The 72089-nt window shown below is 44.0% G+C and overlaps 1 pseudogene across 1 annotated transcript; it reads left to right on the forward strand.

Annotated features, from left to right (window-relative positions):
* The first annotated feature begins 512 nt into the window (after window positions 1–512).
* On the forward strand, window positions 513–6651 carry LOC308676812 (homeobox protein Hox-A7-like; annotated as a pseudogene). The gene is made up of 2 exons: window positions 513–992; window positions 6371–6651. The product of its transcript is annotated as a homeobox protein Hox-A7-like (transcript).
* The last annotated feature ends 65438 nt before the right edge of the window (window positions 6652–72089 follow it).

Here is a 72089-nt window from a genome sequence, read left to right on the forward strand (position 1 = left end):
CACCGGCCAGGAGTGAGAACGAAAGCCCGCGTTTGCAGTTGACTAAGCTGGGAGGAACTATATTAAGGGGGTTGTTGGGTAGGTGCAACTGCGCTCTTTTTCCGAACAGAACACGCCAAAAGGCTGCCCACAACACAGAAAGTAGACGGGGGGAGGGACTCTAAATGCAGCCGGTAGTTTATTTGAAGTGGTAAGAAAGAGATTGTCTTGGGGCTGGGGGAGATTTAAAGAAAGCGCATAACGACTCCGTCACCCCGAACCCCGTTGGCAGAAGCGGAAGAGAAGGGTGGACGAAGGCGAAGACGGCTGGCCTTAGCTTTCCAAATGCTATGTGACAGCCCGTCTGAGGAAGAGTCCCTCGGCTGTTTTCGGTCTTTCGCGAGGCGCGGCTGTGATGCTCTTCCCTTCTATTACAGGACCTTGTACGCTTCCCTGATCTCTACCACCGGTGATGCAGGGGCAGATTGGCGGATGGGGTCACGTGGGGGAAGCAGCTTGGTCCAAAAGAAAATTGGGTTTGGTGTAAATCTGGGGGTGTAATGTTATCATATATCACGCCACCTCATAAAACCAACACCGAAGCCTACCGGACAACAAATCGTCAGTCAATATTATGAGTTCTTCGTATTATGTGAACGCTCTTTTTAGCAAATATACGACGGGGGCTGCTTCTCTCTTCCAACATGCGTAGCCTACGTCTTGCTCCTTTGCTACCAACTCCCAGAGAAGCGGCTATGGACCTGGCGCTAGCGCATTCACCTCCTCCATGCCTTCCTTGTACAATGTGAACAGTGCCATATAACAAACCCCGTTCTCTTCCTGATACAGCCTGGGCTCTGATACCTATAACCTGCGTTGTTCCTCTTTTGATCTGAACATTACCGTCTTCTGCAATGACTTAAGCAAACCCAGCTGTGAGAAAGCGGAGGCAAGTAACCTGCACAGCCAGGCTGAGAGTAATTTCCGGATATACCACTGGATGAGGTCTTCAGGTATGAGGAGCGGGCGCGGGCGCGGGACGACCAAAAGCCTTGTTCAAAAACATAAAAGGATAGCTCCAGCTGCGGGTGAATTTTACGCGACCTCAAGCAGGCTAAGCAAGGCGGCACATGCAAACTTGCTCGCCAAAAGTGCTCCTGCCTCTCTGCGTTTAATTAGAGCAAAGGCGCCATTGCGCAAAAGCCTGTGGCATTGTATGTAAATGAACCTCATAACACCTTTTATTGCCCAGTCAATGAGTTAGAGCTTCGTAAATTTATCTAACTCCTCTTCACGATGCAACTTGTGAGATTTAAAAACCCAAAATCTGATACTCACAACTCGAAGACAAGTCTGGTTAACAAAGGCAAAGATTTATTGAAAAGAAAATTGAAAATAATAAAGAAAGCGTTTGCAAACGCGGCCTCTTAGACCCTTCCCAAATTGGATTGGGTTCAAAGAGCGCACTGAGCAAGTTTCAAACCAGGCATTTATACTTTTTCTCAATACATGCCCCCCTAAGAAACTTAAGTTAGTCTTTGAAGTCATTTACATTTCTAAAAGATCTTCTTTGAAGCTTTTTAACATTTCAAAAGAACTTTGTTAATTACCATTTGTGAGCTCTCTGAGCAGTATATAGATAGCCCCACATCTGAGTGTTACATTTGATACAATTCGTTGGTGTTACATTTTATACAATTTATAAAAGAATGACCTTTATTTATTTTCCTTTAAACTGTAGAGTCGGGCTGAACACCGAGCTGCACCACAGGGAAAAGTGGCTAGGGGTGGTGAAGGAGTCGGGAGAGCATGGCTGGTGAAGGGGTGCCTCTCTCTGCCCGCAACGGCAGAGAAGGGGCATCTCGAATAGGAATCAGGGTGGCGGGCCGAGATGGAGGAGACAGCAACGACTGAGAAGCCATTTCTGCATGGATTGGGCTAAAATGTGTGATTTCTTTCTGTTCTCGAATGTTCTTTGTCAGAAAGATGTTGTTGTTGTTAGCTGCGAAGTCGTGTCCGACCCATCGCGACCCTATGGACAACGTTCCTCCAGGCCTTCCTGTCCTCTCCCATCTTCTGGAGTCCATTTAAGCTCACGCCTACTGCTTCAGTGACTCCATCCAGCCACCTCATTCTCTGTCGTCCCCTTCTTCTCTTGCCCTCGATCTTTCCCAGCATTAGGCTCTTCTCCAGTGAGTCCTTCCTTCTCATTAGGTGGCCAAAGTATTTGAGTTTTAGCTTCAGGATCTGGCCTTCTAAAGAGCAATCAGGATTGATCTCCTCTAGGACTGACCGGTTTGATCGCCTTGCAGTCCAAGGGACTCGCAGGAGTCTTCTCCAGCACCATAGTTTAAAGGATTCAATTCTTTGGCGCTCAGCCTTTCTTATGGTCCAACTTTCACTGCCATACATTGCAACTGGGAAGACCATAGCCTTGACTATACGCACTTTTGTTGACAGGGTGATGTCTCTGCTTTTTAGTGTGCTGTCTAGATTTGCCATGGCTTTCCTCCCCAGGAGCAAGCGTCTTTTAATTTCTTGGCTACAGTCCCCATCTGCAGTGATCTGGGAGCCCAGTAAAATAAAATCTGTCACTACCTCCATTTCTTCCCCATCTATTTGCCAGGAATTGAGAGGGCCAGATGCCATGATCTTGGTTTTATTAATGTTAAGTTTCAACCCAAGTTTTGCACTCTCCTTCTTCACCCGCAACAAGAGGCTCTTTAGTTCTTCTTCACTTTCTGCCATTAGAGTGGTATCATCTGCATATCTTAGGTTGTTGATATTTCTTCCGGCAATCTTAATTCCAACTTTTGATTCATCTAGCCCTGCCTTTCTCATGATGTGCTCTGCATATAAGTTAAATAGGCAGGGCGACAGTATACAGCCTTGCCGGACTCCTTTCTCAATTTTGAACCAATCAGTGGTTCCATGTCCAGTTCTCACTGTTGCTTCTTGGCCCGCATATAGGTTTCTCAAGAGACAAATAAGATGTTCTGGTACTCCCATCTCTTTAAGAACTTGCCACAGTTTGTTATGATCCACACAATCAAAGGCTTTAGCATAGTCAATGAAGCAGAAGTAGATGTTTTTCTGGAACTCCCTAGCTTTCTCCATGATCCAGCGTATGTTGGCAATTTGATCTCTAGTTCCTCTGCCTCTTCGAAATCCTGCCTGTACTTCTGGTAGTTCTCGATCCACATACTGCTGAAGTCTAGCTTGTAGGATTTTAAGCATGACTTTACTAGCATGAGAAATGAGTGCAATGGTGCGATAGTTTGAACATTCTTTGGCACTGCCTTTCTTTGGAATTGGGATGTAAACTGATCTTTTCCAATCCTGTGGCCACTGTTGAGTTTTCCAAATTTGCTGGCAAATTGAGTGTAGCACTTTTACTGCACTGTCTTTTAAGATTTTGAATAGCTCAGCTGGAATACTGTCACCTCCACTAGCTTTGTTGTTGCTCAGCTTTTCTAAGGCCCACTTCACTTCACATTCTAGGATGTCTGGCTCGAGGTCAGTGACCACCTCATTGTGATTATCTGGGACGTTAAGCTCATTCTTGTATAGTTCTTCTGTGTAATTTTGCCACCTCTTCTTAATCTCTTCTGCCTCTGTTAGGTCCCTGCCATTATGGTCCTTTATCATGCCCATTTTTGCATTAAACGTTCCCTTCATCTCTCCAATTTTCTTGAAAAGATCTCTGGTCCTCCCTATTCTATTGTTTTCTTCTATTTCTTTGCACTGTTCATTTAAGAAGGCATTCTTATCTCTTCTAGCTATTCTCTGGAATTCTGCATTCAATTGGGCATATCTTTCTCCTTATCCCTTGCCTTTTGCTTCCGTTCTTTCCTCAGCTATTTGCAAAGCTTCCTCAGACAGCCATTTTGCTTTCTTGCATTTCTTTTTCTTTGGGATGGTTTTGGTTGCTACCTGTTGCACAATGTTGCGAACCTCTGTCCATAGTTCTTCAGGCACTCTGTCTATCAGATCTAATTCCTTAAATCTATTTGTCACCTCTACTGTATATTCAACAGGGACTGAGTGGCCTAGTGCTTTTCCCTACTTTCTTCAGTTTAAGCCTAAACTTTGCAATGAGAAGCTCATGGTCTGAGCCACAGTCAGCTCCTGGTCTTGTTTTTACTGACTGTATAGAGCTTCTCCATCTTTGACTGCAGAGTATATAGTCAATCTGATTTCTGTGTTGACCGTCTGGTGATGTCCATGTGTAGAGCCGTCTCTTGGGTTGTTGGAAAAGAGTGTTTGCTATGACCATCGTATTCTCTTGACAAAATTCTATCAGCCTGTGCCCTGCTTCATTTTGTACTCCAAGGCCAAACTTGCCTGTTATTCCAGTTATCTTTTGGCTTCCTACTTTAGCATTCCAATCCCCCATGATGATAAGGACATCATTTTTTGGTGTTAGTTCTATAAGGTGCTGTAGGGCTTCATAGAACCGGTCAATTTCATCCTCTTCAGCACCGGTGGTTGGGGCATAGACTTGGACTACTGTGATATTGAATGGTTTGCCTTGGATTCGAACTGAGATCATTCTGTCATTTTGAGGATTGTATCCCAGTATTGCTTTTCCTACTCTTTTATTGACTATGAAGGCTACTCCATTTCTTCTGAGGGATTCTTGCCCGCAGTAGTATACCTGATGGTCATCTGAATTAAATTCACCCATTCCTGTCCATTTTAGTTCGCTGATACCTATGATGTCGATGTTCAGTCTTGTCATCTCTTGTTTGACCACGTCCAGCTTTCCTTGATTCATGGATCTTACATTCCAGGTTCCTATGGAGAAAAAATCTTTACAGCATCGGACTTTCCTTTCACCACCAGACACATCCACAGCTGAGCGTCCTTTCAGCTTTGGCCCAGTCGCTTCATTCTTTCTGGCGCTACTAGTACTAGCCCTCTGCTCTTCCCCAGTAGCATATTGGACGCCTTCCGACCTGAGGGGCTCATCTTCCAGCGTCATATCGTTTTGCCTTTTGGTACTGTCCATAGGGTTTTCATGGCAAAGATACTGGAGTGGGTTGCCATTTCCTTCTCCAGTGGATCACGTTTTGTCAGAACTCTCGGCTATGACCTGTCCGTCTTGGGTGGCCCTGCACGGCATAGCTCATAGCTTCATTGAATTACGCAAGCCCCTTCGCCACGACAAGGCAGTAATCCATGAAGGGGGTCAGAAAGATAAGGTCCTATTATAGTCAGGGAGAGAAGTACTTGGTGCAGGTAAACCTCGCTGTGCATCCCCTACACCAGGGCAAGGCGGGAGGTGAAGGCTTTATTTTAATTTACACTGAATAGAGTTTGCGAGCAAGGCTTCGACCTCGGACATTGCCTAGAATGTGACCTAATTTTAGGCAGAGTTCCACTAAGTCATTGTAGGAAGTCAGCACACCCTTCCCAGAATGAAATATTTTGGGGAATGTTAAAAAAAGGCGGGATAGACTATTTCCCCTAAAGGAGAAATGGAGAAAAATCTTAACAAAGGCAGAAAGCAGCCCCAGTCTCCCTGCCATAAGAAAAAAAAAACAGCTTCAAGCTAAGAAACCCAAGGAAGCCAATCTTTTGAAATGGAGATTTGGTAATCCATTCAGAAAGACTGGGGCACACTATTCATAAGCAAAATACCTTCAGCCCCCACAGCTGATGGGATTAAGAATTTACATTCCCCCACCCAGCTCCAAGGACAGGACATGACCTCCCAGCCATAATGGGAGTCAGGCAACAATAATTAGAATACCAAAAGGGCACACTCAAGAACAGGTCAAAGTACATTGCACAGGCATCTTAAATACAAAGCTCAAAGATGGTATAAGAACCCACCCACTCTCAGCTCCATTTTGTCAGCTGTCCCAGAACTTTGTTGTTGGTTCTACGCATCATTAAACCTTCTTTCCTAAGAAACTAGCTTCCATTTTATTTACTCCTGGCTTGGAACTGGACCTGATTTTTCTTTCAACACCATTTTGCCTCTGTCTCAGATTTTTCTTTAAGATTAAGGGTTAAAAACCTAGGATCCAGCCCCCAGACTGGATTCTAGCTGCTTTCAGTCAAAAAGGCATTTACAGTTCCATGGAACACAACCAAATTTATTTTGGAGGCGACAGATTCTAGCTGAGAGAACTATCGACTCTGTGGGGTTTACTTTCGAATAGGGGCTCACTAGGCCTTTCAAGAGGTCCTGCCTAACCCTGTGTTAATGACCTTTGGCAGGGCTGGGTATTGTATCTAGCAAAAATGGAGGGTGGGGAGAGAGAAGAGTTACTCCATTTACTTGCTGATTTGTTTGTAAATTCTGAGTTCTATTCAGGTGGATTTTCTTCCTTTTCCCTCTTAACTTAGATGGTCTCTGGCCCTCCCCCCACCTGTCCTTTAGGTCCAGATCGGAAGAGAGGCCATCAGACTTACACCCGTTACCAAACACTGGAGCTGGAGAAAGAGTTCTACTTCAACCACTACTTGACCCACCTGCGGAGGATAGAGATCGCTCATGCCCTGTGCTTGACCAAGAGGCAGATCAAAATCTGGTTTCAGAACCATTGCATGAAATGGAAGAAGGAACATAAAGAAGATGCCTCTGGAGGGGCTGCTGTGGCCATCGAGGACACCACTACCTGGATGGAAAAGGTGGTGGTGGAGGAGGAAGACGCGGAATAAATGCCAAGGCTCTTTTCACATGCTGTTTGCATGTGACAGCTGTAAACATGAAGGTTTTTTTAAATTAAAATAAACATAAAGGTAACCCTAACCCTAATCTAATTTTTCACTAAAGTTGTATATACTTCCAAGTGGTTGGACTTTCTAACTTATTTGTTTAAATAATGAGGTTTGCGGTTTGGGAAGAAATCCTTAAGAACAATAAACTACTACACTCAACTGCAATGATTCATACTACCTGTTTTGAAAACTACCTATTTTTTAACTCCACCTACCTATCACCAAAATGGTATTGTATACAGGTGAAACTCAAAAAATTACAATATCGTGCAAAAGTTCATTTATTTCAGTAATGCAACTTAAAAGGGGAAACTAATATACAGGTGAAACTCGAAAAATTAGAATATCGTGCAAAAGTTCATTTATTTCAGTAATGCAACTTAAAAGGGGACACATATGTGAGATAGACTCATTACATGCAAAGCCAGATAGTTCAAGCCGTGATTTGTCATAATTGTGATGATTATGGCTTACAGCTCATGAAAACCCCAAATCCACAATCTCAGAAAATTAGAATATTGTGAAAAGGTGCAATATTCTAGGCTCAAAGAATGGAATATTACATGCAATCAATAAAACAAGGAGTGTACATAGAACAATATCGGACCTCTGAAAAGTATAAGCATGCATATGTACTCAGTACTTGGTTTGGGCCCCTTTTGCAGCAATTACTGCTTCAATGCCGCGTGGCATGGAAGCTATCAGCCTGTGGCACTGCTGAGGTGTTATGGAAGACCAGGATGCTTCAATAGCGGCCTTCAGCTCTTCTGCATTGTTCGGTCTCATGTCTCCCATCTTTCTCTTGGCAATGCCCCATAGATTCTCTATGGGGTTCAGGTCAGGAGAGTTTGCTGGCCAATCAAGAACAGTAATCCCACGGTCATTGAACCAGGTTTTGGTGCTTTTGGCAGTGTGGGCAGGTGCCAAGTCCTGCTGGAAAATGAAGTCAGCATCCCCATAAAGCTCATCTGCGGAAGGAAGCATGAAGTGCTCCAAAATCTCCTGGTAGATGGCTGCGTTGACCCTGGACTTAATGAAGCACAGTAGACCAACACCAGCAGATGACATGGCTCCCCAAATCAACACAGACTGTGGAAACTTCACACTGGACTTCAAGCATCTTGCAGTGTGTGCCTCTCCATTCTTCCTCCAGACTCTGGGTCCTTGGTTTCCAAATGAGATGCAAAAGTTGCTCTCATCAGAAAAGAGGACTTTGGACCACTGAGCAACAGACCAGGTCTGTTTTTCTTTAGCCCAGGTAAGACGCTTCTGACGTTGTTTGTTGTTCAGGAGTGGCTTGACAAGAGGAATACGACATTTGAAGCCCATGTCCACAATCCATCTGTGTGTGGTGGCTCTTGATGCACTGACTCCAGCCTCAGTCCACTCCTTGTGAAAGTCCCCCATACTTTTGAATGGCCTTTTCCTGACAATCCTCTCCAGGCTGTGGTCATCCCTGCTGCTTGTGCACCTTTTTCTTCCACACTTTTTCCTTCCACATAACTTTCTATTAATGTGCTTTGATACAGCACTTTGGGAACATCCAACCTCTTTTGCAATTACCTTTTGAGGCTTTCCCTCCTTATAGAGGGTGTCAATGATGGTTTTCTGCACAACTGTCAGGTCAGCGGTCTTCCCCATGATTGTGATTCCTACTGAACCAGACTGAGAGACCATTTAAAGGCTCAGGATCCCTTTGCAGGTGTTATGGCTTAATTAGCTGATTAGAATGGGACACTTTGAGCCTAGAATATTGCACCTTTTCACAATATTCTAATTTTCTGAGATTGTGGATTTGGGGTTTTCATGAGCTGTAAGCCATAATCATCACAATTATGACAAATCATGGCTTGAACTATCTTGTTTTGCATGTAATGAGTCTATCTCATACATTAGTTTCCCCTTTTAAGTTGCATTACTGAAATAAATGAACTTTTGCACGATATTCTAATTTTTTGAGTTTCACTTGCTAATGAAAAGGGGGCAAGAACAGTGTTGATGGGAGTTGGTATGATATGAAGTTTAGGGGAGATGTAGAGCCGAAACTGAGGCCTGCCTTGCATGTATAAAAGATTTGGTGTGGGGTATTGATTAATATAAAGCTTTTAAAACATTTATTGCAAGGCTGTTATTAAATATGCTGTAATATAAGCTTTCTTCTCAAGTCCTTGATAGTCCAAATTTTATGAGATAAATCCTGATTTATAACCATTGTAAAATCTATTTCATCTTTTCTTTCATATTGCACACCTGAAGGCTGATTCCTTGTTTTGTCTGAAAATTGTCCATCATTAATTGTGCTTGATGCAATTTTAAAAGTCAATTTAAGGAACAACCACCTGCTCTTCTACCAGTTTCTTCCCTCACTCTATACTTGTTGTGAGATGGTCTCACGAGGTCGATGGATCGTTAAGGTGCTTCCAAGTAAAAGGCATCACGCAGGGATGCAATCATTCAAAGCTTTATTTAACGATAAAGTAAATAGAAAGAGTTTCCTGGCATGGAGGCCTCCATGCCTGGATTGTAAGCTAGCAGAAGAGAGAACAAAGAGAGAGCAAGCAAGCAACAAGAAAGAGCAGCCCCTTGAGCAGAGGTATTTATGGGGGTCTCAGCCCCTCCCTTACCATAAAACTCTCTCGCCAATGGGGCTGCAGGGGCCGGGGACCCCTGACCCACCAGTGGGAGCAAAGAAGCCTCTTTACTCCCATCTGATGACCTTTTTGGGGAACTGCCATGGCTGGCACAAAACATCTAACAATTCCCCTTCTTGCCAGCCAATGACAGGGACCAGTGAATGTGTGTGAGGGGGCGAGCAGGTGTCATAGACATGTATATTCACGTTCAGAGGACCAAACACAAACGCTTACACAGAAGGTTGTGCCGGTCAATGGGAACAGGTTTGGTGAACAGATCAGCTATCTGGTCAGTTGTGTTACAATGCTCAACATGTATAAAACCCTCTTTGGCAAGCTGCCTGACATTTTTATAGCGTATGTCTATGTGGCGGGACCTAGAGCCCACTGCATATGCCCCCGAGATTGCAATTGCAGCCGTATTATCCTCTTGAATTTGGATGGGCAGAGAAGGAGGTGCCCAGATGCTCGTTATCAGAGCATCGAACCAAATCAAATCATTGGCCGTGTCTGACAGGCTGGCATATTCAGCCTCGGCCGTGGAGCAAGAAACAATTTTTTGCTGCCTAACATGCCAATGGATAGGACAGCCATTTAGCAATATGAGGAAACCAGAGGTGCTCCGTCTACTCTTGGTGTCGCCAGCCCAGTCTGCATCCGAGTAAGCGGAGAGCTGGGCCGTCTTCCCCTTCTCTGGTTCCAGCACAAGGAGAGCATCGGTACCCCTGAGGTACCTAAGTACCCTTTTAACAGCAGTCCAGTGGAATTCCTTTGGGTGTTCCACGTGCCTGGACAGTAGATTCACAGCTAAAGCTATGTCAGGCCTGCTCCAATTGCTGATATATAGCAAGGAGCCGATCACAGATCTGTAAAGTGTATTATCTGTGAACTCAGGACCGTCCTTGTGAGTGTGATTGTAATAGTCACTTTGTATCGGGCTACGCGTTGGGTTAGATTCTGCCATTTTGCATTTGGCCAATAACTCCTCTATCTTTTCTTTCTAAGATAGGGCGAACCCCCCCTTAGTGGCCAAGATGTGCACACCCAAGTACTTGTCAACCCGCCCCAAAGACTTCAGGGTAAACTTTTCCTCCAGGGCCTTGGCAAATTCATCACACCCTTCCTTGTCAGGCCCTACATATAGTAGGTCGTCCACATAAACTAACACCCGTTCTGTGGTACCCTTGGAGTTGCGTGTGAAAACACATTCATCTGCATGGGATGCAGTGAAACCAACTCGTTCTAAACTTTTTCTAAGGCAGTCGTACCATAGTTTCCCCAACTGCTTGAGGCCATATAACCCCTTGTGGAGCAACCATGTATTTCCCCCTTCCTGCTGGTAGCCAGGAGGGGCCCTCACGTAGATCTGCCGGTCCAAGTTGGCGTGGAGGTAAGCTGTCTGGATGTCGAATTGGAAGACTTCGTCCCCCAGAGCGGCTGCAGTTACGAGGACGGCTTTGACGCTCTCTGCCCGGACGGTTGGAGAGTAGGTCTCCCCGTAGTCCTCCATGTAGCGCTGAGCGAACCCCTGAGCTACCAAACGGGCCTTATACAGGTAGAGGCCATTGGCAAGTGGTTTGGCCTTGTAAACCCACCTCGTGCCAATGACTTTCCTCTCCTTTGGTGGTTGCTGGGGGGTGAAGACCTTGAGTTTTCTTAGGCTCTGCATTTCCTTCTCCATCGCGAGCTGCCATTTCTCCTGTTCTTCGATGGGCAGCTCCTGGATGTCAGAGAAGGATTTTGGGGTGACCACAACGCTGTTGACAGACGCGATGTGCCCAATGTCGATTCTCTTTGGCGGGATCCCTTTGTTGGACCTCCTTACCTTCTGCCACTCACCGCCCTTTTCTTCCGCGGGTCTCTGAGGTGTCGCTGGGGGACTGGACGGCTCATCCTCCCCATCTGATCCAGGTAGGATGACATCTTCGTCTTGTTCCTCACTTTCGTTGGTGGCAGGGTAGGTGGTCGTCTCAGGTGATGTCGTGGTCGGTGTGTCCTTGCTGGGTCGGTTGATATATGGGCTCAGATCATTCGAGTGGATCTGTGTCCAATTGGAGTCCTCTTCGAAGGAGGCAGATTGGGAAGTCACAGTCCTGCCCCCTTCTCCCAGGAAACGGTAGGCCTTGGAGCCAGGAGCATAGCCCAAGAACCTCAGTCTCTGGGAGACAGATCTCCCCTTCTTCCGCAGCTGCTTGGGGATGTGCACCCAAGCGTAGGAGCCAAACACACGCAAGTGTCCCAGACTTGGTTTCCTACCGTGGACCAGGAAATATGGGGTCTGGTTCACAACACTGCTCCAGGTGCGGTTTAAGGTGTAATTGGCGTATTTCACCGCCTCTGCCCAGTATGATTCTGCGACCCCAGCGTCCGCAATCAGACTACGCACCATAGTTTGCAGGATTCCATTTCTTTTCTCTGCTACACCATTTTGAGCAGGGGTGAATGGCGCAGTAAGAAAATGGCGGATGCCCTTACGCCTTACCCAGTCCTGGAATTTTCGGGACATGAACTCAGCCCCGCGGTCACTCTGCAGTTGTGCGATCTTGGTCTTATACTGGGTCTCTACAAAGTTGTACAGTGATTTTATAGCGTCAAAGGCTTCGGATTTTTCTGTGAGGGTATACACGTGGCCGTACCATGAAAAATCGTCAACGGCAGTGAGAAAATACTGACTTTTCCCTAGGGATGGTGTGAAAGGCCCAACCAAATCAACATGTACTAGTTGGTACGGGTATTGGGTCTTACGCAGTGACACCTTAGGGATGGGGGCAGCCTTCCTCTTTGCCCTCTTACAGATAGCACAGTCCAGGAATACCTCACAATCCTTGAGCTGGACTCCCTCAGCAAACTCTCCCATCTTTTTAACCACAGGGAAGCTCGCATGACCTAATCTTCGGTGTAAGAGATGGGCACACTTATCGTGGAGCGGCTTCCCCACTGACACCCTCTTGGCATTGATTGCCTTGAGCGGTGTTTTAGGTGACTGCTGAGGTTCGGGTTTCTTGTCCACACTGCCCTCGGAAAGCCTTGGGGCTGGCTGAGGTGGCTTGGGTGCAACTGCTTCGGCCTTGTGCTCCTTAGACAGCCTTGGGGCTGGCTGTGGGGGTTTTCTCTCTTTCCGTGCGCAGGCCCCTTCTGTGTCCTCTGTGGCTGGGTTCTCAGGGGAGAAGTATGGCAAACCATTTATGATGGCAATACTTCCAATGACCCTCTGGTTCCGGGTGACATGACCTCCCCCTTTGCGAAATAAAACTTCCACCTTGTCATCGTCACATAATTTGATAATGCTTAATAGGTTGTTGGCAATGGAGGGAGCATGCAATACCCCTTCAACTTTTCCCAGCCCGGGTACAGAAACAGTGCCCTCCCCAACAACCAAAGCCTTATCACCATTGGCCACCTTGACAGATGAGTTAATTTTCTTTAACCTTTGAAACCCTTGTTTCATATTGGTAATGTGAGATGAAGCTCCAGAGTCCAGTAACCATAAGTCAGTGGGGTTATCAGCCTTTGTGTTGGGGGTGAGAGCACAAGTACACACAAAATTGCCCTTGGCACTACCTTTGCCCCCGCCACGTCCCCTTCCTTGCCCCTTGCCCCTTCCTTGATTGGGACCGGGCTTGGGGCCTTGTTGGTGATGGGGGCAGTCTTTCTTCAGATGTCCCTCAGAGCCACAGATGAAGCACTTAAGTAGAGCATTAACCTGCTCTGAGCTGTGGTGCCTCATGCTGGCTCGCTGGGTGGTAACTCTGGCGTATTCTCCTGCATCTCTTCGTCTCTTATCTTCCTCAATGAGCCTCCCTGTGAGGTAGGACAGAGTCATGGCTTCCTTCGTTGTCCCCTCCAGTGAAACAATGAAGCTGCTCCAACTTCTGTCCAGGGAAGCCAGAATGACAGCGACCATGTTAGCCTCAGGTACAAGGTAGTCTCTGAACACCAGTTCTGCCCTGAGCGCCTTTAATTTTCCCAGGTGCTCAGGCATGCTAGCTCCAAATCTCAGTCTGGAGGTGTAAAACTCAGTTGTAAGTCTGGTGATCGAACCGATGCTGTCGCTGTTGAATAAATTGCATAATAACCGCCAAACTTCACCAGCTGTGAGCCTATCTGGAATGCTGGAGTACAAGTTAGTATCCAGTGAACTCAGTAGAGTGGTATATGCTTTCCTATGATACCACTCTTCTTTGGGTCCCCAGGGAAGAGGTGGGGGGTTCAGAACCATCTCTAGAGTCCCTTGCTCTAATAGATACATCTGCACTTCTTTACTCCATCTGCTGAAATTTCCCCCCCCAAGTTGCAGTTTTTCAAACTTGTTTAAGAATGCAAGAGCAGATAAAAAAGGATTTTCCTTGGCCCTAAATCCATTGATAAAAATCTGTGAATTTTCCATTGATGTGAATGGAAGAGGGACCCCTCTGCTGGTAGACGGTGGTATTTTTATCTGATTTTTGGAAGGCCCTGACTGGGCATGCTCAGAATTCATTTGAGCTGGGATTTGGGCCTGAAAAGGGGCTGAAGGCCGCAGCAGCCCCGAAGATTCCTCCTGAAGCCCCCCCCCCCCGGCACTAGAACACTCACCGGGGGGCGAAGATCGCAGGATGGAGGCTGGATGGCACATGGATTGCCCGGATTGCCTGAAGCCCATCGCTGGTCCTGAAGACCGTGGCTGAAGACAGTGCTGGAGGAGGGGGCCTCATCCGGAGCCCCCCCCGAAGACCATCTGGCAAGCAGGGCATCTGGGCGGCAGCAAAAAGTAGGCTGGGGGCCCCGGGGGTTCACTGGGGGCCCTCTGGGGTTGCAGGATGTAGTTGGGAGACTCCAGGCCGGACGCCTCCCGGCAGTTAGGCCCCGGGGAGAGGGTTGGAGGCCTGTGGGGGTAGCGAGGGAGGCTGGCTACCCCCGATGTGGAGGCCGCGGTCCTGTTGGCTTCCAGGGCCACAATCAGGGCCTGGATGGCTGCTTCAAGCCCTGCTGTATCAGTCTCGGCTGGGCAGGCTTTGAGGCTATCATAGGCCTTGAGGCTTTCTGGTGGGGAGGACCAGGGGTTTTCCATGCTGCTTCGGCTGGATGCTCCCGATTGCTGGGCCTCGAGGCTTGGCTGGGGCCTATTAATATCGGGCCATGTGGGTGTCCTGGGGGGCACCATCTTGCTTCCGGTTGTCCCAGGAAGCTGTAGGTCACAGTTTGGTGGGAAATTTCACGCCAAAAGTTCCGGGGTCCCGGGGTCACTCATGGTGGCCGGCGCCATGTTAGGGGGCCTCGTGGGCGTTGGGGAAGGACTTACCTGGCGTCCAGAGGCCCTCTGCACTGGTATCGCTCGTGGAGGGGGTTGTGGCGTCCTTTGTGTTGCAAGGAACTTTAGAAGCAGCTCCTTGCGTTCCTGGTCAGTCATTTGATCCACGCGTTGCTTGTCTTGGGCCCGGGCCGTTTCCGCTGCGTCTGGGCAGTCTTGGGTGGACTGCAAGCCCTCCATGCTTCCTTCTGTGGCTTGCAGCTGTAGGGAGGCATGTGAAGGGGTCCGTGGCGCTCCGCTGGGTCCTGTGCTCTCACCTGGAGCGGAGCTTGCATCAGGGGGTGGATGCAGGGCTGTCGATCTTGATTGAAGACTCCTTGTCACAATCGGGGATCTCCTGCCATCCGTCTCAAATGGATTCTTGCTCATCTTGCAGTAGCTGCTGGCTTGGAAGCGTTGCCTTAAACCATCCTCTTGCTACCAACTTGTGAGATGGTCTCACGAGGTCGATGGATCGTTAAGGTGCTTCCAAGTAAAAGGCATCACGCAGGGATGCAATCATTCAAAGCTTTATTTAACGATAAAGTAAATAGAAAGAGTTTCCTGGCATGGAGGCCTCCATGCCTGGATTGTAAGCTAGCAGAAGAGAGAACAAAGAGAGAGCAAGCAAGCAACAAGAAAGAGCAGCCCCTTGAGCAGAGGTATTTATGGGGGGGGTCTCAGCCCCTCCCTTACCATAAAACTCTCTCGCCAATGGGGCTGCAGGGGCCGGGGACCCCTGACCCACCAGTGGGAGCAAAGAAGCCTCTTTACTCCCATCTGATGACCTTTTTGGGGAACTGCCATGGCTGGCACAAAACATCTAACACTTGTTCAATATAAAAGGCTGCAACTTTCCTGCATTTCAGACAACTTGTATATTAGAAATGTCTATTTCTTCTGTTTTGAACTCCATAAACTGGGAAAATCTGTACTGAACCAGGTAACTTTGTAGTGTGATGACAGATAAAAAAACTTCTCTATAAATTCCACCATTAAAGTTTTGACTAATCTTTATTCATAACTTGTACCTTACAATGTGTTTTTTCTGCTTTGTTCTCTCTGAATGGCGAGGTATTTCATGTTAAAATTAGAAGGGGCAGGGAAGTTTTTATGTGTGTATATGAATTATCTTTGACATTTGCTTTTGTGTTATCACCCAAGTTTGTTTTATGTTACAGACATAAAAATGCTCGTTGATGGTACATTGTGTTTCTTTGCAAGCAAAGAATATATGTGTGTATATGTCCTACTGTTATTCATACAATGAAATATAAGACATTTGTGCAAGTAAATTATCTTCAACAAATGATGGTGCCATCACTACCCCAGTTACCTGGAAGAAAACACCAGCACAAACTCATTTGTAGAGTTATTCACCAAAATGGGAGATGGAGGTAGAAAGTTGCTAGGTTTTGTGGGCACAATCCTGCTAGATTTCAAGTGCAGCTTCTTGCATTGGAACCAACTGTGATAAATAGATCCTGTTCTACTTAATGTAGACATCTAAGCTGGTTCCATGAGTTTGGCTTCAGTGGGGCTAGGATTATGGCCTTCTTTTAAACTTCATCACATAAGCGTAATTCAAATTTGGGGCTTGAATGCATCTTATCTGCCTAAATGAAAGTCCACATTTTGCATAGGTTACAATTGCCAGTATGGATATTCTCAAAGATCTGAATCGGAGCAGAAGGCAAAAGTAACAAACACAGCTTCTTTTCCATGGTGTATCTTTAAATATTTCTAAAATATTGCCCTACTTTTGTTCTTTGCCTCAATTATCCACCCCCATTTAAAAAAAACCCTGAAGCAAGGCAGGCTGCTTTCATATTAAAATTATAAGGAGGTAAAGGATAAAATGTTAGTGGAAAGTGGGCCAATGTCTGATACTTTGTTTGTGTTAGATGTTTTTGTGCCAGCCATGGCAGTTCCCCAAAAAGGTCATCAGATGGGAGCAAAGAGGCATCTTTGCTCCCACTGGTGGGTCAGGGGTCCCCGGCCCCTGCAGCCCCATTGGAGAGAGTTAATTGGTAAGGGAGGGGCTGAGGACCCCCCTATAAAAACCTCTGCTCAGGTGCTGCTCTCTCTCTGCTCTCTCTGCTCTCTCTTCTGCTTGCTTGCTTGCTGATCCATGAGCTCAATCCAGGCATGGATGCCTTCATGCCAGGGAACTCTTTCTCTTTATCGTTAATAAAGCTTAATCTGATCGCATCCCTGCGTGCTGCTCTTTTTTACTTGGAAGCACCTTAACGAACCATCGATCTTGTGAGGCCATCTCACAGTTTGCCTCTAAATGTAGCATAATTTTCATGCAAAAAGTGGAGGTGGGTTATCCTTTAAAAATGGGAGCGGCTCTCTGGTAAAATGGCGCCTTTCTAAATCCTGCCTCTTTCTTGGTGATGAGGAGCAAAAGGACATAAATCCGTTGTTTATGAAAATTTACAACTTTGCGATGATTCAGGTTCTCCATTGGTTGTCGACGGTCATGTGGGTGGTAATCGTTAACATGAAATTTTTTATAATTTCCCTGGCAAGAATAGAGCTGCATTCTTTTGCTCTGCTCCGGATCTCTGCTTTTTCAGCCCCCCCCTCCACCTTTCAACCACCCATCTGGGTTTTCATATGTCCTTTGTATGTCAAAAAGGAGTCAAGTGGAGGGAGATTGGGTATGGTCAGTCGCCTCAAATGCAGATCTGGAATGGCATTTTCCATCTTTTTTTCAGGAAGGTGTGGTATCTTGGATTCAAAGCTGTGGAGTGGCATATTTTCAACTTGTTCTGGCTCCAATAGGAAGGCCATTCGTCTCCACTGCAACTAAAGTGACAGCTGTCGAAGTAGCCGGGCCTCCTGCCAGCCAGGACATACAAGGTGAGAAAAGCAGAGAAGAGCATGAGCAAGCAGACCCAGTTAGTTACAGGAGGCAGATTCTTAGTCTCGAGCAGAAGGGTGATTTGCCCAAGAGTGAGAAAGAACCAATGCAATCCGGGGCTTCTTGGAGTTTGCCTGGCTCATACAAATCAGAGTCAGGCTCTAAATGTCATCCTGACACTGCTACGGTTCCATTGGCTGCATTAAAAGGCTGCCTTTGGAAAGCGTGCTGGGTTTCTAGAAAACCTCTCGCGAACGGCTGCATTCATATAACGGCGGGTTTGGAAAACCCAGAAAGGTGGTGTCTAACGCACACGGGCTGGTTTGGTTCTTGCAAAGGTTTAATTTGCATTGGAAGCTATTAAGAGGTTGCGTTTATTTGTGTGTATGTAAGAGGAATGGAAATAAATTGGTGGACGGAGGCGGGTCCTCACGCGTTTTAGAATTTTAGACGGCGATTAATTCTGGTGATACCTTTAGAGGCAAGACCTGAACGCAGTATTGCGGTGTTGCTTATATGCACGATTGAGAGGCAGGAGCATAGTTTTAAAAACCCGCACATTTGTCATTAATGATTCGTGGCGGGGGTGGGGAGAGGGAATTAAATGCGTTAAGGAACCTTTTGCAGCATTGTTTAATAAAAACAGTACATTTTCTTAATAACTGGAATAGGTGGTAAATTGTAGTTGTGAGAGTGGTATGCAATATTTTCATGGAAGCAATTGTCTATGGTTCAGCCAAAACATGGTTGTTACCTATTTGTAACGAGATAAATATTTGTGCGACCTAAAACGCGTCTCTATTCTTATATTTATCTCCGCCGTTGAGGGAGATTCACGATTTTCTTGAATATCCAAAATGATAGGTTTTCAACCCCCCTTTCAACCCGTTCCCCGAATTGATGAAAAAAATACAGTATGTATGCAGTATCTGCTTGACTACAGCTGCAGTGAATGTTGGATTATTTATCCGCGAGAGAAGTGCACTCAGTAGTGCCACGATGTGGCCCTTGAAGTTACTAGGTGCTGAAAGGGTCGAGGGCAGCCACCAGGTACGTAAATAAATAATTAAAAGGGAGTCTATAAATAAATCACGACTGAATGTGTTATCATTTGGTCGGACCATATCCACACACGGAGACGTCGTTACCCTTTTTAAGGTGATTTTTTATATTTTAAATGTACATAAGGGAAGGACCCTTAAAAATATGATGGTGCTAACCGTTAGGGCGACCTAGAGACGCTGACTTTATCCCACGAGGGTTACTAATACACGTCCAATCTAAACTGTTCTGTACCAGCCTGCTACCGGCCTTGCAGAAAGGCAACCCCTGTACAAATGGCAGAGGCTGGAGAGCGTCTGAGGCTGGAAAACGTCTGCCAAGATTTATTATACAAACAAGCAACAAAACATGAAACAAGATACCGGAACTTTGATCCTCAAACGGAGCGGTTGCTTTCAGCAACCAGCCCTTCCCCAAACACTCCCTTTATTAGAGTTCAGGGCGTGGCCTCCCTGTGCCTCCTTCCGAGGAGTCCCACAGCCTTTCTCTGCTTGCTCCTGCTTGACTGCCTCCTGCGTCGGGCGTCCTTGAACAGGGCCAGCTGTGGGTCATCATCATCCGCACTGTCGGGCTCGCGCAGCTGAGAAGAGGGGCCTGGCTGGGGGCTCTGCGAAGCCTCCAAGCCATCATCAGCAAGTTCGTCTTCAACACCCTCCTCCTCCCCCTCGTCTGAGTCATCCGAGTCATCCGACCCGGCTGCCGGACCCACAGGCTGACCCTGAATCACAACATAAACAATGGCAGGGATTGAGAGATCTTTAGCTAAATCTTAGTTGTCCATTCCCTCCATGCACATCAGAAGAATTTGTGGATTGTAAATGGATTTGTACCTTCCCAGAAAAGGAGCTTTTAAACTTAAGAGGGCTACCACTTCTCTCCCCCCCACCTGTGTTCTAACTTTGACTTATGGTTTGGATTGAATGAAAGAGAGGGAAGGGCCGGGGTTGTGGGAGGCCCTCGTTGTTCAAATGGTAGTCACGTGTTTTAAATCAATAGAGGTTACTTGAAAGAGTTTTGAAGTTTGACCTGTTTTGCTGTGTTTTTCAAGGCACCATTCAAGCTGTTTATCTTGCTTCATTAAGAAAGTATCTCAGAGAATTTGTCTGGATTCTTCTGGGAAGGTGCAGACTTTGGCAAAGCTTCTGTTTAACATACAGTATGTGTGTCTCCAAACATCTAGATAGAAGTGGGGAAAGTACTACTAATACAAATTCATTTCCTGGACCACAGCCATTTTTTTTATTTTGCTCTAGTTGGTGTTCTAGCAATTATAGATTTTATCTTTTTCAATTTTAAATTATGTTTGCTGTGGATTTAAGGGGAGAATTCCCTGGTTATTGCATTAAATCTACAAATACAGGTAATCCTTAACTTACACCCACAACTGACTCCAAAATTTCTGATGCTAAGCAATACAGTTGTTAAGCGAATTTTGCCCCATTTACAATCTTTCTTGCCACAGTTGTTAAGTGAACCACTGCAGTTGTTAAATTAGTAACAGCTGCTAAGTGAATCTGGCTTCCCCATTGACTTTTGATTCTATGTATGTTGATAAGTAATATGTGTAAACCAGCTTTTTTTCTCTGCCTCTCTCATTTCCTTCTCTCGATTTCTTGCACTCTAAAATGTTTAAAAGGAATTCATTCTTGTATTCAGTAATGATTATTCTCCACTTTGGGGAGTATTTACCCCAACAATTACATTTATAGCTCTTCATTTAGTAGGAAAAGAAAAAAAAAAACATTTGGAAGTCTTTTCAGGGGAGAAAAATCCATTGTTGGAACGGTCTCTGTGAAATTCCTGTGAGATTTAAAAACCCAAAATCTGATACTCACAACTCGAAGACAAGTCTGGTTAACAAAGGCAAAGATTTATTGAAAAGAAAATTGAAAATAATAAAGAAAGCGTTTGCAAACGCGACCCTTCCCAAATTGGATTGGGTTCAAAGAGCGCACTGAGCAAGTTTCAAACCAGGCATTTATACTTTCTTTTATCGATACATGCCCCCCTAAGAAACTTAAGTTAGTCTTTGAAGTCATTTACATTTCTAAAAGATCTTCTTTGAAGCTTTTTAACATTTCAAAAGAACTTTGTAACAACTTCCTTACATCCGTCAGTATCTTATCTTGTTTACTTGCAACCTTGGGATGTTCCTATCTTCTTTGAAGCTTTTTAACATTTCAAAAGAACTTTGTTAATTACCATTTGTGAGTTCTCTGTCTGAGCAGTAAAGGAAAATAAATAAAGGTTATTCTTTTATAAATGGTACCAAATGTAACACCAATGAATTGTATCAAATGTAACACTAAAATGTGGGGGCCATCTATTTCCTGCTTAGACAGAGAATTCACACATGGTAATCAACAAAGTTCTTTTGAAATGTTAAAAAGGATACTCACCTCAAGAAGGTGAGTAAAACAAGATAGTGTAGTGACGGATGTAAGGAAGTTGTTACAATAAGTCTTTTGGAAGTAAAGGTTCAAAGAAGATCTTTTAGAAATGTAAATGACTTCAAAGACTAACTTAAGTTTCTTGGGGGGGCATGTATCAAGAAAAGAAAGTATAAATGCTTGCTTTGAAACTTGCTCAGCGCGCTCTTCGAACCCAATCCAACTTGGGAAGGGTCTAAGAGGCCACGTTTGCAAATGCTTTCTTTCTTTATTATTTTCTTTATTATTTTCAATTTCTTTTCAATAAATCTTTGTTTTTGTTAACCAGACTTGTCTTTGAGTTGTATCAAATTTTGGGTTTTTAAATCTCACAATCTTGGCGCCCAACGTGGGGCTTGAAAGAGCCTCTTGGGGGGAGCTGTTCTCAGTAAAGTCCAGGGGCGCGCCTGTTGATTTCAACTGCCTGGAGTTGTCTGAGATGTAGCTTCCCATTGCAGGCTCTGAGCCAAACTAAATTAACAATTAGGAGATGGTTAAAGGGCCCTATAGAAACCATGTTCTGTTGGAATCACCTCATGATTTTTCTCACGTCTTGCAGGACAAGCCATATGTCTAAATAAATGTTGTTTTAATAGTATCTGTGTATATATGTCTGTCTGTGTTGTTCTGTGTTATTTCCAAGACTTGGAAGAGGGTCAAAATCCTCTCTAATAACACCAAACAAAAAGGCCTTATTTAACAATGTATGGTTTCTCTGGAGAAAGTATGAAATGAAATTTTTGTATGTGAAATTGTTTATGCAAGTAGTCAGAATGGAAGTGAATGAGTTAATTTGCTGATATGTAAATGTGTGTGTTAGCCTTCAAACATCACTCACCCCCACCAGTCCCAGGCTGTGAAAGGAATAGTAAATTGCAGATTTTATTGTTGTAAAAGTAAATGAAAAACACACACACAATGAGACAAGTTTCATGGACAATGTGTGAGAGAATTTATGGAAAATGCATGTGAAGGAGAGCAAAAAAATTTTAGTGGTGAGATTTTTGTAAAAATTTCTTTTACTCTTTTTCTCCTGTCTCTTTCTCTTCCCCCCTCCCCTGTTACTTTAAGAGAGAGAGAGAGAGAAAAGAGGGGGGGTGGATGTGAAATTTAATGCCCACTCTTGCAGTTTCAGCTTGCCATTTTTTTTACTTGAAAGAGGAGAGATTAATTGTTAGACAATCTTTTTTGGAAATTGTGTTTTAATTAGACCTATATATTCATCAACCAAAAGAAATTACTTTGAATTGTTTTGCTTAGATATGTAAGTTTTAACCTACCTGATGGAAATTTGTTTTCATCTGATTGGAATAGGATTAAATTGGAAAATAATACCTAAGAGCATTGAAGGAATTGTAATTCAACCCTTGTTTAAAACAAAGGAGTTGAGAAAATTTTGGGGATTATATATGAGCTATGCTGTTTTGATTAAAGATTTGTATTGAAAACTGTTAGAAAAGGAGCCTAATGTTAACAAGCTCTAACAGTTTGGTGAGCGCTCCTTTGTTGGCTCTTCACTAGGTAATTTGTTTGTAAATATAGGCAAAGAAATGGCTTGGGGGAGGTTTTGACCCAGAAGTGGGGGAAAAGAGGCAGCCAGTGGCATTTTTGTCTAAAATTGACATTTGGGGAAGTCTTGGTGGTTAGCATTTCTTGTTAAGTGTGGGTAATTTTAAATCAGAAAGCCAAAAGGAGGTATCCACTTGCTCATAGCAAAGTAGTTGGGAAAACAAAAAGAAAAAAAAGAAAAAAAAGACACAATGAAGGTGGGATACTAAATGGAAAGAAAATGGAAGTGGAAGCTGGGAGAATTTCCCTCCCTTAATCAGCACTAACCTGTGGATTTTATGCCTTACAACAGGCTCTGAGATTGTTAATAAAGGAAAAGGGGAACATATACACTGACTCCAAATAGGATTATGGAATCTTCAATACTTTTGGAGAAGAGAAATGTAGAGGATTGATTAATAGCTAAGGGAAACAGTTGGCTCTTGCAAAAGTTGATAGAAGCTGTGGAAGCAGAAAAGACAGAAATTAGGCCAGAGTGCCAGAAGGGCAGTGAATGAATGGATAATAGAAGGGCGAAACAGAAAAGTTGTTTTTAAGTTGGTTTGCACAGATTTGTGAATTGCATGCATTAAAATTGTTGGAAACAAGGGGATTGCCACTAACGGGGTCATCCTAAATGTGTGAATTGTATGCCTTAACACAAGCCTTAGAATGCTGAAGGAACAAGAATGCACTATAGAAATACGGAAAGAGAGAAACATGGGAAGTAGAAGAAAGTGAGAAGTGGATATTGCCAGATGGGAGAAAGATGTTAAACAAACCTATCATGAGAAATCGGATCGAGAGGTTACATGAAGGGACACACGGGGGGGGGGCACAGGCTTTAATAGATTTGATACACAGAAAATATGTATGTAAAGGAATATATAGCCTGGCCTTACAAATGGTTAGAAAATGTATGGTCTGTCTAAAAACAAATAAAGCAGCGCTAAGAAAACAACCAATGGGGGGAAGGGAGTTGGCAATACGACCTTTTCAGAGAATTCAAATTGACTATACTGAATTACCAAAAGCAGGAAAAATAAGGTTTTTGCTTGTCATAGTGGATCATTTAACTCGATGGGTAGAAGCTTTTCCATGTGTGAATGCAAATGCTAGCACCACGGGTAGAATATTGTTAGAAAACATAATACCCAGGTATGGTCTTCCTGAAGTAATAGATAGTGACCAGGGGACGCATTTTACGGCAAGGGTAGTAAAATTAATTAATGAGGCCGTAGGAATTAAATGGGATTATCACACAGCTTGGCACCCCAGTAGTTCTGGGATTTCTGAATGTGTGAATCAAAAATTAAAACAAACTTTGATTAAATTAATGGAGGAAACAAATTTACCCTGGAATAAATGCCTCCCCTTGGCCTTATTAAGGATACGAACACAACCACGTAAAGATATTGGATTGTCATCATTTGAACTCATGTTTGGAGTACCTTATATGGGGAGGGAGGGATTGCCACGAGTTGAACTGAAAGATAAAATAATAAGAGAATATGTACTTGAGCTGTCCAGATGTTTTTCTCTCTTGCGACAGAAAGGCATTCTTGCTCAAACTCCACCCTTGGACTTTGCAGTACACCGATACAAAGCAGGGCAGTGGGTGTTGATAAAAGCCTGGAAAGATGAAAAACTAACTCCAACTTGGGAGGGACCTTACATCGTCTTGTTAACTACTGAAACAGCCATCCGGACTCATTACTCCCGAGTGAAAGGGCCCGTGCCAGCCCCAGAGAGGTGGAAGGTGGAATCTCACCAAGGAGATCCACTGAAGTTAAAGTTTCGAAGGACCTAACGGACTCTTGACAGAAGGGGGGGGGGGGGTAAAGAGGCATAAGGACTAAACATTGCATTTTTTATGCTTCCACTCCCAGAGAAAAGCCAAGATTGAGAAAAATCCAAATCTCCAGGAGGTGCTGGTTTTGTAAGTGCCTTTGTGGATGTTGTTGTTGCTCCCATTATATTGATTGCATTTTATGTACGGGGTGTAAGATAGAGTGTGATATTAAGAGCATAGAGGATGTATTGGAACGTTACTAGGTGGTACTTGGGAGTTCTTCTTATTATACTCTTAAAACCTGTCCAACCACTAGAACCATGTACGCAATGTGTAAAAATGACAAAAAGGGAAAATTGAGAAAACAATGATATACCATACTATGATTCCTGAATGTTTACAAACTAACTTAACAGACTGCATTCAGAATGACACACAATATAAGCGTTGTCACACCAACATAGGGGTAGAATGTTATGACCCAAAGGCAATAGGACCAGTAACTGCAAAAATGTGGGTGTATTCTTATAAGGGAGGGGTAGGTGCAATTCAGATGTTCTCTTTAAGTCAAATCAGACGAGGTTACATAGCCCATAATGAAACCAGGGGCGGAACTAGTGTGGGTGTGTGCTTTGATGCTTGCCAAGCTATTAATAATGGACAAGGATCTGATAACTCATTTGGGGTGAGATGTGAAAACTTAGAGTGGGAAAGAAATTATATAAAAGAAAGGAAGTATTTATTTCAGAGAGTGCATATATTAAGTACAGGACCTGTTGCCTTTGCTCCAAGCTATAATTATTGGTACACTACTACGGTCCCAAATGAGAGAAGTATAGGTCCAAAGGAAGTGAATATTAGTATCGGAAGTACCAGGACTGATTGCACTCAAGGAAAATGTAACCCAATGTGTATACATATAAATCAGTCATTAGAAAAAGGAATTCAATATAAGGACTTTGGAATAGGAATTGATGGAACTGGAAAAGACCCATGGGGGTGGCTAGTATTAAAAATAGAAACAACTAAAATAAAACCAATACGCAAGAGTATCTTTTGGTCATATTATCAGGAGTGGACTGAGGCTGGAGTCAGTGCATCAAGAGCCACCACACACAGACGGATCCTGGACATGGGCTTCAAATGTCGTATTCCTCTTGTCAAGCCGCTCCTGAACAACAAGCAACGTCAGAAGTGTCTTACCTGGGCTAAAGAAAAACAGACCTGGTCTGTTGCTCAGTGGTCCAAAGTCCTCTTTTCTGATGAGAGCAACTTTTGCATCTCATTTGGAAACCAAGGACCCAGAGTCTGGAGGAAGAATGGAGAGGCACACACTGCAAGATGCTTGAAGTCCAGTGTGAAGTTTCCACAGTCTGTGTTGATTTGGGGAGCCATGTCATCTGCTGGTGTTGGTCCACTGTGCTTCATTAAGTCCAGGATCAACGCAGCCATCTACCAGGAGATTTTAGAGCACTTCATGCTTCCTTCCACAGACGAGCTTTATGGGGATGCTGACTTCATTTTCCAGTAGGACTTGGCACCTGCCCACACTGCCAAAAGCACCAAAACCTGGTTCAATGACCGTGGGATTACTGTGCTTGATTGGCCAGCAAGCTCTCCTGACCTGAACCCCATAGAGAATCTATGGGGCATTGCCAAGAGAAAGATGAGAGACATGAGACCGAACCATGCAGAAGAGCTGAAGGCCGCTATTGAAGCATCCTGGTCTTCCATAACACCTCAGCAGTGCCACAGGCTGATAGCTTCCATGCCACGCGGCATTGAAGCAGTAATTGCTGCAAAAGGGGCCCAAACCAAGTACTGAGTACATATGCATGCTTATACTTTTCAGAGGTCCGATATTGTTCTATGTACACTCCTTGTTTTATTGATTGCATGTAATATTCTAATTTTCTGAGATTGTGGATTTGGGGTTTTCATGAGCTGTACGCCATGATCATCACAATAACAGAAAGCTACACATTGCTTGGGTTATTCTGTTGTTGTCATGCAGATATTTCCAAAGGCTTAATTAAAGCGGCACGCACGCACACACACACACACACACTTGCAGCAAACTGAATTTTTTTATCAATGGAATTATTGACAGTAGAAAAGCTTGGTATTCATAGTCACTTTTCCAGACAATAGATTTAAGTGATTAAATGCTTCTAATATGAGCAAGTGCTTTTATTTCCTTTAAACAAAATAGTGTTTGTACGAAAGTCTATCATTTCATGGTGCAGCTTCAAGGCATAACAAAGGGGCACACCCTGGTTCAGAGAGGGATTCTAGAAGGATAAAGAGCTGCTTCTGTGTGTGTTTTTTCTGCTAACTCATAACAAATAGATGTGTTTTGTTCTACCCCTTTTTATCTCAGACCTGAAGCCATTTGTTTAGCAGTAATATTGATTTCATTGGGACTTTATTTGAATGATGCTGCACAGGCATCCTCACATGGTTTAAGGGAAAAAAGGAGGGAGGAATGTTAGCATGTGTATGCACAATACCCAATATATAATTAGGATTTTTAAAACAATGGGGAAAGAAAACTATAATTAAAAACCTTGCTATTTATTTGCTACAGTATATATTTTTTAAATGTCTAGGTGTTTGGCTTTTTTAATAATTAAAATTGTGCCTTTTTAAAGGGCAAAATACTGTATAAGTGGGAAAAAAGGAAGGATAGACTTCTCTAGATGGGCAGATTACTAGGGTCCATCTAATCCTGTGTAACTGATCATGAGGTGTGTTTTCATTTTCTTCTTCTATTGACCTGGTTTTAAATTCCATTTAGAGAAAGAAACCCTACTTCTAGATATGTTCTTTCCCTTTCCCTTTTAATATTTTACAACAATATTTTGGGAAGACACCCCCTTCCAAATCTAAAACAAGAATGCAGCTGTTTCATACTCAAAAGGCGCAGGGAAGCCTTTATTTATCAGTAGCATGAAAATATTATAGTACATTGGTGGCATTGTGTACATGTACAGTAAATATGGAAGCATGCTTTTTTGATACTGTGAAAAGCATGGCATTTGGACTGTAACTTTGACTCTTAATAATAAAAAAAGAATTCACATCCTCCTAAACAAATACCATCACTATGCTTACATATGGTGTGAGGAAAAATTTGCATGTCCTTAAAATATTCCTGCTTTCTCTCTTTCTCTGTCTCTTAAAAGCCCATGAAATAATTATTTAAAACAAAATACTGCAGGAGACTTCTGTTGAACAGAATTTTAAAATTGATTTTAAAACACCTCCATAGGATGTATTTTCCTCCTTACTTTTGAAGCTGCTGCTCAGTTGTTAGTGAGATTATTTCATGTATTTTCCAAATCAGTTTTTTTTTTGTTACTTTTGGCCCCCAACTTCCAAAGAAATCTACGCTGGTTTAGTTTACTTTATCCTAATTTTTGTTTTGATTTCTTTTTTTAAAAAAACCTACCTGAATTATAATATATTCATTCTATCTACCGGTGAAACTCGAAAAATTAGAATATCGTGCAAAAGTTCATTTATTTCAGTAATGCAACTTAAAAGGGGAAACTAATATATGAGATAGACTCATTACATGCAAAGCAAGATAGTTTAAGCCGTGATTTGTCATAATTGTGATGATTATGGCGTACAGCTCATGAAAACCCCAAATCCACAATCTCAGAAAATTAGAATATTGTGAAAAGGTGCAATATTCTAGGCTCAAACTGTCCCACTCTAATCAGCTAATTAAGCCATAACACCTGCAAAGGGTTCCTGAGCCTTTAAATGGTCTCTCAGTCTGGTTCAGTAGGAATCACAATCATGGGGAAGACTGCTGACCTGACAGTTGTGCAGAAAACCATCATTAACACCCTCCATAAGGACGCGGTGGCTCAGTGGGTTAGGACGCTGAGCTTGTCAAATCAGAAGGTTGGCAGTTTGGCAGGTTGAATCCCGAGTGCTGCGTAACGATATTCTAATTTTTTGAGTTTCACCTGTATCTATCTGTCTATCCATCTATCTATCTATCTATCTATCTATCTATCTATCTATCTATCTATCTATCTATCTAGATCTTGTGCATATAGTTTCCCCAACAACCCACACTTTTACTGTTTTTCTGATCTAGAGCCAATAGCCGCTAACAATTAGTACTTACTAACGGGACTCTGAGAGAGGTGTCATCATTTTGCTATACTGTAATGAATGGGCTGTAACCCTGATTCGACCTTAGCCCTGCAGCGGCCGTGGGCTGAGAAAGGTGAAGCTCTAGCAAGCCTCCAGAGGGTGGTACAAGAGGCCGACTGACGGTCGGGAACGGGCTCTTGCTCGAGGCACGCGCCCGAGCCCTCTAGCATTTGCCCAACTCCTCTATTTAGTCCGTGAGTTTACCTCCACACTCCAGAGGTCATCAGACATGATTTATGACTGCACAGCAAAACCACGTGATATGAATCTGTACACGATATTTGGGTGCCTCCATAGGCGGGAACCAAGTACAGTTCCCAGTCATTTCCATAATTCTTTATAATTTGTACAAGGGTGCTACGCACCAAAGAACAAAACAAATCAAACCCCCCCTGTTTTAAAAAAGCCAATAAAAACAAAACCCTAACAAGCCCCAACAACTCAGCTATTCTGTAAAGTTATTTTGCGGTCGCTATCCATATGGCCCGGAGTACCCGTTACGTAATTATGGAGATCCGAGTGGCGTGAGCGAGCAATTCAGGGAATCGGCCAGCATGCATTCTGGCAGGTACGGCAGCTACTGCTACAGTGGTATGGACCTCAGCGTCGCCCGCTCCGCTTCCAGCCACTTTGCGCTGTGTGTGTGTGTGTGTGTTTGTATGGAATGGAGAGAGCTTGCGGTGGCAGTTACCTCTCCAGCGCCAACGCCAGGTACGTCAACCGGCTCACTCGCCTCCGCCTGACTTGTTGCAGTGAGCCGACGAGGCCGCCTCACCTGTCAGCAGTGAAGATCATCACGGTGGGATGGGGGGACGCAACCTCCACCGTTAGTTCAACCGCCAGCACTTCGTCCATGTCCAGTGGCACTGCCGGCAGCAGCGCCAGCAGCAAGGGCAGTGGCAGCACCAGCACCAGCCACCTGGGCAGAGAAGGGCTTAGCACGTCACCGGTCGCCCAAGAAGACCCTCCCACCAACAGCGAGCAGGCAACCTCCCAGCGGAACTACCAAAACACTGCGACCAAAAGGCAGTGCAACAAGTTCCCCAGCCCCTGATCTGTTCCTGGATGACAAAACTGCACATAAGCCATGGTAAAAGCATGCCCAGTTTTCTCTATGTGTAATCTAGAGCAGCAGGTCTACAGGCAGAAGGGGAAGCAGGAGCAGAGGGACACGAGGCTGAAAGAAGAGAAGCAGGGGGACAAGAAAGCTCCTTTCCACATCTCATGCACGTACCCCATTTACGTCGGTCTAGCTGCGTGTTCAGGTGGTCTCTCTCTTGAGGAAGCCACAACCTCTTCCCACCCACACCCCCTTGGAGAGGGCAGTACAGCTGAAGGCCAGTGGAGGAGGAAATCGAGGTGACATGAGGCAAACTCTCCTAAGGACTCTTCTCAGGTCTCCGGGACTGGGCACTTGAATGGAAAGCAAGTGAACCAGCTTGAATAGTGCTTGTCCTGTCAGCCTCAGTAATTTATGGTCAAGAAGACCATCCAGTGAAAATACCATTACTTCTTATATCCCAAAACAAGTTGATGGAATAGTATGTGTGTGCCTGTGGGTGTTGGGAGGGTGAGATTTCTCAAGTAAGGGAAACTTAGGAGAACCTAAAGAGAATGGTCTTGAGGAAGCTAGTTCTGCAGTCCTTCAGCCTCCGCCTGGAAGTCATTTCTTCTGAAGCAAGAGAACCAGAGTCACTTGGTTGAGTTGGTTGGCTATAGAAAACAAACAAACAAATATTTATATAAAGTGTGGTTGAAATGAGAAGTGGACTAGGTCTGGGACCTGGCTGAGGGGCTTGTTAGGTTTTTTGTGGGAAGAGCTAATGCCATGATCCTAACCGAATCAGGAAGTAGGTTCTCTAGAGCTAGGAGACTTTTAGTTCAAGGAGTACAGAACTTGTAGGGACCCGGCTGGAGAACAGCTGTTGCAGGGAAGCCTTCTGCTTTCCATCTTCTTGGCTGGAATCGAATTGATTAGACCTTGATTAAGAGAATCAAAGGAGAAACTGTTTAAACTTCACCATGCTTGAAATTACTTAAGGCATGGCTTTTCAACCAGTGGTACGGGTACCACCTGTGGTACATTGGCACCTGGCAGGTGGTACGTGACCATCCGAGAACACTGGTAGTGGGGGAGGGGAATGAGCTGAACCAGTGGTAGCACCGCACAAGCCTGAGCAAGAGATGGCTGGAGCTGCAGGGCTGTCAGGGCTCAGCAGAAGCGCCAGGATCAGTGCCGCTTTCCAGCTGATCGGGGCTTCTTCGGGACTGTCAGCTGGAGCTCAGTGCGGATCCTGATGCTTCTGCTGAGCCCTGAAGAAGCACCAATCATCTGGAAAGCAGCACTGATCCTGGTGGGGCAGAAAAATATATTTCCTCAAATGATCTTAAAGAGGCAGAAAAGCATGACCAGTTTTTTCTGAATATCCCCAAGTCTCCCTCCCCCAAGCAGAAACCAGCTCTGTAGAAATGCAGATATAAACCATTCAGGAAGGTTGAAGCTAGAAGATTAAGAAGACAAAGAAACATAAACTCTACATACCCCACCCAAACTCTAAGACAGGACATAATAGGATTAACCCACATATGCCAAAGAGGCACACTCAGATTCAGGTCAAAATACATGACACAGGAAATACAAAGCCTCAAACAGGAACAGGAAACAACCTCAAGAGCCTCAGAGGGTATAAAAACCCACTCCCTACATGTGCTTTCTTTTCTTCCAGAGCCATCTTTCTGTCTGGCTCTCCTCTTCAATAAACTGCAACCTTCTTTCTAAAGCAGTCGCCATGTTGTTTATTCCCGGCTTGGACTGAACCATGATGAAGACTTTTCCTTCAACACTTGAAAACGACTTATTAAGTGCAGATTCGGTATACGGGGTTGGGGGGTTTGTTGCTTTTGTTTTGTGGATGAAGCTACAAATAGACTCAATGTCTGACTGTTTAAACAAAAACTGATCTTTTTTAAAACATGGATTTTTTTAAAAAAATAACTGACTGGAAATAAACTTTCTATTGTAAGGCATCTCTCTCTCCCCCCCCCCTTCTTTCTCTTCTCCTCTTTTGCCTTTTGAGGGGGAGGTAGTCTGTACCCTAGAGGTATGTTATATCTTGTTTCACATTTTGTCTGGAGACTAAAGTTGGAGAAGAAACTGAGCCCAATAGCAACTGAAGCAAAGACCAAAAACAGTAGGGAGAGAAGATATCCCACCATCAATGCTCTCACCTTAAAAACACACAAGCACTTTGCTTTCTTTATTTGTCTCCTAAGAACCTGCTTTAGCTTTCTAGAGGTTTATCTCAGCAACTCAGGAAAGTCAACTGCTGGACAATCATAGATACTTTTATGCACTATGGACCATAAACCTTCCTTCTCTTTGTGCAGTCTTAACAGTTATTGGGGAAAGATTGCCTTATAGCAAATCAAATAAATATGTATTTTTGTTTGGTTTTACTACAATTAATTTTGCTAGAAATGTAACACTACTGACCCAGCCCAGGACTTGAATAGTTAATGCTTCTGAGTAACTAGTCCTGTTAGACCTCTCAGTGGCTTTTGATACCATCGACCATGGTATCTTGCTGCGGCGTCTCAGGGGGTTGGGAGTGGGAGGCACAGTTCTTCAGTGGTTCTCCTCCTACCTTCTGGGACGTTCGCAGTCGGTGTTGGCAGGGGGGCAGAGGTCGACCTTGAGGCCTCTCGTTTGTGGAGTTCCTCAGGGATCAGTCCTCTCGCCCCTCCTGTTCAACATCTATATGAAGCCTCTGGGTGAGATCATTCGTGGTTTTGGAGTTGGGTATCATCAGTATGCTGATGATACCCAGCTTTTCATTTCAACCCCAAACCACCCCAGTGATGCCCTCGACGTGATGTCCCGTTGCCTGGAGGCGGTCCAGGTCTGGATGGGGAGGAACAGGCTTCAGCTCAACCCTGACAAGACTGAGTGGCTGTACGTGCCGGCATCTCGGGAAATTCAGATCATTCCATCTCTTACTATGGGGGGTGAGTTATTACCCCCCATAGATAGGGCTCGCAACTTGGGTGTCCTCCTAGATTCACAGCTCTCCTTAGAAGATCATATAGGAGCTGTGACTAGGGGGGCCTTCGCCCAGGTTCTCCTGGTGCGCCAGTTGCGGCCCTATCTGGACTGGGATGCCTTGCGTACAGTCACTCATGCGCTCGTGACCTCTCGTTTGGACTACTGCAATGCTCTCTACATGGGGCTGCCCTTGAAAACCACTCGGAGGCTTCAACTGGTGCAGAATGCAGCCGCGCGAGTGGTGTTGGGGGTCTCCCGATACTCCCATGTTACACCTTTGCTCCGCGAGCTGCATTGGCTTCCAGTTGCCCTCCGGGTGAGATTCAAGGTGCTGGTAATGACCTATAAAGCCCTACATGGCATGGGTCCAGATTACCTACGGCAGCACCTGCTGCCGGCGTCAACTTCCCTCCGTCCAGTGCGCTCCCACAGAGAGGGCCTCCTCAGGGTGCCTCCGATCAGAGAATGTTGATTGATGGCCCCCAGGGGGAGAGCGTTCTCTGTGGGCGCGCCAGACCTGTGGAACCACTTGCCGGTTGAGCTCCGGACGGCCCCCGACCTTCGCTCCTTCCGACGCGATCTAAAAACCTATTTATTTGAACAAGCCGGCCTGGTCTGATGGGTTTGGGGTTTGGGTTTTAACACAGCTTTTAATTACTGTATTATATCGGGCATAATTATTTAATCTTTTTTAACTTTTGTATTTTGTATTTTGATATTTATTGCCCTGTACACCGCCCTGAGTCCTTCGGGAGAAGGGCGGTATAAAAATTTAATAAATATAAATATAACTAAAGATCTGTAGATTTACAGGCAAGGTACATTGATATCTTCCCTTAAAAGTTATAAAGCAGTAAACTTTGTAAGTCCAATGTCATGGTTCCAACAGATGAAACTCTTCAAAGAACTTCGAGGCATTGTTTTCCTTAAAGAATCTTTGAGTAACATAGTATCAGCACGAACATAGGTGAAGCCAAAATCTGAATTCCCCTCCCTTGAACACATAGTATCTAGCGCAAATCCCTCCTCTAATTAACAGTCATAAATCACATTCTCCAATTAATTTGAAACGCAGGCTTTCCCTCCAGTTCTCTGTATGTTTTTATATATATATATATATTTTTTTTTTTTATTGAAAAGTTTTAAAAATACAGTTTTCCTTTAAAAAACCCCCTTCCCCCTCCCTCCTCCCCTCCCTACCTCCCCCCTTCCCCCCCCTCCCCCCCTCCCTCCTCCCCCCCCACCTCCCCCTAACCCCCCTCCCCCCCCCCCGGACTTCCCAGAGCTAAATACAAGGTATATATATATAAAAAGGCAATCATAAACAACCATATACTAACAACTATAAATTCTAAAATCCATCACTCTCTAACTTATATAGGATCAAACAAAACTTAGCATTATTAAATATATATAGAAGACAAAATAAAAAAAGAAAAAAGAAAACGAAAGAAGACTTATTCAAATGCTAGATAAAACTTCTTGACCCTATACTTATTCTGGATAAACTCAATCCATTTTCTCCATTCCATAATATAATGTTCTTGCGAGTAATCTTTCAAATAGGCCGAAATCTTCGCCATCTCTGCCAAGTCGGAAACCTTTAAAATCCACTCTTGTATAGTCGGCAGTTCCTCTTTCTTCCAATATTGACCTATCAAAAGTCTTGCTGCCGTAACTAAATTCAACATCAACTTAGAGTCCACAACTGTAGCGTCAACAATTATTCCCAACAAAAAAAATTGCGGACAAAACTTTATCCTCCGTTTAAAAATCTTCTGCATATTCCACCAGACTTTTATCCAAAAAGCCTTGACCTTTTTACATGTCCACCATATGTGAAAATATGTTGCCTCTTCATCACCACACCTCCAACATTTAGGCTGATAATTCGGATACATACTTGCAAGCTTTTTAGGATCTAGATGCCATCTATAAAACATTTTGTAAAAGTTCTCTCTTAAACTTTGAGCTTGAGTGAATTTTACATTCCTCACCCAGATCTTTTCCCACGTGTCCATTGTAATAACTTCCTGAATGTTTTGGGCCCATTTTATCATACAATCCTTAACAAGCTCTGTTTCTGAATCGATCTCTATCGATCTCTGAGTCCTTCGGGAGAAGGGCGGTATAAAAATTTAATAAATATAAATATAACTAAAGATCTGTAGATTTACAGGCAAGGTACATTGATATCTTCCCTTAAAAGTTATAAAGCAGTAAACTTTGTAAGTCCAATGTCATGGTTCCAACAGATGAAACTCTTCAAAGAACTTCGAGGCATTGTTTTCCTTAAAGAATCTTTGAGTAACATAGTATCAGCACGAACATAGGTGAAGCCAAAATCTGAATTCCCCTCCCTTGAACACATAGTATCTAGCGCAAATCCCTCCTCTAATTAACAGTCATAAATCACATTCTCCAATTAATTTGAAACGCAGGCTTTCCCTCCAGTTCTCCAACCCGCCATTTCTTATCATCTCTTATTTCAAAAAACATTGACTCTCATGCTACTGCAATATTGTTATGTCTAACCAACTACTATACACATTCCTCCTCCCCCACAGTATCATCTAATTCTAACTCTAAAAGCAAAACATAAGAAGGAAAATGGCTGCATCTCCATATGTTGTCAAAGCAAGAACATCCAATGTTAGCAGCGTTGACGTCCAAGTTCTGATATTTGGATGCCAAACGAATAGGGGTTTTTCTATGAATTAGATCATAAAATCATTCATAGCACAGACAGATAGGCTCAGTGGGTATAATAAGTCACACAGTGTCATTAAAGTTAAGTGTTGTGGTTCTGGGGAGTTGTCATCCAACATTATATACCACATAACATATAATCACACTGATGCTGGACTTCATTTTGAGACTCTTACAGGGTATGTTTCCCTGCTGGTCATTCAAATTATCAGGATGTATGTACAAACTTTAATTATGTTGGCTAAAGCACAAGATCCCCTTCATGGATTCCTGCCTTGTTGTGGCGAATGGGCTTGCGTAATTCAATGAAGCTATGAGCTATGCCGTGCAGGGCCACCCAAGACTGACAGGTCATAGCAGAGAGTTCTGACAAAACGTGATCCACTGGAAAACAAAATGGCAACCCACTCCAGTATCTTTGCCATGAAAACCCCATGGAAAGTACCAAAAGGCAAAAAGATATAACGCTGGAAGATGAGCCCCTCAGGTCGGAAGGCGTCCAATATGTTACTGGGGAAGAGCAGAGGGCTAGTACTAATGGGTGAATTTAATTCAGATGACCATCAGGTATACTACTGCAGGCAAGAATCCCTCAGAAGAAATGGAGTAGCCTTCATAGTCAATAAAAGAGTAGGGAAAGCAATACTGGGATACAATCCTCAAAATGACATAATGATCTCAGTTTGAACCCAAAGCAAACCATTCAATATCACAGTAGTCCAAGTCTATGCCCCAACCACCGGTGCTGAAGAGGATGAAATTGACCGGTTCTATGAAGCCCTACAGCACCTTATAGAACTAAGACCAAAAAATGATGTCCTTATCATCATGGGGGATTGGAATGCTAAAGTAGGAAGCCAAAAGATAAGCAGAATAACAGGCAAGTTTGGCCTTGGAGTACAAAATGAAGCAGGGCACAGGCTGATAGAATTTTGTCAAGAGAATACGATGGTCATAGCAAACACTCTTTTCCAACAACCCAAGAGACGGCTCTACACATGGACATCACCAGATGGTCAACACAGAAATCAGATTGACTATGTGCTCTGCAGCCAAAGATGGAGAAGCTCTATACAGTCAGTAAAAACAAGACCAGGAGCTGGCTGTGGCTCAGACCACGAGCTTCTTGTTGCAAAATTTAGGCTTAAATTGAAGAAAGTAGGGAAAAGCACTAGGCCACTCAGGTATGAACTAAATCATATCCCTGTTGAATATACAGTAGAGGTGACAAATAGATTTAAGGAATTAGATCTGAAAGACAGAGTGCCTGAAGAACTATGGACGGAGGTTCGCAACATTGTACAAGAAGTAGCAACTAAAACCATCCCAAAGAAAAAGAAATGCAAGAAAGCAAAATGGCTGTCTGAGGAAGCTTTGCAAATAGCTGAGGAAAGGTGGGAAGTGAAATGCAAGGGAGAAAAAGAAAGATACACCCAGTGCTTTTTTTGTATAAGAAAAAGGTGCCGGAACTCACACATGTTATACAACCCGCTTTGCCTACCCTACAAGGTTCAATCCAAAAAAGGTGCCGGAACTCCATTCTGAGCATTCTATGAGAAAAAAAGCCCTGGATACACCCAATTGAATGCAGAATTCCAGAGAATAGCTGGAAGAGATAAGAATGCCTTCTTAAATGAACAGTGCAAAGAAATAGAAGAAAACAATAGAATAGGGAGGACCAGAGATCTCTTCAAGAAAATTGGAGAGAGGAAGGGAACGTTTCATGCAAAAATGGGCACGATAAAGGACCAAAATGGCAGGGACCTAACAGAGGCAGAAGAGATTAAGAAGAGGTGGCAAAATTACACAGAAGAACTATACGAGAACGAGCTTAACGTCCCTGATAACCACGATGAGGTGGTCACTGACCTCGAGCCAGACATCCTAGAATGTGAAGTGAAATGGGCCTTAGGAAAGCTGAGCAACAACAAAGCTAGTGGAGGTGACAGTATTCCAGCTGAGCTATTCAAAATCTTAAAAGACGATGCAGTAAAAGTGCTACACTCAATTTGCCAGCAAATTTAAAAAACTCAACAGTGGCCACAGGATTGGAAAAGATCAGTTTACATTCCGATTCCAAAGAAAGGCAGTGCCAAAGAATGTTCAAACTATCGCACCATTGTACTCATTTCACATGCTAGTAAAGTTATGCTTAAAATCCTACAAGCTAGACTCCAGCAGTATGTGGATCGAGAACTACCAGAAGTACAGGCAGGATTTTGAAGAGGCAGAGGAACTAGAGATCAAATTGCCAACATACGCTACCTTATGAATCAGGGTCTACCTTATGAATCAGCTGATTTCTGTATTATAGCAGCCTAAGAATTACCTGAAATTTTCACAGATTCCCTACCCAAACTCCTGTTTGAGTAATACTACAGCTGTTGGTTAGTGTACTACTGTGTTTTCCCCAAAATAAGACCCGGTCTTATATTTTTTTGGCCTCCAAAAGAGGCAGTAGGTCTTATTTTCAGGGATGTCTTATTTTTCTTTCCCCAATACCTGTTTTGCCCCACAGCGGTGGTCCCCTCCACGCTGCCCCACTTGTTCTGCAGCCATCTGCTTTAACGATAGGCTGCGTGCGGCAGGACGCCACATGGTGCGTTGCACCAGTGCCGCTAACATGATGCTTGGCATGTGGGCGGGGGGGGATGGATCTGCGGCAGGCAACCAGGCCTCCCACGCCTAACCCTCTCTCATTTCCAGCAATAGAGATCTCCTTAAATGGGCACCACTTGTCCATGTATCCTGCTCATAGTGCATTGGCAACACAGCTGTTAGTGATTTTATCCCATGAATTCTTTGCCCAAGTCACGGTCTCTAGCAGGCTAGGCTTCACAAAGTTTCCACACTGATTTCTCTCCATTCTGTGTTCAATGTAGTCATTGATTTCCTTGTGCAAATGGTCCTTGAATGGCTTGTTTATTGCAATTTTGAGAGTCTGGAGATAGCCAGCCATTCCTGCAGGAATCATTATTTGATCTATTCCTCTCTCTCCAAGGAACTTCTTCATATCTTTAGCACGGTGAGTGCTGGCTGAATCCCAGACCAGCAAACCTCTTTGGCCACCTCTCAAAACAAGTGGCAGCATTAAATCGACCCACTTCCTTATAACTGCTTGTGTGCACCAGGCTTTCTTGGTTTCAAGAAGATAAATGCCTGAAACACATTCACTCTTATCTTTCTTGCCCTTAGTGATGATTAGAGGAGGGGCTTTCTTTCTATCCAGATGAATTGCCAAAATACAGGTAACATGCACTTTCGTAACCAGTGGAAGGAATGTAGATTGAGGAGGCACCCCTCTGATCAATTGTTATTTGAGATCCTTGGCCCATAAACACTGCAGTTTCATCCATAGCAATCAAGTTGGAGAGTTGGTATTTAGAAAAGTTGATGCCATCAACAAAGGACTTGAATGCAAGTGCACGTTTAATAAGTTCAGTATCTTCCAGCTTGAACAGTGTTGTCAATCTTCTTAGAGACAGTTCATATCCCTGAAGGAAGCCATCCAGCCAGTGTTGTGATGCTTTGAATTCTTCTGAGGATATTTCTAACTGTGGTGCCATTGCAAGGGCAAATGCACACAACCAAAGCCTTTGCTCTCCTGTTAGTAATCCAGTAACATATGTTGTCTTCCAGTTCAGGAACTAATGGCTGCCAACCTGATCTACACTTGCGCTTCTTGGCATTTTCCTTGTCCACCTGTTGACTGAGGTTATCGTACTCTCCTCGCCATTTTTGTACCATACGGAGATCCAACTTCTTCTCTTTGCAGAAAGCCACAAGATTCTTGCCCTGAGAGTCCTCCACGATTCCTTTCTTGAACTTGATGGAATAGCTCTTTCTTTTTGCACTCATGTTGTCTGGGAGTCAAAATACCGGTATTATTTCCTTTAAATTAAATAATACCATTAAATCTGGGGTGTCAAACTTGATTTCATTGAGGGTTAGGGTTGGGGTTGGGCATTGGGGGTTAAAGTTGGGGTTGGGCATTGGGGATTAGGGTTGGGGTTGCCCTAGAGGGGAGTGGGGGTTATGGTTGAGGTTGGGGTTAGGGATTGTGGTTGCCCTAGGGGAGTGGGGGTTAGGGATTGAGGTTAGGGATTGTAGTTGCCGTGGGGGAGTAGGGGTTAGGGTTTGGGTTGGAGTTAGGGACTGTGGTTGCCCTAGGGGAGTGGGGGCTATGGATTGTGGTTGCCATAGAGGAGTGGGAGTTAGGGATTGTGGTTAGGGATTGTAGTTGCCCTGGGGGAGTGGGACTAAGGGTTGGGGTTAGGGATTGTAGTTGCCCTTGGGAAGTGGGGCTTAGGGTTGGAGTTAGGAATTTTGGTTGCCCTAGGGGACGGGGGCTTAGGAATTCTGGTTGCCCTGGTGGAGTGGGGGTTGGGGTTGCGGTTAGGGATTGTGATTGCCCTAGGGGAGTGGGGGTTAGTGTTAGGGTTGAGGTTGACCTGGGGGAGAGTGGGGGTTAGTGTTAGGGTTGGGGTTAGGGATTGTGGTTGCTCTGGGGGAGTGGGGGTTAGGGATTGTGGTTGCCCTAGGGGAGTGGGGGTTAGGGATTGTGGTTGCCCTAGGGGAGTGGTGGTAAGGGTTAGGATTGGGGTTGGGGTTGCCCTGGGGGAGTGGGGTGTCGCGGAACAATTAACAGTCCGACCAGAGGTGGATGGACCGTGGTTCATTTGCATGGTCAATATCTAAGAAAAGAAATCCAAGACATATTCTATAGTAAAACTTTTAATGAGAAAACAAAAGACCTAGACTGACCACATTCTCTCATCAGGCAGAAGGAGAAAGTAAAACTGAAACTGTGAGAACGTTTTTAGGCCTGCGCACAAAACAGTTTAAAACAAAAACATTGGCTGGACATAGCTGGAGTCACTATGGTTACAAGATAAGATAATACACAGTGCAGAGCAGAAAGAGATGTACAATTAGAAATGAGCGAAGCTGGCAAAACTAAAAAAAACACGCAGTGACATCCCCTTCTTTTGTCAGCGAAGCAGAAAATCAGATAAGGCACATCTTCTTGCGCAGGTACTCGTGTTGGGCTGTAGGAAGTGGTTTGTTCAGCATATCAGCAATTTGGTCATGTGTAGGCACATACTGCAATTTGACAAAACCTTGTTTAACTGCTTGTCTTATATTTTGGTAAAGGATGTTAATGTGTCTAGACCTGGAACCTGTAAAGCGATTCTCAGATATATAAACCACAGATTCGTTGTCCTCCATCACAGTGATCGGTCGAATCGGAGGTGTCCAGATATCTGTGACTAAAGCATCAAACCACGTTAGAGAATTACATGCATCTGAAACACAAGCATACTCAGCTTCTGTAGAAGAACAAGAAACAAAATTCTGTTTACGCACATGCCAGTAAACAGGACATCCATTCAAAAACATCATATAACCTGAAGTGCTTTTACGTGATTTCTTATCACTTGCCCAATCTGAATCTGCATAACAACATAACTCTGCATAGTCAGTATGTGTGGGTTCTAACAACAACTTCATGTCTTTTGTGTGTTTTAGATATCTCAATAATTTCTTAACACATGTCTAATGAAACTGTTTTGCCTTGCCTACGTGTCGTGATAGGAGATTAACATTAAGTGCAATGTCAGGTCTAGTCCAAGTACTAATATATAGCAGCGACCCAATGACTGAGCGATAAAGTGTTTGATTCTCGAACTCAGGACTCGGTTCATGTGTCAAGTTGTGAAAATCAGTTTGCATGGGTATACTCACAGGTTTAGCATCCTTCATGTTGCAGTGATGCAATAGTTGTTCAATCTCATCTTCCTGTGTAAGACTGAACCCCTTCTGAGTTTTGGTAACTTGAACACCTAAATAAGTGTTAATATGTCCTAAAGACCTCAATGTGAAAAACTGTTGTAAATCGTTAGCAAAACATTCACTCATCTGCTTATTTGGACCAATATAAACAATATCATCAACATAAACAAGAATTATCTCATACCTATTAGCAGATCTTTTTGTAAACACGCATTCATCTGTTTCGGACTTAATAAAGCCCATTGAATGTAGTTTGTCAGAAAGACATAAGTACCACATTAAACCAGACTGTTTGAGACCATAAAGACTTTTGTGTAGAAACCAATATCCCCTTCTTGCTGTCGGAAACCTGGAGGACCTTTGACATAAATTTCTTCATCAAGTTCAGCGTGTAGATAAGCTGTTTCAACATCAAACTGGAAAACTTCTAGACCAAGGATAGTTGCAGTGGCTAAGGCGATTTTCACACTCTCAGTCCGCACTGTGGGTGAATAGGTATTTGTATAGTCCTCAGGATAACGTTGAGCGAAATCCTGGGCTACAAGTCTGGCCTTGTACAATGACTCACCATTTGGCTTCTTTTTAATTCTGTAGACCCATCGAGTGCCAATGACTTTCTTGTTTGCTGGAGGGCTTGCAGGCGTAAACACCTGAAGTTTCTTTAGACTGTCCATTTCAGCCTGCATTGCCTCAAACCATTTATCTTGCTCTGATTCAGGAAGATGTTTGATTTGTGTGAACGTCTCAGGAGGAAGTGTAACATTACAAATCAAAGGTAAAGGTGCTTTCGTTACTTGCCACAAATACCGTTTTGGTGGAATTCCCTTTGTGGTCCTCTTGGAACGTCTCGGACCAACCGTCCATTCTTCTTCCATTTCGTCCTCGTCTTCAACATCGTCGCCAGTAGCAGCATCAGTGGCTTGCGAAGACGGAACAATGGGTTGAGAAGAACTGGTGGAAGGAACATTCGCCTGTGCATCTCGAGCATCAGGCTGCGTGGCATCAGCAGCATCATCTCTAGGAAAATAAACTCCAGGATCGTTAGAATGAATCCTGGACCAGTCAGCATCTTCCTCAAAAATAGCAGATTGTGAAATGACTACGACATGATGAGAGTCAATGTATTTGCTCCATTTTGAATTATCATCAATGCCCATAAATCTCATCCTTTTTGCTGCAGGACCCCCTTTCTTTCTTTGGGCTAAAGGAATATTGACCATAGCGTATGAACCAAAATTATGGAGATGTGAGAGGTCAGGCTTATGTCCATATAACATGAAATAAGGGGTCTGATTTATGACACTACTCCAAGTACGGTTGATGATATGGTTAGCATATTTGATAGCTTCACCCCAGTATGGAAGACTGAGGTTAGCATCTTCAAGGAGGCAACGCATCATGGTTTGCAGAACTCCATTTCTGCGTTCTGCCACTCCATTCTGAGCTGGAGTGTAAGGAGCTGAGGTCTGGTGTAGTATCCCACTCTTACGCATCCAGTCCTGGAAACGCTGAGACATGAATTCAGCACCACGATCACTCTGAATTCTGGCGATGCTGACTTCGAATTGGGTATAGACAAGATTGGCAAAGTCTTTAAAGATCTGAAAGGTCTCAGATTTTTCTCTCATAGGAAATACATAACCATATCTAGAGTAATTATCAACAATTGTCAAGAAATATTTTTTACCACCAATTGTTGGTGCAAAAGGGCCCACTATGTCAGTGTGTACCAAATCAAAAATGCGTGTTGACAGGCGTGTAGCGCGTTTTGGAATTGCTGCTGCTTTGGATTTGGCTTTCTTGCAGACAGCACAGTCCAAGAACACCTTACACCCCTTTAGATCCAAACCTCTTGCGAACTCTGGCATCTTCTTCAGAACACGGAAACTGGCATGACCCAATCTTCTATGCCACTTATGGATACACCTGGAATGCAAAGGTTTACCTGTTAGTGAATTCTCAACATTAACATTTTTATTAGGAACCTCAGGCTTGCTGTGAGCAACCTGTGTCTTATTTGTCCTTTTATCGGCTTTAAGAGCCTTTGGAGTACCAACAGTATCTCTCTCTGGGACATCTCTCACTGGGCCTGTGCTCTCCCTTTTTGGAGCTTGTATACTTGCCTGCTCTTGCGGCTTAGACTTTGGTTTTAAGTAATAAACACCACCAATCAACATGGTTTCAGCAACAATATCTCCATCTTTAACTATATAACTTGCTTTTTCGAGATGGTGTACCTGGAATTTTGACACCCTAGACAAGTGACTCTGACTAAGCAAACTACTATTAGCTGATGGTACGTAGTAAACATCGGGAATGAATGCACCGAGCTCTTCAATGTAGACAGTTCCTTTTCCCATGACCTGAACAGGATGATTTGAAAAAGAGTACAGTTCACGAAGTTCAGGTTCAGGCTCGTGCATCTCTGTGTAAAGCTCTTTTCTGTAGGTAACATGTAATGCTACTCCGCTGTCCAAAGTCCAAAGTAGGCGTCTGTCATACTCTGGTTGAGGCTGTGGATCGTTGGTTACAACCAATGTGGCAAGTGGAGCTTGAGGATCACAACTGGGACCACGACCATGACCTTGTCGTCCGCCTCTACCTCTGCCTCCTCTGGAATCTGTTCCTGTGGGCTGGTACGTGACGGGCGCTGGAAACCGTTGGGGACAATCCCGGGTGGCATGTCCCACACGATTGCAGATGTAGCATCTTGGCATCCTTGGAATGTAGGCCCTTCCACAGAAGGGACGCCTCACTGGAGCCTTCAATGCAGGTGGTTCCCTTAAATGTGGCGCGGCTTGCATAAGTGCCTCTTCTTCGGTTAAAATTCTGCATACATGATCCACTGTGCGTTGAGCAATAGGCACTTGATTAATCTTAGAAATAGCATCATTCCATTCATAATTCAAATCATCTTTCCATTCATAATTCAGATCATAATGCTGATCATTTGAAAGTCATCAATAGGATAGCCTTTTTCACCCAGTTCTTTTCTTATTCCTTTCATTTTAGTTAAGTGTTCTCCAATATGCTCACCAGGTTTTAATCTAGAACCATGGAACTCGGACAAAAGTAAACATGTAGACTCAATGGATGTAGGCCGGTAACATGCCTCTAATTGAGCCCAAATTTGTTGGGCAGTTGCATGTTGTGAAAAAGTGAGCTGCAATTCAGTGTCCATGGACATCAATAACGTTGTGCATGCTCTATTATTCAAGTCCCATATGTCAGGAGGCCATGGCTGGACAGGAGGATTAAACACCATCACATGGGTACCTTCTCTACGAAGCAAAAGTCCAACTTCACTGACCCATGCCCTGTAATTCTGTCCTGACCGCTTCAGTTTTGAATCACCAGCCAGTGGTACAATAGAGGGTGCCTGTTGAGGAACATGCAATTGGGGTACTGGCTGTGCAGGTTGTGCAATTGGGACTTGGCCTGCAGGGGGCACCAGTGGCGCCTGTGCCAGGGCCTGCGGCAGTTGCACTGAAGCTGCTACAGGTACTGGTGCTGGGGGTGGCTGTGCTTGAGCTGCAATGCCACCCTGGCCAGCAGAAGGTGCTGGTGCTTGAGCTGCTACATTAAGTTGGCCTGCAGTCAGCACTGGCCTTTGTATTTGAGGAACCAGTGGAGGCTGCACTTGGTGGGAAGGCTGCTGTGCTCCATCTGAGACAGGAACTTTAATAGTAGCAGTATTAATAGGCATTCTAGCTGAAGCTCCCAATGAATGAGGAGGTGTGGCAGCTTGGAGCGATGCCTGCTGAAGGGACATCTGTGAAAATGCATTCTGCATTCTTTGACACAGAAGACAGTCAGGCTCCCATTCGTCTGACACAAGATTCCACTGTGGGCATGCCTCTGTCTTTGAGGAAGAAGGCAAAATGGCGATCCCTTGTGGGTGTGGCTTTGCTTGTGAAGAGGGAGGCAAAATGGCCAATTCTGAAAGCTGAATGCCAGCAGAGGCTCTCCCATGCTTTTTATACCATGCTGCATACAACTTTGCGTTTTGCAGCTCTTTCTCAAAAAGTTCAATTTGTTCATAATAACTTTGCAAAGCCTTCTCATGCACAGTTTGCTCAGGGCTTGGAGGATAATAGCTCACTTCCTTCCCTAGTGAAGCCTTAGGTCTAGCACCAAATCTCTCATAATCAGCCCGATCCCCATGAGCTGAGGTTACTGCTGGGGCATCAGCTTGAGAGTCTGTAAAAACAGAAAATGGTGAAACTGACCTTGGCTCAGAGGCTGCTTCTCCAAGACGTGTAGCCGATGCCAACGGAGTCTGTAAACTTGAAGGAAGATCTCTCTGTGAAACGGCTGCCTCCTCCTCAGCAGAGAGATAACCGGCCTTCTTCTTTCTCCTTTTCCTCGGCATATTTGCAGCAATTAATTACAGCCTCCTCAGTGCCGGAATAACTGCCTGGCTAAGTGCCTATCAATAAATCTTGAAAATAAAAATAAACCATCCTCTGCTACCAAATGTCGCGGAACAATTAACAGTCCGACCAGAGGTGGATGGACCGTGGTTCATTTGCATGGTCAATATCTAAGAAAAGAAATCCAAGACATATTCTATAGTAAAACTTTTAATGAGAAAACAAAAGACCTAGACTGACCACATTCTCTCATCAGGCAGAAGGAGAAAGTAAAACTGAAACTGTGAGAACGTTTTTAGGCCTGCGCACAAAACAGTTTAAAACCAAAACTTTGGCTGGACATAGCTGGAGTCACTATGGTTACAAGATAAGATAATACACAGTGCAGAGCAGAAAGAGATGTACAATTAGAAATGAGCGAAGCTGGCAAAACTAAAAAAATGCAGTGACATGGGGGTTAGGGTTGAGTGTCATGGTTTCGATAGATGAGACCATTTAAAAGAACTTCAAGGAACAACCTGCCTCCAGAAGCTGTGAATGCTCCAACACTGGAAGTTTTTAAGAAGAGACTGGACAGTCATTTGTCCAAAATGGTATAGGGTTTCCTGCCTGAGCAGGGGGTTGGACTAGATGACCTCCAAGGTCCCTTCCAACTTTATTATTATTATTATTATTATTGTTATTATTATTATTATTATTATTATTATTATTATTATTATTATTATTATTATTATGCTTTTATTCATAAAACATGAAACTCAGTCAACTCAACACTCAAATTGACTGGCACTAACGGTTGACATGAGTTGCTGCCAGCGTCCTAGGTATCAACCAGGTATCTCCTTAAAATGTAAGATGTTCCGAGTAGCACAGTTTTTTGTAGCTTTGCTGGAGTTATTGCAGGAATCTGCAATTTCTTGATGTATTTTGCAAAGTTTTTGGACATAGATTAGTATTAGTATTAGTATTTCTTCCTTAAAGAACATTTTTGTTTGGCTACAACATAATGGCACATACAAGGGTGAATCCAAGACTAAATTCCCCTCCCCTTGGTTACAAAGTTGCAAGTTTCATTTCCCACCTCAAATTGCTGTCATAAATCACATTCACCAATTGTTAGAAAATGCGGGCACTCCTCTCAGCTGCTCCAGCCTGCCAAAATGTTATCAGCAATGACCTTGGTTCCCATACATGTAAAATGTTTTGGCTAACTGAAAACTACACCCCCTCCTCCTTCTTCTAACTAAATATGTGGCAAGGAAGACAAAATGAAACTCGTTTCAGTTTGGTTTGTTACAGCGTTGACATTCAGCTCCCCTTAGAAGAAAGGAGAAATCCTGCAAATCAAACAAGAATAACATTTAAGAATCCCCTCTCGGTTTACTTGCATGTTTATCATAGAATTTGTGTATCAGTCTGTCAGCTTTCACATCAGTACTTTTCACCCAGGTGGCTTCCGACAATGGATATCCCTTCCACTGCACTAAATATTATAATTTTTCCTTGTATAACCTAGCATCAAGAATATGCTTTACTTCGTAATTAGTCTTTCCAGCCCCCACAAGTGGGCCAGGTGCTTTCTTGGGAAGGGGTCTCAGAGTTGAGTCTCTAAAAGGCTTTAACAGACTGCAGTGAAACACTGGGTGGATCTTTCCTAAAAGACAAAGGAGTTTTAATTCTACAGTAACCAGGTTTAAAATCCACATTATGGGAAATGGTCCCAGGTATTTCGGTCCCAATTTTTTGCTAGGTAACTTAAGCCTGAGATACTTGGTAGAAAGATACCCCCACCCAATGTGGAATGACCCATCAGCTGCTCTTTTTTATCAGCTTGCTTTTTGTAAACCTCTGAGGCTTTTGTCAAAGCTTTCTTTGTATTGTCCCAAACACCCCTCCAAGCAGACACCCACTGATCTAACGTTTTAGAAGTAGGGGGTTCCTGGGGGTGTTCAGGCATTGGAATAAAATCCCTTCCAGTGGGTGTGAGTCCGATGCTGCTTTGTACAGTATTGTTATAAGCCACTTCAGCGAAATTGAGGAGATCAGTCCAATTTGCTGGTAATCCACATAGCATCTAAGACAGTGGTGGTGATCCTATGGCACGCGTGTCAGAGGTGGCACTCAGAGCCCTCTCTGTGGGCACGTGTGCCGAGCCCCAGAGATGGCGAGGGACTGGCCCCCGCTGGCCTGGCCCTGCCCAGCCCAGCAGCCCCAAGGCACATGCACAGGAGGCGGTGAGCGCACAGGGGCCAACAGCATAATTTCTCAAATTGCCGCCACAGTCCGCCCCTCTGATGGGTGCAGCCGCTACCTCAAGTGGCACTCTGCACAGCCAGTCAGCGTATCTCAATGGCTTCCGCCTTCACTTTTCATTTTTCCAGTCTTGCCCTCCTTCACCAGTAGCAAGGCCTGTGGGGCGATGGCGGCTATACAGGGCCTCCGTATTTCAGTGAAGGCGACTGAGCCGGAGCCCATGGAAGTGGAAAAGGGTGAGCTGTTGCTTCAGACTGGAGCACCCGCTACTCCCTTGCCTCTGCTACAGCATCAGCAGTGCTGGTGGGGCGCTCACTGAGGGAGCTGCTGCTGCTAATGGAGCCAGGAAAATGGGCTGGGGGGGGACTGCCCGTCCTGCTACCATGAGGTGAAGCTGGTGGGGGAAGGGGGATTGGACCCATGTGCCCCGCTTCCTAGTATCCTGCTGCAGCCTCTCACACTGCCCCACTGATGCTGTGGCATGATGCCGCATTCCCGTGATGTGGCAGCGTTGCCAAAATTGGCCACAGCACCAGTGGGGCAGTGTGAGGGGCTGCAGCAGGATACTGGGAAGCTCCCCAACCTGGCCCGTTTCCCTGGCTCTGCCCTGGAAGATGGAAACGGTGAGGGTTCAGGGGTGCATGGGGGATGATGCGGAGCGGCAGAAGCAAGGGATGTGCGCACACCAGAGTCCGCCTTCACCAGGTGCCGCCCCTACCAGTGCGAGGATGGGTGGCACAATGTCACTTCTGGAGCTGATGCTGGCCTGGCCTGGCGCTGCAGGCATTGCTGCTGCCACCTCCTACACAGCCTGTCGTGTAATAAAGCGGGCAGAACCACAACTGTGCCTCTTCAACCAGCCGCCTGCTAAGTCACCGAGGTTCCACGTGGCCGGATGCATCCCGGCACGGCTGGTTTCCCTCCCCCTTGTCCCATCCCTCCTCTGATTTCCTACAAATAAAAAACTGTCTATAACAGTTTAGGGACGGTGATCCTAAAGTAGTCCGTGTTAGGTTGTGTATGTGTTAAAGTTGTAAAGAACCTATTGCATCTGAAGATAGAAGAGGGGGACTGATCACCCTCCTGGACTCAGGACGGCGATCCTAAAGTAGTCCGTGTTAGGCTGTGTGGGAGGTTAAGCCATTGCAGTTCCTATTGGTGACCGTTGGAATGTCCGGCACCGTAGGTCAGTGGCAGTGTTCTTAGAATGGGAGGGAGAAGCAGTGTTCCCAGCACACCGCTGGAATGCATGTTGAAAGGTTTTGATGATTATTTTAATCATACGCAGTATAAAATCCCCTATCCCAAGGTGACGAAAGAGAGACTGAGGTTTCTATGTGAAAAACAGTGGTCACATATGGGAGTTGGGTGGCCGTCAGAGGGTACATTAAAAAACCAGCTCATCAACGACCTCAGGGCCATGATAGCAGCAAATGAGGAGAAGTACCCCAATAAATATCAGTATATAAATCAGTGGTGTAATGCAGTAGAAGAGAAGGCAGAGGACCTATTACAATGTCAGGCTGAGATCTCTGTGTTGCTAGATCAAAAGGAAAGAAGTTAGAGGTTGTATCAAAAAGATTAAAAGACGTGAAAATATCTGAAACTAAGGAGTCCGATACCAAGAAAGAAGTGTTGGCTGAGGAAGAGGAAATGACTTTTAGACCCCCTCCGTATGTGCCGCATCTGTAACCGCAACCGCAAGCGGCAGCAGCTGCTGCTGCAGCACTAAGTGAAGCTCAGTCAGCAGTAAAAAGAAGCAGAGAAGAAAGGAGCCTATGGCTCCTAAGGATGAGGGGGGTTTCTCTGTGAGTGAGAGTGGTGAAATAGGTGGAGGTAATAGTATGGCAAGCACTCCGTTGGAGCGCAAGCTCAAGGGAGTTGATACATACTTCAATCATGCCCAATACAGGGTCCCTTATCCGAAAGCCACTAAGAAAAGTTCGAAGGACAGCAATACAGCCGAATAATCAAGACGTGGCTAGGGGCCAGGTCTTAGTGAACCCTCTGGTTCGGGTCCAGGGGGCGGTAGGAGGCAGAAGAGAGGAGGAAGATGAAGAAATTGGGGTGGCATCCCCGGTAGCCAAAAGGAGAAGTGGAGAGCCGCGGTTAGGAAGTGTGTTATAGACAGGTATCCTAATGTGCAGAATATACAGGCAGAGTTACAGATAAGGGCACCGGAGCAGGATCCAGATCGAAACATTAGAGATGCAGTGCAAAGGATGTTGTTGTGGGAATATCAGAATTTAAACGTAGAGATGCTTCGGAAGGCAAGAAAACCCCCTGTGAATATGTCTAAGCCATCTTTGGTAACGCAGGGAGCAGATGAAAGCCCAGAGAGGTTTTTGGTTTTTTTTGCAACGGTTGATAGAGGCTTATGAGCTGTATACACAGATAGATCTGAGACACGCAGACAATGTGCGAATGTTGAATGAGAGATTTATAGCACAAAGTAATGGTGATATTAGGAAGAAGTTACAAAGGTTGGAAGGAGCTCTGGGAAAGAATACCAGTGAATTGTTAGAAGTGGCAAGGAAAGTGTATGTGAACAGGGATGAGGTGGAGAAGAGAGAGAGAGAGAAGCATGAATGCAGAGGAAAATGGAATTGTTGGCGATAGCTTTACAAAGAAAGACGCTGCTTGGGTCAGACCAGTGTGCGTATTGTAGGGAAGAAGGTCATTGGCATAGGGAATGTCCGAAACGAGGGATGAGCGGACAAGGCTGGAGAGGAAGGACAGGTTTTGAAAGAGGAAGGCCTGTAGGCATGACACAGACTGGATTTCCCTTGAGAGGTAGAGGATCCAGAGGGAGCTGAGGAGGTAAAGGAAGAATGGAGAGTGAACATGAGATAAAGGGGATTGGCAAGGACAAGTTGGAAGGATTGACGGAGACCGGGCTTAGAGGAGGCCCCCTGAGCCTTTGGTAACTATGAATATAGGGGGCTAAGGTGGAACGAATAAACCACACTTTAAAGGAGAAAATTACTAAAATATGTGCTGAACCGGTAAACAGAAGGCAACTGCGAGGCTTTTTGGGGGTTGACTAGTTTTTGCAGGATCTGGATACCTAATTTTGCACTGTTGGCAGCTCCACTTTATACAGCTACAAAGGGGGGTGACTTTGAACATTTTCTGTGGGGAGGAGAACAAAGAAGTGGCCTGATGCTTTGCCCTTAGCAATGTATTCTGTGAGGTGTGCGCTGCAAAGACAATACAGATTGTCCCCGTTTGAATTGATGTTTAGCCGTCCTCCCACTCTGTTACGACAAAACCTGACGGGATGGCCAGAACTGGGGCATAAGGGGGGAGTGTGGAATTTGGAGATGGTACAAGAGCTCAAATAAGCAGGTTGAAAAGCTTCACAATTATGTGATTGCGCAAACCCCTCCTAGATTAGAAACAAAGTTAATGTTTCCCTTCAAACCTGGAGATAGAGTCTGGGTGAAACATTGGAAGCAGGAACAGCGAGAAGGGAGATGGAAAGGACCGTATGTTGTTATTATGTCCTCTCCTCTTGCTGTCAAGATTGCAGAATCCAAATCATGGATCTACTGGACAAGGGTAAAAGCAGCAGCTGAATCTGAATGGGTGGTGTCTAAAGATCCAGTGGTTCCCACAAAGTTAACGTGTAAATGAAAGTGATATATGATTTGTTAGTGTAGCTGGACTTGTGCAGGAAGCTTTAGTATATTTGCTGAAAGGCTACTCTGCTAGAACCTTACCGGCAATAGGTTCTTCTATGCACAGTAGTGAAGACCCCTGCTAAGTCACTCCAGAAGCTGACTTTCTACGCACGGGAGAAAAATGGAGAAAAGTTTACTGCTGCTATGGGTGTATTGTGTTGCTACCACATGTAACAGTGTTTGTATTTACAATTATGGACTTTGGAGTAAGCCAGAGGAAACACCTCAGATCATTCAATCATATCTTGTAGGCATTGGAAATTGTGATGGAAATCCTCTGCTTAGTTTTAAACCTGAATATTGGAATTACAGTTTACCACATCCCTGTCAGTACCCACAGGTGTTTGATAGAATTGCTAAAGATGCTTGTCAAGCCAGGCAACCAGCCAATCCTGAAGCCTGTAAGTATGTGGGCTATGTGTACAGAAAGGGAATGTGTGCAAAAGTCCCGTACAATGGAACGCCCCCTCCTCTAACTTTGGATTGTGGTGTCCCAGTATTTTGGGGATGGAAACGCATAAGAACAATTCCTCAGTTGAAGCCTGGATGGAGAGGAACCTGTGTTTTGCATATATCAGAAGATGGTGTGGACCTTCGGGTGGCAAGACTCTGTCGATGGCGGTCATTTCGACCGTCAGCCCCGTTGATTCCATTTAAATTGCGAAAACAGCGACAATCAGCTGTTTTGTGGTTTGGGAACCCCCCCTCGGGAGAAGAGGGGAGGGTGAGCATTCAGGTAGAGGTAGAGCTCCCCTAGACCCCCAGAATGATTAATCTGGGGGCCGAAGGTTGAGAGCTCCCTCAGAGCCTGAATTTAACTCCGGACTCAGGGACTCCTCTGTTTTAAGGCTTTAGAACAGAGCAGGATGCTGCAACCATCCCTGCATTCAATACTGAACTTTGGATTACTCGGACGCAGGCAGAGCTGAGCAGGAGAATTTTGAAATAGCAAGTACATGATCTTTAACTCCGGGGTGCTACTTTTTTTTTCTTCTCCAAAGTTTAATTTAAAAGAAAGCGAGGAAGATGGCGCTGGAATGAATTTTTAGAAGAAAGTGGGTCTCTAAAAGCTGTAAAAGACTCCTTTTAAAACATTTGAAGCTGGTATAAAAGAGATTTAAAAGATTTGGAGATTTAAAAGGGAAGTAACAAAGTTGCAACTTGGGTTTCTAAGCTAAATCATGACTTTCTTATAAGGATTGGGTGGAAAAGTGAAAGTGAGAAACGAAAGTTAATGGGTGTTAAAATGGCTTCTAAACCGCCTAGAGCTCCTGTTTCCAGAAGTGCGGGGGCATCACCAGTTCAACAACAATCTGCACTTCAGAGTTTGATGCCATCCCCCGCAGCACCCCCACCAACATTAACATTAAAACATTTACAAGAGGCCTTAAAACTTCAATCTGAGCAAATGGCGGAGCTCATTAATGAGAAAAATAAGGAAATAAGAGAGGATATTTTACTGGCATTTCAGGGGTTGGCAGTTTGTATTGAGTGTTTGGATGAACACGTGGAGGAAGTTAACAAAAGTAACTTGATACTGGAAGCTAAAATGTGCGAAGCTGAGAATAAAATGGATAAGATTGATGATGAGGTGGTAATGATACAATATAGAGACATGGAGTTTGCCTTGAGGATAAGAGGTCTGAAAGAAAACCCACAAGAAAACCTGGAAGAGATATTAGGAAAGGCTGTGGCGCCTATATTGGGATGGCGAGTTGAAGATTTTATAATGGAAATAGATAAAATATTTCATGTCAACTCCTGGATTGCTAGGCAAAGAAATTTACCAAGAGATGTGGTTGCCTATTTTACAAAGAGAACGATCAGAAATGTGATTATTCAAGCTTTTTATCATAACAGATTTAAAGTGGCTGATCAAGAGGTCTTAATTTTTAAAGAAATTCCACCAAGAATTTTAAGAGAAAGGAAAGAGTTTGTTTTCTTGGCAGATGAATTAAAAAAACAACAGCTCCAGTTCAGATGGGAGATACCGACTGGGATAGTGGTGAATTATGCAGGTACAAGATATCGTCTTAATACAGTTCTGAAGGCACGAGATTTTTATTGTAATGTACTGAAAGCAGGTTCATCGCCACCCCCAGAATTTAAAAGGGGAAAGGAAGAAGGAGCACGACAGGCACAAATGGAAGACATACAGCAAGGTGAAGAAATCACCTCGCTGATTGTAAAAGAAGTACAGCAAACTGGAAACTGCGCAACCCCTGGCACCATTAGAAGAACTAAACAGTCAAAGAATGACTCGGGCTGCAACCAGACGAATGGAACAACAACAAGAACAACAGAAACAGTATCCTATAATCACAGTTCAAGAATCCATTAACAATGAAGCAATGGGAGGAGCGAGACCAAAGAGGCAGGTGCTTATGGATCTGCAAGATACGCTCCGAAAGCTTCAAGTTTCAAAAGATGGCGACAAAGTTTCTAACATGGAATGTTAATGGTTTAAACTCTCTGCAAAAGAGAAAGAAAATATTTCAATATTTAAAACAATTTAAAAATGATGTTATATGTTTGCAGGAAACGCATATTCGTGTAGCAGATCAAAAATATTTGACAAATTCCAGATTGGGTATACAATTTACTGCATCTGCTCCAGACAAGAAAAACGGAGTAGTTATTTATGTGAAGAAGGACTTAACAGCTAATCTAATTGAATCAGATAAACAAGGAAGATATATTATAATTGAACTTTTAATAGAAGGGAAGAAAACACTTTTAATTGCAATATATGCACCCAATCAACAGCAAGGAGAATTTTACAAACTTCTTCATAATAAAATAATTCAATGGGATTATAAATCGTGTATTTTAATGGGAGATTGGAATGGAGTGTTGGACACACAAAAAGATAAAAGAGGACCTTTTAAAAGTACTCCAAATCATGCTAGATTGCCTAAATCTTTTTTTGATATGAAAGATGATTTGGAACTGAGAGATGTCTGGAGAGAACGAAACGTGGAAGAAAGGGATTTTACTTTTTTTTCTGATAGACATCAGTCTTTTTCTAGGATTGATTTTGTACTAACCACTAATGATTTTTTTTCTAGGGTTAAGAAGATTAAGATATGTCCAAGAACATTATCAGACCACAGTCCAGTATGGATGGAACTGGACCAGGGGAAGGGAGACAGGAGATCCTGGAGGTTAAATGAAAATTTGTTTAGATATGAGGAAAATCACAGTTTTGAGGGAACACCTGCTGCCGGCATCAAGCTCCCTTCGTCCAGTGCGCTCCCACAGGGAGGGACTTCTCAGGGTGCCGCCGGTAAAAGATTGCCGGCGGGTAACACCGAGGGGGAGGGCCTTCTCAGTGGGTGCACCTGCCCTCTGGAACCAGCTGCCCGTGGAGCTTAGGGCTGCCCCTGACCTCCGTTCATTCTGCTGGGACCTGAAGACCTGGCTCTTCGAGCTCTCTGGCCCAGGCTGAGAATTTTAATTTTAATTTTAATTGGTTTTTTTTTACTTTTTCAGGGACTGTTGTAATTATTTTTATTTTTTTTTAACTTTTGTATTTCTTGTTTTAAATACCCTGTAAACCACCCTGAGTCCTGCGGGAAAGGGCGGTATATAAATCCAATTAAATAAATAAATAAATAAATAAAATGTGGAAGTGTCAAGCCCCGCCGGCCTCCTGTCCGCTCGGGCCTCGACATCGCCTCCGTCGAGCCCCGGACTCCCGGATGGTGGGCGTGGCTTCGTCTGCCGCCGCAGCGTGCCGCCGCAGCCCCGCTGAGCAGCTGACCGGTTCCCAGCTGAGCAGCGCGCCCACTCTCTCACGGCTGGACTCCGGACCCTCGCTTGGTTCTTGCAGAGCACGCCGCCGCAGCCCCGCCGAGCAGCTGGCCGGTGCCCAGCTGATCGGCGCGCCCGGACAGCACCTTCCCCGGGCCCCGGACGCTCGTTTGGAGGGCGTGGCTTCGCCCGGACTCCGCGGAGCGCGCCGCCGCAATCCCGCCGAGCAGCTGGCCGGCGCTCAGCTGATCGGCGCGCCCGCTCCCAGACGGCCGGCGGGCGCGCGCTCGCCTCATCAGCGGGGACGGCGCCGGGCGCCCACCGGTCTGGCGCTGACGTTTGCCTCTCGGCAGCTGGACGCTGAACTGCGGATGGCGCCCGGGCAGCAACGGGATGAACCAAGCAGACAGCTGGACTCGCCCCAGCAGTTGGACTCGCCCCAGCAGACTGTGGAGGGGGGTGTGGCTGTGCCCGTTTTGCCACCCTCTGTTACTGGACTCGGGGGGAGATTAACGTCCACAACGCCAGCACGGACTGGGGCGCGTGAGGGAGCGGAAGGACAGAACTCACCTGGGAGGGGGCTTGACGGGCTGCAGCAGTGCACGCGATGGGTGGTGGCTATGCACGGTGAAGGGTGGGGCATTTATGGGGAGGCGGGCGGATGCCGGTTTGCTTTGAAGGGGTGGGGTTAGGGTGTGGTAATATGATAAAAGAGCGTTGAGGCTAGGTGCCTCAACGCTGACTTTACCGCGGTTTGCTTTGTGGAAGAAATAAACCTGGTCACCCGTTCCTTTTGGAGTGCTTTTGTTTCCTGGCAGAGGACGTCGTGACAGGAAGAATGTAAAAAACAAATGAAATAATTTTTTACTATGAATATGCATAAGGGTACTCCAATTGAAATGGTTTGGGATGCAAGTAAAGCTTATATGAGAAGAGTTCTAATATATTTGAATAATAAACATAGACATAGATTGGAATATAAGTGTAAGGAGCTAGAGGAGGAAATAAAGATGAAAGAGAGGGCTTTTATTTTGAACCCATCTAACAAGAGGGTGAAAGAAGCAATTAATTTGTTAAGAGGGTAGTTTAACATGCTGATGGCAGATCAAGTGGCAACTAATTTACGTTATGCTAAACATAATACCTTTTACAATGCTAATAAACCAGGTAGGTGGCTAGCTTATCTGTTAAGGAAAAAACAAAAATGACGTAATATAGACAAAATAGTATATAAGGGTAAAGAGGTGTTTCAGCAAAATATTATTAAAAAGGTTTTTGTAGATTTTTTTTCAAAATTATAAGCTAGGGATACAATTCAAGGTTTAGATATAGATAGATATTTACAAGAAGTGAATACCCCTATACTTACACAAGAGCAAAGGGAAGGGATGAATCAATTAATAACTGCTGAAGAAATATTTTTAGCAATTAAACAACTAAAAGTGGGTAAGGCACCTGGAACAGATGGTTTGACAGCTATTTATTATAAAAACTTACAATTAGAAATGGTGGAACCTTTAAAGGAGTTATTTAGAACAATTCAATTGGGAGGAGAAGTGCCTCCATCCTGGAAAACAGCTTTTATAAGGTTGATTCCAAAGGAAGATCAAGGTCTTACCCAATCTAAAAATTACAGACCAATATCGCTTTTAAATACTGATTATAAGATATTTTAGCAAACAAATTAATGCAGGTTTTGCAACAAATGATTCATAGTGACCCAAACAGGTTTCATAAGTGGTAGACAAATGAAATATAATGTGAGACATATTGTAAATTTATTAGAATATTTGGAAAGAAATAATCAAGTCCCCGCAGCACTGATATTTTTGGACACCGAAAAGGCGTTTGATCAATTGAATTGGCAATTTTTATTAAAAGTATTAGAGAAGATGGAGTTTGGGGATAAGTTTTTACAATCTATTAGGGCAATATATCAGAAACAAACAGCCCAAATAATAATTAATGGTAGTTTAACAGAAGCCTGCAAAATTGAAAAAGGTACAAGACAGGGATGTCCATTGTCACCATTGCTGTTTGTTTTAACACTGGAAATATTACTGACTAAGATACGTGATTCAAATAAAATAAAGGGAATTAAAATAAAACATCAAGATTATAGATTAAGAGCGTTTGCAGACGACTTGGTTATTACATTAAGTCAACTGACTCAATTGGTTATAGATCTAATGGAGATAATTTTGCAATATGGACAAGTTTCTGGATTTAAGATAAATAGGCAAAAAACTAAAATATTATCTAAAAATATGACTATAGAACAAAAGGAATCCCTAGAAAAACTAACGGGATTTGAAATAGTTAAAAAGATTAAATATTGGGGGGGTATATATTACAGCTTCAAATGTGAAATTATATAAAAATAATTATGAATTGTTATGGCTAAAAACACAAAAAGAGTTAGACAGTTGGAGAAAATTACAATTGTCTTTATTGGGAAGAATTGCAGCAGTGAAAATGAATGTTTTACCAAAATTTTTATTTTTGTTTCAAATGATGCCTATACTTAAAAAAGATTCAAATTTGGAGGAATGGCAGAAAGGTATTAATAAATTTATTTGGGCAGGGAAAAGACCGAGAGTAAAACTTAAGATAATGCAAGATATACGTGAAAGAGGTGGTCTTAAAATGCCCAATTTTAAATTATATTATGATGCTGTGGCTTTATCGACAATTAGTAATTGGTTCAATTTAACAGAAGGAAGAATATTGAATATCAAGGGATGTGATTTATTATATGGTTGGCATGCATATTTATTGTATGATAAAAAGGTGGATAATGTTTTTAAGACACATATATTAAGGTATGCCCTGTTGCGAGTCTGGAAAAAATATCAATATAAGTTAAATTATAAAATACCAATTTGGGCAATACCTAAACATGCGATAGAAAATATAAGTTTGGGATTCAAACATGATGTGATCACATATTCAAGGTACTAGTAATGGTATTCAAAGCCCTACATGGCAGGGGTCCGGAGTACCTGAGGGAACACCTGCTGCCGGCATCGACTTCCCTCCGCCCTGTGCGTTCCCACAGAGAGGGCCTCCTCAGGGTGCCACCGGTCAGAGAATGTCGATTGGTGGCCCCCAGGGGGAGATCCTTCTCTGTGGGCGCCCCGGAGCTATGGAACCAGCTACCGGTTGAGCTCCGGACGGCGCCCGGCCTTCGCTCCTTTCGCCGCGAGCTAAAAACATACTTTTTTGAACAAGCTGGCCTGGCCTGATGAGGGGATTGGGGGGGGTTTGCTACTGTTTTTTATTAGGTTTTAATGATGTATTTTAGTATGTGGGCATTTATTTAATCTTGTTTTAACTTTTGTAATTTGTATTTTTATTCTTGCCCTGTTCACCGCCCTGAGTCCTTCGGGAGAAGGGCAGTATAGAAATAGTATTAAATAAATAAATAAATATAAAGAAATTCTTAGATTGGAAAGATATGTATGGCAACTAAAGCCATTCAATATTATAAAAGAAGAAAAGACAGTACAAACTTGTTTTCAGTATGGGCAGATACAAGCTAGATGGAAAGAAGATCAGAAAATTGGTATTTCAACAACTGATGAAATTTTGGTAAAACAAATTAGAGATCAAAGTCAAGCGCATATAAGAAGGATATATAATGCATTGATAGAAATAGATTCAGAAATGGAACTTGTTAAGGACTGTATGATAAAATGGGCCCAGAATATTCAGGAGCCAATAACGATGGATACTTGGGAAAAAATCTGGGTCAGAAATGTAAAATTTACACAGGCACAAAACTTAAGAGAGAACTTTTATAAAATGTTTTATAGATGGCATTTAGATCCCAAAAAATTAGCATGTATGTATCCAAATTATCAACCTAAATGTTGGAGGTGCGGTTGTGACAATGCAACGTACTATCATATATGGTGGACTTGCAAAAAAGTTAAAGCTTTTTGGATTAAAATTTGGTGGAATATGCAGAAGATATTTAAGAAAAAGATAAGGTTTTCTCCGCAGTTATTTCTGTTGGGTATTATTACAGATTGTACTGTTATAGAAATTAAATTGATGTTGAATTTAATAACGGCAGCAAGACTTTTGGTATCGCAATATTGGAAGAAGGAGGATCTGCCTACTATAGAAGAGTGGACTCTAAAAGTTTCGAACCTAGCAGAAATGGCAAAAATTTCAGCTTATTTGAAAGATCACTTGCAACAAAGATACATTTCGGAATGGAGAAGATGGATTGATTACATTCAGAATAAATATGGGACTAAAAAGTTTCATTTAGCATATGAATGAGTATGAGAATTCAACAAGATGTATTATTATTTAGCTATGTTTAATGGGAGTTAAAGTGCGTTAGGATTTAAAGTGTATTCATAGATAGTTAGCATATTTTAGTTCAAGTTTGTTAGAGGCAATACCCTGTATTCAGCTCTGGGAAGTTGGGGGGAGGAGGGGGAGGGAAGGGTAGGCTCTATGGGGAGGTGGGGGGAAGTCGGGGGAGGGGGAGGGAAGGGTTTTTTAAAAATGTACTGTAAAACTTTTCAATAATAAAAAAAGAAGATGGTGTAACAATCAAGAGATCAAAGAAGCAAAGCCATGGTAAGACAAGAATCATAAGGGCCATAAGCCACCAAGGATGTGAACCTTGTGTGAATGGACAAACCCTGACAGCCAGTGGATCAGTGCCAAAAACCTGTACCCAATTCAATTTGCCAGTATGTACTTTCAATGAAGTAATATATAAAAAGTGCAATGGGACAGATGGAATAAAATGTTATAGGGATGATCACATAATCAGGCAAAAATACCAGCTTCTCAGGTCACACCAACAAGGACAACAGAAGTTAGGGGTAACCAAAGGAATGGGACCAAAACTGATGCATGTGATGCCTGTATAACCAAGGCAAGGCATGGGACTCATATAATTAATACTTTGGTATATCATACCCAAAAGCCTATCGGCTGTAAACCAGAAGGGATCACATGTCTACATAACAAGACTATGTATTCCCTGTGTTCACAAGAGGGAAAAAGATATGTTACAACCCTGAGACCCCAATTACGCTTAACTTCTCAATCTATGCAGGTATGTTTTATGAGGCTAAGGTGGGGCCAAGCAACTACCTTAATTCGACCCTGGTATTACAAACTGGGAGCCAGAGAGCTGAGATTACTATTGATTTCTGCCAAGCCATGGATCGGAGCCCCTTGGGGAAAAGAGCCATAACATGTGGGAATGACAGTTGGAGAAAAACGTATTGGTACAATCATAAGTATTTGTGTGATACAAAGGGTTCATGGATCACAGATGGACTTACATATCTCCCCTGTGCAGGATATGCTGGAAAAACAGCCTGCTCATGGTGGGAATGTGTTTGTGAATATACCAAGGGAGGATATAAGGGGTGCAAGTACTTAACTAATGTCCATCGAATGACTCAGAGTAATCAAGTGGTACTAGAAGTCAGCCGAGAGATGCCTAGTCGATATGTGTATGCCATAGGAATTGATGGGACAGGAGAGGATCCAAAGACTTATATTACTATTGTAAAACAGGTACTCTATGATGGAGAACAAAAATCTCTAGGATGGTCAGTATATAACACTTTAGCCCGAATGGAGAAATCAAAAGACCAATTCGAGGTTTCTATGAAAGCAACCAATTTATTTCTGTCGTTAGCAGAGGAAATAGCAAAAGCCCTGACTGTAAAGAATTGTTTTGTATGTGGAGGAACGAACATGGGGGAACAGTGGCCATGGGAGGTGATGGAAGCTAACCCGGAAATATATAACAACATGACAAGGGCAGGTAACATCACCCAAAGAATGCATGTATATGGCACAGTGTGGACTCTCACAACAAATCTGGTTGGTCGAAATTGCTTCACACGCAGAGGGGATCGGCCAGTGGGAGATCTTATCTGTTTGGGGGATTGGGATGAACAGTATAAGGTATGGACATCTTTGGGAAATGCCCCTGAGCCTTTGAAATTTGATATGACTATCATGCCTTATCTTAACTCCAACAAGGAAGAGGAATGGGTAGCCCCCAGTGACATGTACTGGATTTGTGGCACCTTTGCTTATGAGGTGTTGCCTAAGAATTGGTCAGGATCCTGTGTATTGGGTTGGATAAAGCCCTCATTCTTTCTTTTGCCAATACGGTCACGACAGATGCTTGGTGTGCCAGTCTATGATCAAATGGAAAATCAAAGAAAAAGAGAGGTTGACACAGCCTTCTCTAATTTCCCTTGTAGAGAATCCGATTATTATGAGAAAATGGGGGATTTGTGGAATTCAGAGAGGATAGTTTATGTGTATGGCCAAGCAACCCTGGCAGAGGATGGCACCTATGGTTACAGAACACCAATCTATATGATAAACCGTATAATTAGGCTGCAGGCTGTTGTAGATCTGGCAGGGCAACGCCTACAGGTGAAACTCGAAAAATTAGAATATCGTGCAAAAGTTCATTTATTTCAGTAATGCAACTTAAAAGGGGAAACTAATATATGAGATAGACTCATTACATGCAAAGCAAGATAGTTCAAGCCGTGATTTGTCATAATTGTGATGATTATGGCGTACAGCTCATGAAAACCCCAAATCCACAATCTCAGAAAATTAGAATATTACATGCAATCAGTAAAACAAAGAGTGTACATAGAACAATATCGGACCTCTGAAAAGTATAAGCATGCATATGTACTCAGTGCTTGGTTTGGGCCCCCTTTGCAGCAATTACTGCTTCAATGCGGCATGGCATGGAAGCTATCAGCCTGTGGCACTGCTGAGGTGTTATGGAAGACCAGGATGCTTCAATAGTGGCCTTCAGCTCTTCTGCATGGTTCGGTCTCATGTCTCTCATCTTTCTCTTGGCAATGCCCCATAGATTCTCTATGGGGTTCAGGTCAGGCGACTTTGCTGACCAATCAAGCACAGTAATCCCACGGTCATTGAACCAGGTTTTGGTGCTTTTGGCAGTGTGGGCAGGTGCCACGTCCTGCTGGAAAATGAAGTCAGCATCCCCATAAAGCTCGTCTGCGGAAGGAAGCATGAAGTGCTCCAAAATCTCCTGGTAGACGGCTGCGTTGACCCTGGATTTAATGAAGCACAGTGGACCAACACCAGAAGATGACATGGCTCCCCAAATCAACACAGACTGTGGAAACTTCACACTGGACTTCAAGCATCTTGCAGTGTGTGCCTCTCCATTCTTCCTCCAGACTCTGGGTCCTTGGTTTCCAAATGAGATGCAAAAGTTGCTCTCATCAGAAAAGAGGACTTTGGACCACTGAGCAACAGACCAGGTCTGTTTTTCTTTAGCCCAGGTAAGATGCTTCTGATGTTGTTTGTTGTTCAGGAGTGGCTTGACAAAAGGAATACGACATTTGAAGCCCATGTCCAGGATCCGTCTGTGTCTGGTGGCTCTTGATGCACTGACTCCAGCCTCAATCCATTCCTTGTGATGTCAAAATCCCATCCGCAAACGGCAGGAACAACTGACAGAAGGAACGGAAGACAACCCACAAAGGAGATGCGTTTATTCACGTGCAAAAGCAAACCAAAGCAGGAACAAAGTCAGCGTTGGATGCTCTCCGCATCCAACGCTGTTTAAAGCCATCCGGCACAAAACACCACGCCTCCCTGAACAAACCGACATCCGCCCAGCCCCCCATATAAATGCTACCCCTCCCCTCCAGGTCCTTTTGGCTTCTGCCTTTCCCATGTGCTCCACATGCTCTTCCCCGGCAGGTATGTATCCCCGGAGACCTCCACACCAAACCCCCAAGCCCCACCACCACTGGCACCTTCCCACCCAGGACCGTTCCCTTCACGGCCCCTAGGCTCTGGGACCCCTCTGCCCATTGGAGCCACCCCAGTCCCCCAGCCAGACAATCCCAACATCAAACCCCCCACAGTCAGGAGGTGAGGTAGCGGAGCCGGCGATCGCGAAGCCCCAGCCGAACGAGTCCTCTCGGCTGGCACGGGTCTCGTCCGCCGCACAGCGAGGGAAGCCCAAAACATCAGCTGCATGTCAGGCCCCTCAAGGCACCCCCACGCTGGCACGGCCACCGGAAACATCCGGGAGCCTGCCTCATCGTCCGTGAGTCTTCCCTGCGTAGGCATGGTGTCCAGAGCTGGTCGGGGTCCTTCCTCGTTGCCTGCATGTCCCTCGTATGCAGGCGCGGCGGCTGGAGGCGACCAGAGGTGACCAGAGCAGTCCAACGCAGACACGGCTGCCGGAGACAGCTGGGAGTCTGCAGGCATCCCGGGCAGGTCAGACAGAGTGGCTGCAACTGGGCTGAGGAGTCCTGAGGAGCCAGCTAAGACGGGGACGGCTCCTGAGCGAGGAACACCACCTAGTGCCACCCCCCCCCCCGACGAATGTTGGGCCTGCGGGGCTCGACATGTGAAAGTCCCCAACACTTTTGAATGGCCTTTTCCTGACAATCCTCTCCAGGCTGCAGACATTCCTGCTGCTTGTGCACCTTTTTCTTCCACACTTTTCCCTTCGACATAACTTTCTATTAATGTGCTTTGATACAGCACTGGGAACATCCAACTTCTTTTGCAATTACCTTTTGAGGCTTTCCCTCCTTATGGAGGGTGTCAATGATGGTTTTCTGCACAACTGTCAGGTCAGCAGTCTTCCCCATGATTGTGATTCCTACTGAACCAGACTGAGAGACCATTTAAAGGCTCAGGAACCCTTTGCAGGTGTTATGGCTTAATTAGCTGATTAGAGTGGGACACTTTGAGCCTAGAATATTGCACCTTTTCACAATATTCTAATTTTCTGAGATTGTGGATTTGGGGTTTTCATGAGCTGTACACCATAATCATCACAATTATGACAAATCACGGCTTGGACTATCTTGCTTTGCATGTAATCAGCCTATCTCATATATTAGTTTCCCCTTTTAAGTTGCATTACTGAAATAAATGAACTTTTGCATGATATTCTAATTTTTTGAGTTTCACCTGTAGATAAAGCCTTAAACTTGTTAGCTGTAACTACTGATAAACTCCGGACAGCAGTCTATCAAAAACGATTGGCTTTAGATTACCTATTGGCAAAAGAAGGTGGAGTGTGTGGAAAATTTAATCTTTCAAATTGTTGTCTTCAAATTGATGAAACTGGACAGGTAATCAAACAATTAACCACTGAAATGAGGCAATTGACACATAATGCAGATCAAACCTGGAAGGGTTTTAATTTCCAAGAGATTTTCAGTGGATGGTTTCCCAAACTTCCAGGGTTACAAGTAATCGTGGCTCTCATAGGACTGATAGCTGCAGGATGTGTGCTGATTCCTTGTATCTTGCCTATTTTTATAAGAACTATATCCAATAGCTTAGCTTTACTTGCTGAAAGAAAAGCTACTGCACAGGTAATGGCAATGTGGGAATATGAAAAGTTGAGATAAGTCTCAAAAGGGGGAATAAAGAGGAAATGTATTAAAAGTCATTGTGTCAGCAAATGTAGTCTTGTCCTTAAGGCAGATGTTGATCAAGGTAGCCATAATCCTGTTAGCATAACTACACGTACTCCCCGTTAATTGTCTTCTGCAATTTTCTTCTGTAAACTGTCTTCGGATAAGAATGTGTAGAATATTAACCACATAAGTAACAATGTATAACAATGTATACCAATGTATAACTAGGAATTAGAGGTGTATAAATATGTCTGTTCATGAGCCCTTCGGGGTTCAGACTTTTTGCTTTGTTTAAGCCTTCTGAACCTGTGCAATAAACCTTTCCTTTCCTGAAGAGCTGGCGTGAGTCTTTTCTTTCTACAACAATATGAGGAAGATCTATAATGGATTAGCAAATATTTTGATTGTTATACAATTAATGTCAATGTGGAAAATACTATTTTTAACAATATGTTAGCTATTTCTTAGTATATGATTGTATATCTATATAGTATATATCTATCTATATCTAGATCATCTATCTATCTATCTATCTATCTATCTATCTATCTATCTATCTATAAAGGAATAGTGGTTGCCAAGGGGAGTGTGAGTTAGGGATTGTGGTTGCCCTGGGGGAGTGGGGGTTAGGTTTGGGGTTAGGGATTGTGGTTGCCCTGGGGGAGTGGGGGTTAGGTTTGGGGTTGCCTTGCAGGAGAGGGGGTTATGGTTGGGGTTGTCATGGAAGAATTAACCTTCCTATCAGAGGAGGATGGACTGTGGCTCATCTGATGCATGATGAATATCAAAGAAAGAAATCCGAGGCATATTCTACTGTAAAACCTTTAATGAGAAAACAAAAGACCTAAACTGACTACATTCTCTCGTCAGGCAAAAGAGAAAGTAAGAAGTAATAATAATAATAATAATAATAATAATTTTATTTGTATACCGCCCTTCTCCCGAAGGACTCAGGGCGGTGAACAGGGCAAATATAAAATACAGAAGTACAAAAATTAAAAGTGATTAAACAGGTTGCCCGAAAGATAAAATACATTAAAACAATAAAACCCTCACCCATCAGGCCAGGCCGGCTTGTTCGAACAAGTAGGTCTTCAGATCGCGTCGGAAGGAGCGGAGGTCGGGCACCATCCGGAGCTCGACCGGTAAATGATTCCATAAATCCGGCGTGCGCACAGAGAAGGACCTCCCCCTGGGGGCCACCAGGCGACATTCTCTGACTGGTGGCACCCTGAGGAGGCCCTCTCTGTGGGAGCGCACAGGGCGGAGGGAAGTTGATGCCAGCAGCAGGTGATCCCTAAGGTACTTCGGACCCATGCCATGTAGGGCTTTAAAGACCATTACCAGCACCTTGAATCTCACCCGGAAGACAACTGGGAGCCAATGCAGCTCACGGAGCAGAGGTGTAACATGGGAGTATCGGGAGACTCCCAACACAACTCTCGCGGCTGCATTCTGTACCAGTTGGAGCCTCTGAGTGGTCCTCAAGGGCAGCCCCATGTAGAGAGCGTTGCAGTAGTCTAAACGAGAGGTCACGAGCGCATGAGTGACCGTACACAGGGCATCCCAGTCTAGATAGTGCCGCAACTGGCGCACCAGGCGAACCTGGGCGAAGGCCCCCCTAGTCACCATTACCATATGGTCTTCCAAAGAAAGCTGTGAATCTAGGAGGACTCCCAAGTTGCGAGCCCTATCTACGGGGGGTAATAACTCGCCCCCCATAGAAAGAGGTGGAATATTCTGAATATCCCGAGATGCCGGTACGCACAGCCACTCAGTCTTGTCAGGGTTGAGTTGAAGCCTGTTCCTCCCCATCCAGACTCGAACCGCCTCCAGGCAACGGGACATCACGTCGAGGGCATCACTGGGGTGGTTTGGGGTCGAAATAAAAAGCTCGGTATCATCGGCATACTGATGATACCCAACTCCAAAACCACGAATGATCTCACCCAGCAGTTTCATGTAGATGTTGAACAGGAGAGGCGAGAGGACCGACCCCTGAGGAACTCCACAAGCGAGAGGCGTTGAGGTCGACCTCTGCCCCCCTGCCAACACCGACTGCGAGCGTCCCAGGAGATAGGAGGAAAACCACTGAAGAACTGTGCCTCCCACTCCCAATCCCCTGAGACGCCGCAGCAGGATACCATGGTCGATGGTATCGAAAGCCGCCGAGAGGTCTAATAGGACTAAGTAGAAGAGTAACTGTGGGAAACTTTTTCTAGGCATGTGCACAAAACAGTTTAAAACCATAACATGGCTGGACATGTGAGATTCACTATGGTTACATGATAAGATAGTAACACAGGTGCAGAGAGCAGGGGAAAATGTACAGATAGAAATGAGCTGCTGGCAAAACTAAAAAAACGCAGTGACATCCCCTTCTTTTGTCAGCAACACAGAACTCAGATAAGACACATCTTCTTGCGCAGATACTCATGTTGTGCTGTAGGAAGTGGTTTGTTCAGCATATCAGCATATCAGCAATTTGATCATGTGTAGACACATATTGCAGTTTCACAAAACCCTGTTTAACCAATGTGGCAAGTGGAGCTTGTGGATCACACCTGGGACCACGACCATGACTTTGTCGTCCGCCTCTACCTCTGCCTCCTCTGGAATCTGTTCCTCTGGGCTGGTACGTGACGGGTGCTGGAAATCATTGGGGACAATCCCGGGTGGCATGTCCCACACGATTGCAGATGTAGCATCTTGGCATCCTTGGAATGTAGGCTCTTCCACGGAAGGAACGCCTCGCTGGAGCTCTTGATGCAGGTGGTCCTCTCAAATGTGGCGTGGCTTGCATAAGTGCCTCTTCTTCAGTTAAAATTCTGCATACATGAGCCACTGTGCATTGAGCAATAGGCACTTGATTAATCTTGGAAATAGCATCTTTCCATTCATAATTCAAAGAGTTAATAATAATGCTGATCATTTGAAAGTCATCAATAGGATAACCTCTTTCACCCAGTTCTTTTCTTATTCCTTTCATTTTAGTTAAGTGTTCTCCAATATGTTCACCAGGTTTTAATCTAGAACCATGGAACTCAGACAAAAGCAAACATGTAGACTCAATGGACGTAGGCTGGTAACATGCTTCTAACTGAGTTCAAATTTGTTGTGCAGTTGCATCCTGTGGAAACGTGAGCTGCAATTCAGTGTTCATTGACATCAATAATGTTGTGTATGCTCTATTATTTAAGTCCCATATGTCAGGAGGCCATGGCTGGGCAGGAGGATTAAATACCATCACATGGGTACCTTCTCTATGAAGCAGAAGTCCAACCTCACTGACCCATGCCCTGTAATTTTGTCCTGACCGCTTCAATTTTGAATCACCAGCCAGTGGTACAATAGAGGGTGCCTGTTGAGGAACATGCAATTGAGGTACTGGCTGTGCAGGTTGTGCAAATTGGACTTGACCTGCAGGAGGCGCTGGTTGTGCAGGCTGTGCAATTCGTACTTGGCCTGCAGGGGGCACCTGAGCCTGTGCTTGGACCTGTGGCAAATGGATTGGAGCCGCTGCAGGTACTGGTGCTAGGGGTGGCTGTACTTGAGCTGCAATGCCACCATGGCCAGCAGGAGGTGCTAGCACTTGAGCTGCTACAGGAAGTCGGCCTGCAGTTAGCACTGGCCTTTGTATTTGAGAGCCTAGTGGTAGCTGCACATGGGCCAGGTACTGCTGTGCTCCATCTGGAACAGGAACCTGTGTAGTAGCAGTATTAATAGGAAGTCTAGCTGGAGCTCCCAATGAATGAGGAGGTGTGGCAGCTTGGAGCAATGCCTGATGAAGGGACATCTATGAAAAGGCATGCTGCATTCTCTGAAATGCATTTCCATCTTGTAAAACAGATTCACCAGCAGATGGTGCTATAACATTAGCTTCAGGCATCATTGTAGCCTTGATATCTTTGTGTGACATTTTCAACTGGAATTGGTCAGAAGACTGTGACGTAGGGACCTCCTGCTCCCATTCGTCTGACACAACACTCAACTGTGGGTGTGCCTTTGTCTTTGGAGGAGAAGGCAAAATGGCAAACCCTTGTGGGTGTGGCTTTGTTTGTGAAGAGGGAGGCAATATGGCTGATTCTGAAAACTGAATGCCAGCAGAGGCTCTCCCATGCTTCCTATGCCATGCTGCACACATCTTTGAATTGTGCAGCTCTTGTTCAAACTTTTCAATTTGATCACAATAGCTTTGAAGAGCCTTCTCATGCATAGTTTGCTCAGGACTAGGAGGATAATAAATCACTTCCTTCCCTTGTGAAGCCTTAGGTCTAGCACCATACCTCTCATAATCAGCCTGATCCCCATGAGCATACGTTACTACTGGGGCATCAGCTTGAGGGTCTGGAAAATCAGAAAATGGTGCGACTGACCTGGAATCAGAAGCTGCTTGGTCTTCTTCAAGACGTATAGCAGATGCAATCGGAGTCTGTAAACTGGAAGGAAGCTGTTCCTGTGAAATAGCTGTCTCCCCCTCAGCAGCAGTCTCCTCAGCAAACTGATTAATGGGCTTCCTCCTCCTTCCTCCTCCTCTTCTTCTCCTCCACAGCATATTACAAATAGATCACAGCATTCCTCAGTTGCTGGACTAACTATCTGAATCGCCTAAACTCTTAGCAGGAGCCATAAATCATGAAATAAAAACAAACCATTCTCTGCTACCAAATGTCATGGAAGAATTAACCTGATGCATGATGAATATCAAAGAAAGAAATCCGAGGCATATTCTACTGTAAAACCTTTAATGAGAAAACAAAAGACCTAAACTGACTTCATTCTCTCGTCAGGCAGAAGAGAAAGTAAAAAGTAGAAGAGTAACTGTGGGAAACTTTTTCTAGGCATGCACACAAAACAGTTTAAAACCATAACATGGCTGGACATGTGAGATTCACTATGGTTACATGATAAGATAGTAACACAGGTGCAGAAAGCAGGGGAAAATGTACAAATAGAAATGAGCTGCTGGCAAAACTAAAAAAATGCAGTGACGGGTTAGGTATTGTGGTTGCCCTAGGGGAGGGTGAGTTAGGGTTGGGTTTAGGGATTGTGGTTGCCCTGGGGGACTGAGGGTTAGGGATCGTGGTTGCCCTGGTGGAGTGGGGGTTAGTGATTGTGGTTGCTCTAGGAAAATGGGGGTTAGGGTTGGGGTTAGGGATCGTGGTTGCCCTGGTGGATTGGGGATTAGGGATTGTGGTTGCCCTAGGAGAGTGGGGGTTGGGGTTGGGGTTGCATTGGGGGAGAGGGGGTTATGGTTGGGGTTAGGGATTGTGGTTGCCCTAGGGGAGGGTGGGTTAGGGTTGGGGTTAGGGATTGTGGTTGCCATAAGGGAGTGGGGTTTAGGTATTGTGTTTGCCCCAGGGGAGTGAGTGTTAGGGCTTGTGGTTGCCCTAGGGATGTGGGGGTTAGGGACTGTGGTTGCCCTAGGGGAGTAGGGGTTAGGGTTTGGGTTGAGGTTAGGGTTAGGGTTGGGGTTGCCCCGGGGGAGTGTGGGTTAGGGATTGTGGTTGCCCTAGGGGAGTGGGGTTAGGGATTGTTGTTGCACTGGTGGAGTGGGGTTTAGGGTTTGGGTTAGTGTGCTGGTCAGAGTAAACAGCTATTTTAGGAATCAAGAACTGTTCCCTTAAGGGATAGCCTTTTGGGTAATGCAGTTTTTTGTTTTTTTATATATAAAGTTTTTTATTGTTATTTTTTTTTCTCTACATACATATGTTAGTTTTTCAAACAACATGCGAGCTGGGTTCATAACACGCTGATACATATACAAATTCTACTCTTTGGTTCTCTCTTCCAACCATTTATAAAATAAATTCCAGCTTTTCCAGCATTGCGCATAACATATTCTTGCTGCAGTTACAATATGTAAAACCAAGTATAAATTTTGTTTGTTAGTCTTTTCTGGTACTATACCTAATAAAAAAAATTTGGGATTAAATGCTACATGTTCTCCTAATATTTTTTCTAGCCAAGCATGTATTTTTTTCCAATAAGCCTTTACTTTATCACATGTCCACCAAATATGATAATATCTACCTAAGTTATGTTTACATTTCCAACATTTACCTGATAAATTTTTAAACATTTTTGCTAATCTAGCTGGAGGTAAATGCCATCTATAAAACATTTTATACAAATTTTCTTTGTATGCAGTTGACATTGTTAATTTATAATTTCTCTCCCACAATTTTTGCCATTCTTCTAATTCTATGTTATAACAAAGTTTTCCGCCCACCTTATCATTGTCCCTTTAATTTGTTCACTTTCCATCTCTAAAGTTAACAAAAAATTATAGTTTTTTAATTAATTTCTCATCAGAAGTTAATAATATCTTATCAAACACATTTTGTTCTTTATAAAATCCATACATTTTCATATCTTTTTCATATCTGTTTTGTATTTGTAAGCGTACCCACCATGACATGTTGATACCCTGATGTTCCAGTTCTTGTTTCGATTTTAATGTCCCATCAATATTTAAAATATCTTTATATGTCCACGTTTTTTCAAAATCTAACAAGTTTACATGTGAAAAAGCTTCAATTGTTGATAACCACCCTGGAATTTTTACATATATTTTCATTTTAATTTTTCCCCATACTGTTATCAAAGCATTTCTAATACAATGGTTTTGAAAATATCCATGAATTTTGTTTTTCCCATACCACAAAAACGCGTGCCATCCCAACTGTAAATCATGTCCCTCCAAACATAACCTTTTATTCCTAAGCATTATCCATTCTTTCACCCATCTCAATACAGATGCTTGATAATACAAAGCCCACTCAGGTAAACCAAAACCTCCATTTTCTTTTTGTTGTTGTTAGCTGCGAAGTCGTGTCTAACCCATCGCGACCCTATGGACAACGTTCCTCCAGGCCTTCCTGTCCTCTACCATCTTCTGGAGTCCATTTAAGCTCACGCCTACTGCTTCAGTGACTCCATCCAGCCACCTCATTCTTTGTTGTCCCCTTCTTCTATTGCCCTCAATCTTTCCCAGCATTAGGCTCTTCTCCAGTGAGTCCTTCCTTCTCATTAGGTGGCCAAAGTATTTGAGTTTTAGCTTCAGGATCTGGCCTTCTAAAGAGCAGTCAGTTTTCCTCTTTATTCTAGCTTTTTTTCCTTGCCATACAAAATTCAAAACTAAAGAATTCAACTCTTTAAAAAATTTTTCCCCAAGTTTTATCGGAATTGTCTGAAACAAAAATAAAATCTTAGGCAATATATTCATTTTAATTGTAGCTATCCTTCCTAATAGAGACAATTTTAAATTCTTCCATTTTTCCAAGTCTAACTTTATTTGTTTCAATAATCTTGTATAGTTATCTTCTTTTAATGTTGAACATTTAGCTGATAAATATATACCCAAATATTTTACCTTTTTCACTATCTGTACCTCTGTCACTTCTGGAATTCGACTTTTTTGCTTATCCGTAACATTTTTAACTATTATTTTAGTTTTTTCCTTGTTTATTTTTAATCCCGCTACTTCACCATATTGTTCTAATTACCCCCACAATTTTGGAATCATCTCCAAGGGATCTTCCAAAATAAATACCAAAT

This window comes from Vipera berus, assembly GCF_964194415.1.
Source record: "Vipera berus genome assembly, chromosome: W".
Classification (NCBI taxonomy): domain Eukaryota; kingdom Metazoa; phylum Chordata; class Lepidosauria; order Squamata; family Viperidae; genus Vipera; species Vipera berus.